This window comes from Lathyrus oleraceus, chromosome 4 (genome assembly GCF_024323335.1).
Source record: "Lathyrus oleraceus cultivar Zhongwan6 chromosome 4, CAAS_Psat_ZW6_1.0, whole genome shotgun sequence".
In the NCBI taxonomy this organism is placed as follows: Eukaryota; Viridiplantae; Streptophyta; class Magnoliopsida; order Fabales; family Fabaceae; genus Lathyrus; species Lathyrus oleraceus.
Window position 1 is genome coordinate 39,762,471 of NC_066582.1, and position 72,089 is coordinate 39,834,559.

The 72,089-nt window shown below is 36.7% G+C and overlaps 3 protein-coding genes and 1 long non-coding RNA gene across 4 annotated transcripts in view; 3 read left to right on the forward strand and 1 right to left on the reverse strand.

Annotated features, from left to right (window-relative positions):
* Positions 1–140, forward strand: part of LOC127138712 (protein SMALL AUXIN UP-REGULATED RNA 12) — a 1,582-nt gene extending 1,442 nt beyond the window's left edge. The window contains exon 3 of the mRNA XM_051065211.1: positions 1–140. This exon is cut by the window's left edge and continues 169 nt beyond it. The gene's annotated coding sequence lies outside the window, so the exon portion shown is untranslated.
* Positions 141–17,861: 17,721 nt separating this feature from the next.
* Positions 17,862–19,261, forward strand: LOC127135887 (zinc finger BED domain-containing protein RICESLEEPER 2-like). The gene is made up of 2 exons (XM_051062513.1): positions 17,862–19,089; positions 19,176–19,261. The coding sequence occupies exons 1-2, from the start codon at positions 17,862–17,864 to the stop codon at positions 19,259–19,261; spliced, it is 1,314 nt and encodes a 437-aa protein (XP_050918470.1).
* Positions 19,262–20,241: 980 nt separating this feature from the next.
* Positions 20,242–20,913, forward strand: LOC127138715 (uncharacterized). The gene is made up of 3 exons (XR_007808838.1): positions 20,242–20,331; positions 20,456–20,568; positions 20,710–20,913. It is a non-coding gene; the product is annotated as an uncharacterized LOC127138715 (long non-coding RNA).
* Positions 20,914–23,657: 2,744 nt separating this feature from the next.
* Positions 23,658–25,498, reverse strand: LOC127138711 (putative pectinesterase 63). The gene is made up of 4 exons (XM_051065210.1): positions 25,007–25,498; positions 24,618–24,824; positions 24,309–24,544; positions 23,658–24,076 (listed from the first exon to the last, which is right to left on the reverse strand). The coding sequence occupies exons 1-4, from the start codon at positions 25,460–25,462 to the stop codon at positions 23,914–23,916; spliced, it is 1,062 nt and encodes a 353-aa protein (XP_050921167.1). The 5' UTR covers positions 25,463–25,498; the 3' UTR covers positions 23,658–23,913.
* Positions 25,499–72,089: the final 46,591 nt, after the last annotated feature.

Below are 72,089 nucleotides of genomic sequence, written 5' to 3' on the forward strand. Positions count from 1 at the left end.
AAAATTCATTGATACATTTTATGCTATGATATTTAAGAACTGTACCCATTAATATTGTCCTTCATTCCTAATCCTTGTACTTTACCTTCTAAATTCTGTTTACATATTCAAATGATATAAACTGAAGACTAATTTTCATGTAGCAGAAGTTGCTTCTTTACTCTTGATAAAATAATTGTTATGTAAAATGTGACATGTGCTTTTGTGACATAATCTTCAATCAAATCTCGTTTTGAGCTGTCTCTGATCTATTCAGACCATATGATAATTTATTATTGAAGTAAATAATAGTTAAAGTGTTCTTCATGTTCTGATAATAAAAGCATCCTTTGTTCTCTGCATCGAATATGTGCACATGGAAACTTAGTTTTTTTTTTTAAAGCTGTTATACAATAGGCTTTACTAAATTTAGAAGGGTGAAGAGATAGAGTTTCATGGTTTTATTTTTATGAAAAAAAGTTTCATTTAAAATTGTTTAATTGAGAGGTGGACTATAGGATAGAATATACAAATTGCTAAGTTGATTGCATAATACATAAAACAAACTATATAAACTATTTTTTTTTTCTTTTTGCAAAGAATCACTGATTATTTATACAAAATTATAAAATTAAGGAGATAAGGGTTACGAGAAATTGACACCACTTTTGTCCTCTCCTAGTCTAATTCACTCCCCCTCACTATTTGTGAGAATTATTCTATTTTGCATTCTTGAACCTTTGACTCTAAAACCTTTTGAATTAAGTGCCATGAAATCAAGAAAACTCAAGTTTGGCAATCCTTTACAATTTTATCTGTGTATCGGAACAACTACAAGTCCAATCTTGGACAATTACAACTTAGTCCAACCGAAAGAAAAGCATCCAAAACCATATAATTTTATATCCTTAGGTGAAAAGAATCTTTTTGTTTTCGAAATAAAATAGAGTTTTGATGCGGCGAAGTGGATTTTTAGAACGAAGGAGCGGAGATTGTCCTACAAAGTTAGTAATCTAACACTAATTCAATAAATAAGGGAGAAAGTAGTTTGGAATTGTGACCGAGAGAATACTTGAAATTGTGCGTGTTGTGTTTTATATAATGTGGACAGTTAAAACTGTCTCCGTGTGATTTGGCACCTTACACGAAGGATCATTTGATTATATTTGACGGTGGATAGTCGTCTAAAGGCAAGGATCGAGTGAAGGTCTTATGGTTGCGAGTGCACCGAGTCTTCAATGTTTTGTTACACATGTATTGGCTTAAACCTCATAATTATTGGAATTTCCTGTCCTTAAGTACCTGGTTGGTCCAGAACACTAAGTGTGATTGAAGGTCCATCAATCTACACAAAATTGAAACACTTAAAAACCTAGAATCTTATATATGTCTCTCAACAATAACCAATCACATCAAGGATAAAAAGTTCTTTCAAAAAATCTTTGTGATGAAGATAAAAAGTTTTTTCAAAAGATCTTTGTGATGAATGATATTTAGAGAGAAATGAATGTCCAACTTTAATGAATGAGGCTTTTTAAAAGAGTCAATGAAAACAAAAATCAATTATGATTCATTAAGACATAAAAATTAGAATACACACACAACATGATTTGAAACACAAAAAGCCTGATTCAAATTAATGTGTCACATTGCCTCAAAAATGTCGAACACTACCGATCCATCATAAAACCTCAACATTAATTCTCCTATTTATTCATCAATCAATAAGGGCGCTACCTGTAACTAGGAATGATATTTGTTTCTAAATTTTCTACCATATCCAAAACTATAAAGTCATTTGGAAATACAAAACTTTCAATGTTCACTAGTACATCTTTTAGAATTCTGTAAGGATAAACTCATGATTTGTCTGCTAAGGTGATTATCATTCTTGTAAATTTCGATTCTCCGATATTTATCTTCGACATAGTGAATTTAGACATTAAGTTAATGCTCTCCTCTAAATCACATAGCACCTTTTCACATGTGATTAACCAATTATACAAGGAATAATGCAATTTCATGGGTCTTTTAATTACAGAGATAACATATGCTTAATTGTTGCACTACACTCTTCATTTAGAAGTATCTGATCAATATATATATGAGTTTTATTATCTTTTCAAAAAAAAATTTATAAACTTTTCATAAAATGACATTTGCTCCAAGGCATCTTCTAAAGAGATGTTTACTTGAAGCTGAGTGTAAATCGTTTCCGTTTCCCTTTACTTTATTTTTAAAATATTATAGAAATTTAAATGATAAAAATCATTTTGAAAAGAGTTTTACACAATTGAAAGACTTTGACGCAACATTATAAACACCAATAAGATAGAGATAATAAGAGTGCAATATGTTACTTAACCTTCAATAATTCAAATAATATGTTTGAAGTATTTGAGATTAATCAATCTTTACAAAATCTAGAATTACAATTTAACGACTTAATCAACAAAGACATTCTTTGGAAAACTCAATCTAATCAGACCTAATGGTAAACCATCAGAAATTGTTCTTCCACTATATTTGGTTTTGGTATAGAACTCGATTACAACAAAATCACATAAAGAAATTCCGATAAATTTCTCAATCTTGACTAAATTTATCTTCTTCCTTGATAAATCTTTTTTTTGTAACATAACTCATAATAACTACGATCTTTATCACTACCTTTATCACAATCCGGAACCTTTGAGAAAATTCAATCTTCACATTTGTAACAATTTTCACTCAATCATGTTTGTAAGACTTGAAATTTTTCTTCACAAGGTTGACCAAATGCAATCATGAGTCGATTCATATGCATACATGAGTAGATTCATATGCAACCATGAGTTGATTCATATGCAATATTGAATCTATTCACGAGACCAAAATTACTTGATATCCTTGAATTGATTCATTTAAGATTCACTTAGCTAAACCTATATTTTATGCATGAAAAAGACCATTTTTACCTAGTATGAGTGTGAGGTTTCATAAAGAATTCTATTATTAAATAAATTTAACTAAGACAAGACATCAAAGTAGAAAAAAAACGATGTTACACTAATGCATTTTAAGTCTCCTTTTTTTTATGCTTGGCAAAATTTGAGTATCTATTGTAGAGCAAAAGTAAGTTTTTGTTTGTTTAGTCTCCACAAGGACTAGTTTGATAATCAAAATTCGTTCAATAATTTTTATAATCTTAAGTACGTCTGTTTGAAAAGTTTAATTTCTTTTGTAACCAAGTTAAAATTAACAACAGATGAAGATAAGAGTTTAATTAATAGAATTGAGATGTTTGGGTTAGATTTCATTACTATATCCTCATGCATTTTCTTGATCATTTACGTATATTCTTAGCCATCAGTCATGTACTGGTAAAAAAGTACATGTGTTCATGTTTCCCATGCAAGGCCAGGGAGACTCAAATGTCTTAGTAGGTTTATAATATAATATGCTGGTTAGGGCTTGCCCACGACGGCGAGAAACCTTGCACAGTGATGTTTTGAGGTGATTTAGGAGACCTACTCACATGAGGTGAGAGACTCAAATAATGAATAGTGATGCTTGGTATCCAGAGTATAACTACCATCGGTCGTATGTTAATACAGTAATGAGCGTTGTGCTCCTTAGGGTGTTAAGAATGTGTATTACTTGGGATCTGTCTGTTCTCTTTGAAAGGATATATATTTATAGAGGTCTCCAAGATATAGGGTTTGGGTCACCCTTAGTGGTGTCAAAAACTCCCTCGTTATCCGACAAAGTTATTGACCACCTATATTCCATGAGCTAGCGAATACTCCTTCTTTCTTAGCTCATGGAGAAGTAGAATTGGAATATCCATCTTCTCAAGTAAAATGGATTGTAAATGGTCATCGATTAAAATCATACCTTAGTGATAATGAAACAACATCCATGTGATGCCCCTAAACGACAAATAAAAATAAAAAGATGTTCAACTAATGATGTAAAACAAGCGCTTATTGGGAAGCAACCCAATCCCTTTTTTAAATTTGTTTTTATCTAATTAGACACTAGGAACACTTTATATGAATTTGACTAGATCAAGCCATTGGATATTGGTTTGAAAATGACAGGAAAAAAAGTTGTGTTGTCGTCACAAATGGCGCGCTAATCATGCCACACAGTGCGCCTAACACAATTTGATGCAAATGCGAGCTAGGCATCACCCAATACACCTAGCTCAACTTAGTTACACAGGCAAGCTAAACGAGAGAAACATGAGGTTGGGTGAGGACATCTTTTGCATAACTCATTATTTTGTTTGTTGAGGACAAGTAAATGTTTTCTTCAAGGGGTGGAATGCAAATATGATCAAGCCAATCACACATCTATTTGTTTTTAGTGTCAATTTTTGATATTTTTAAAAGTACTACAATAGGAAGTTTATATGCAGATGATTCATAGAATGTTCTAAACAATCAAAATGCATGGAATCAATAATGATAGGTTGATGATAAAAGGTCAAAGAACATAAGGCATGAGAAAATGTTAGTTCTCTTTAAATGTTTCATACATGACTGATGCCTAACTATGTGTAAAAAAAATAGCATGATTATGAATTTTTCGCTTTATTAAAAGTTTGATTTTTTTCTACTGTCTAGAGAAAACACATTGACTTAAGTCAGGAATTGTAAGGCCTTCCCAAATGAGATGTGTGCAACCTCATATTTTACTTAAATACTAAGCGTAGACATGTATAATAACTAAGTAGACTTTGCATTACTCTTGATAATTACATGATGTATTTGAAAGTCGTGGATTTGATAAAGGCATTATTTGTATTGAGTGAAAAAATACTTGACCTAAAAATCCTTTAGTGTGAGTGAAAATCCTTTGACAAGCCCCTTTGAGTCATGCAATGAAAATTTATTTTGTTCTTTCTAAGTTACAACCCTTATCTAAATTTGAAAAGAAAAATAATATTCACTACCTTATATTAAGTATATGAGAGCAAGCAAAAGCAAGGGTATTGAAAAAATGAAAGTCGGAGAGAAAAGGAAAAAAGAAAAAAATTTCAAAGAAAAAACTCAAGTAGTATTGGTGCAATGAAAAGAAAGAAAAAATGCTTTGACAAAACCCAAAGTCAAAAATAAAAATTCAGTCATACAAAAAGGAAAAAGGTACCAAAAGAAAATGGTTGTAGGAAAGTGGAAACAAACAAAGAGAAATGCGTATAAAGAAATACCTTATTCTCTCTTATCCTTAGGCTTTTGAATCCAAAGAAAAACTAATATCTTTTGCAAGCCCGACCCTATTATAAGTTAAAGAAAGAACTTAGTGATCCATGACTGATAATATATCTTGTGATAATGAATATACGAAATACAAAGTATTACTATAATATATGCATTGTCTGAATTTTTGAGGGAAACACTAAACTAAGAGATACTCAGTGAGATCGGGTTCTAATAAATGATCAATTGTTGATTTGGGCATGTTTTAAAAATCTTACTCTGGTCAAAAAAATTATTCATCTGTATCCTATGGTTTATGGATAGTCATGATATTGATTATGAACTTGCACTTGAAAAGAACATAGTTCCATAAAAACACATTCAAAATGCTTGACCCAAAACTAGTCAACATGTCAGAAGAAACATGCATTCAACAACAATTTTTGAATCATCTGATCAGTTTTGTTTTAGGATAACAATTTGGGGAGAAATGATAAGTTCCAGATTTACATTAAATATTTTGGAACTTATTGACTTATTTCACAAGCATTTATTACAAAATCCCCAATTTATCTAAGAAAAGTGAGAAAACACTTATTTGGATTTTTCTTGTATACATTAATCAAATACAGGTGAAAAGAATTGGAAGACCACGATTCAACATGCATAAAACAAGACAAAGAAAAACCCGGATGAAACTAGACTCGCTAGGACCAACATAGGCATGCTAATCGCGAGATGGCTTGGACAAATGACACAACCAACTGCAACTACTTCATGGTGAAGCAAGGGTTAGCTTGCTAGTCGAAGGGCTGGTGCTCTGGGCGAGAAATGGAGGTAAAGGACACTTGGAAGACATGCTAGTATTTCTTACTGAGGAAGAAAAGATGGCTGGTATGAGTTGCCAGAGCATGGTAGGCGCGCTAGGCGCAAGGACGACACGTCTAGCGAGAGTCTGAAATTGTATCTATCAATAACAAGTTCTAGTACAATGCAAAAGGAGTTATAGTGGATCGAGATAGTACATAATTGAATTAGGTTCACTTTGGTCTACAACATGAGAATAAGAGAGGAGGTCATATGGCAGAAGTGTTGCACAGGTGATAAGACATATCACACTTCCAAGATGGCATCCCGGAGTTACTCGCTGTAACGCTAACCATGAGTAAGTGTATCTAAAATATCTTTGTTTGGGTTATATGTAGTCATTATATTCATGTATTAAATAGGTCATACCGTTTTACGTAATTCTACTCATGTTGTAATATTGATGACTCTTTAATCTTAATGCATGTTTTTGCCTTAAAACCTAAAATTTGTTTTCATGGTGTGATTTGACATCGAAAGGTGTTTTCTATTACTAGATCTAATATAATCATCAATTGGATACTAACGCCTATGGGTGCTCGCGATTCATTTTTAATCAGTTTTGAGCTAAAAACTCATCTGATCCAAATATAAATATTTGCGCTTTGGTTCGATTTTGGATAGTTTATTAGAAAAATTTGACCTGACCCGATCCAATTTCTTGTGGTTTAATTTAGATAGGTTTTTGGATATCTAAAATATAAATTATATATTTTTTTAAGATTCTAAAAATGATAATAAATAATAGATTTGATATATTATATAACATATAATATATTAAAAATTTATATTACAAAATGAGAATGATAGATTATGGTTGAAACAAATGAAATAATAAAAATAAATTCATTAAACTAAACTAATAAATAGAATTAAAAGAATCAGTATCATAAAATAATAAATCATAACAACATATCATATTAAAAATAAGAATAAAAATATATACACACGATTCAGTTTAGTTTGGATCGGTTTTGAAAAATCAATCCAAAATCCGATCTGAACCGAGCGATTTTACAAAATGACATCCAAGCACATCCAATAATATTCGTTTTTTTTTTATTTTTCGGTTATTTTGGATCGGTTTGCGGTTTTTATTTGGATCAGTTTGGATTTGAACACCCCTACTAATGCCTATACATAAGATTATGTTTGATATCCATATGTATTGTAGCAGGACCGATGTGGAGTTTCATTACATTACGACCGTTGGGACTTAATGCTCTGTGTTGGTTAATTGTTCAAGATAATAGCTATTAGGTAACATACTGATCTTGCAGCGTGCATACCAAAAGGAGATACAAATGTTGATAACATGTGATAACATGAGGCAACACACTATAAATAACAAGTTCTAGTTTAATGCAAATGGAGTTTTGGTGGATTGAGGTAGTACAAAATTAGAGTAAGTTCACTTTTGTCTACAACATTAGAATAAGATAGGGGGTCAAAATGCGGAAGTGTTGCTCATGTGGCAATGCCTATGACACTTCCAAGGTTGGCATCCCGGAGTTACCCGTTGTTATGCTAACCCTGAGTAAGCATGGCTAAAATCTCTTTGTTGGGGTTATATGTTGTCATTATATTCATGTACTAAATAAGTCATGTAATTTTATGTAATACTCATGTTGTAGTATTGATGACTCTTTAACTTTAATGGATGTTTTAGTCTTTCAACTTAAAATTTGTTTTCATGGTGTGACTTGACATCGGAATGTGTTTGTCATTACTAGATCTTATATAATCATCTATTTGAGGCTAACGCCTAGACATAGGGTTATGTTTGATATCCATACATACTATAGCAATATCAATATGGAGTTTTGCTACATTACGACTGTTGGGACTTAATGTTTTATGTTGGTTAATAGTTCAAGATATCAACTATTAGGTAACACACTAATCTCACGGCATGTAGATCAAAAGGAGATACACATGAGGATAACATGTGGTAATATTATTAGCTGAGTAAAAGACCATATTACTGACCTATGAACAATGCATGATATATACTTAATGATGAAATCTACCTCTAACAAGCTTTCTCACTATTAACACCGAAATATCCATTTTACTTATTTCATGTTATTTACTTTCATACTAAACAACCAATTCATAATCCTTTTCTCTACTTAAAATCTTAAAAGTTGTTGAACAGGCCTTAAATCTGTCAATCTCTATGGATACGATAATTGTAAAATATAATACTACAAAGTTTAAGAGGTCCAAACAATTAAAAGAAGCTTCAAAGACGGCATAAAAAGTATACAAATAGGTCTGTTGAAAATAAACCAAGAGGAGAAAAATATAAAAAAAATGGAGAGAAAAGGAAACCATCATCTCCAAAAACCACAAAGGCCACAAAAACACTCATGCTAGAGCTTAAGAAAATGAACTATCATTAACAAAGCAACACCTCCCAACAGCAGCTTAAAACCATTCCCTCAAGAAAACCATACTACAAACTTGAACTGTTATTAGGTCAAACATATGATAATATTTGAGATCCAATTATAGAAAGAACATGAATAACTCGATGATCTACCCGGATACCATTACCAAATAAGAGATGTGCTCTTATCTTCTAAGTCTTCCTATTTTATTAGAGAACCTGTAAATATGAAGTCATTTCAGGATTTTTAGATAGTTCACACCATCGAGTGTCAAATCATGATAAGTGCACCTATAACCCTATCCATACCTCCTAAGGATGCCAAAAACCTCAAACAATTACATAATTTCTCTCAATAAGACAAATATCTTCCCCAGCCACCGAAATATCTTATATCACAGGTTTGCCGACACACTGCATGTTAAAAACAAGTGGGAAACATATACTCGATAAACTTATCACAGAATCCACAAGGAATACTACCAGGGTCAAGAATGTTGGAAATTCACCAATTTCCGTTCAAGAATTTCACCATAACCTGTTGAATTCTGAACCAAGTCTTGATGAACAAGAATCAGTCTTTCTGATTAATAACTCCTCTTGTTCTTCACTCTTCAGTCGAGTGAATCAAACACACTTTGGTTGCAAGATTTCTCTATATAATTGATAATGAAAAGAAGCAAAATTGAATTGGGGAAGAAAAGAAAATTAAGGTTTTCAAGTAAGGAAGAAGAAGAAGAAATTTTTGCAGAGTTTCTCTCTACTTTTAAACTAAGAATTTTTATTCTTTGCAACTACAAGTTCTCTCAATGTGTTACAGTCAATAATAAGGCTTACTCCTTATTTATAGATTTGGGTTTGCTTGCTTCTCAAGCAAAGCCCAAAATACCTAATTCTGCTAACATTACAAAATTAGACCTAAGTGGAAATTCCTGTCGAGGTACACTACTTTGACGTTTCGACATTTACACAGTTTGACATTTCCTTGCTTCTATCGAGCAACCTGCTTCGACACAAGGAATTACAATTCAACAACCCATCTAATGCATTGTGTCTAAGCTATCTATATTCATCATAGACCTTAATTTCTTAAACACTTCGACCTGCACACCTTTTGTCATGATGTCTATAATATAATTCTCAGTTCTGTAGTGTTCCAAGTTTAGCTTCCCATCTTCCACTTGCTCTCTAAGATAATGAAACCTTATTTCGATGTGCTTTCTTTGTCCATGTGCTATCGGGTTCTTCGCTAGATTGATAACAGACGTGTTGTCGATCTTCATGGTAATTTCTCCATGATTCTTCTCTATAATTTCTTCGACCAAATTCACCATCCAGGTTGTTTGACATTAACATCGAGAAAAAGCTATGTACTCTGATTCACACGAAAACTTTTCTACTACTGGTTCTTTTCTTGAACTCCAGGAAACCGGTGCACTACCTAGCATAAACACATAGCTATTAATGAATTTTCTATCATTAGCATCACTACACCAACTTGAGTCGGTGTATCCTACTAGCTTGCATTGTTTTCCTTCACCAGCTGCAGGAAACAAAATTCCATAGTCGATAGTTCCTTTCAGATGCCTTAGTATCCTCTTCGTCACTGCTATGTGTGATACCTTTGACTTCTGCATGAATCTACTCACTATACCCACACTGTATACTAGATTAGGTCTTGTGTGACAAAGGTATCGAAGTGATCCAATGAGTCTTCTATACTGCTTTGGATTAACATCCTCTTCATCTGTGTCTTTCAACAGTTGTAACCTGGGCTCAGTTGGAGTCGAAGTTGGGTTGCAATCTGGTATCTCAAATCTCTTGAGTATTTCGTCTGCATATCTTCTTTGGTGCATCATCAAGTCTTTACTACTTTGTAGAATTTTATGCCAATGAAGTATGAGATATTTCCCAAGTCTAACATTTTAAACTCCTCACTTAGGTCATGTTTAAAGGCTTCGATCCCCTTTTTACGACTTCCTGCTATAAACAGGCCGTCGACATAGAGACATAGTATAAGAAAGTCATTATTTCCTCTTCTTACATATACTTTATGCTCAGTTGTACACTTCAAAAATTCCTTCTCCCTTAGAAAACTATCTATCTTCTTATTTCAAGCTCTTGGAGCTTGCTTAATTCCATACAATGCTTTATGCAGCCTATATACCTTACTTGTTTTGCCATGTTTCACAAACCCAGCTGGTTGTGCATCATAAACTTCTTCATCTAAATGGCCATTCAGGAATGCACATTTCACATCCATCTGACACATATTCCAGTTGTTCATGTTTTCTAGACCAACAACCAACCTGATTGTTTCGATCCTAGCAACAAGTAAAAAAACTTCATCGAACTCGATCCCTTCCTTCTGAACAAATCCTTTCACCACAAGTCTTGCCTTATGTCGAGTTACTTCACCTTTGGGATTCAATTTCACCTTGCATACCCATTTCAAATCGACTACCTTCTTGCCTTGAGGCAATTCGACAAGTGACCAAGTGTTGTTGACTTCGATGGACTTCAGTTCCTAATTCTTTGCTTTCACCAACTTAGAATCCTTCAATGCCTTAGTTGCATTGACTGGTTTGACACCTACATAGAAAATATAGTGTACCAACTTACCTTCATCATTGACCACATCATCTGATGTAATCAAACATTCTTGCAACCTTACAGGCATGTGTCTAGTTCTTTGAGGTCTGCTTGTGCTTGCTTATCCTCTGACTTCTTCTTGTTGAATTTCTCTTTCGACTTCACTTGTCGGTTCTTCACAGAATATTCTCACTGAATATTTCTTGACATTTTTAGTCCAATCCCATTCCTTAAGCTCATATATGATCATGTCACTGTTGATCACTACTTACTTGTTCACTGGGTCATACAACACGTAACCTCCAGTCAAATGATTCCTATTAGGATCATATGACTCGACTTGTCATCAAGTTTTCTTCTCAACTGATCTGGCACATGTCTATATGCTATAGATCCAAATACTTTTAGATGACTCAAGTTAGGGTTGACACCAGACCAATATTCTTCTGGTGTGATTCCGTTTAGGTTTTTTGTCAGACATCTGTTTAAAATATATGTTGATGTTGACACAACTTCTCCCCATAATTCTTTAGGTCGACGCTTGCCTTTCGACATACTTCTCACAATATTCATGATGGTTATATTCTTCCTTTATGCAGTTCCATTATGCTGTAGAATGTATGGTGGAAGCACCTCGTGCACAATCCATTCTTTCTCACATAACATCTAGAAGTCTTTCGACACATATTCTCAACCACCATCAGTCCTCAGAATCTTGAGCTTTTGACCACTTTGTCTTTCAACCATAGATTTAAAATTGGTAAATACCTCAATCACTTCACTTTTCTTCTTGATCAGGTAAGTCCATAGTTTTCGACTGAAATCATCTATGAATGTGACAAAGTATTTGTTACATCTAATCGAATCCACCTATATAGGACCACACACGTTCGAGTATATGACCTCAAGGATTGCCTTCGACTTATTTTCTGCATCGTTGTTGAAGTTATTCTTGTGCTACTCTCCAGCACACATTCCTCACACACTTCGTTTGGAATGTCGATTTCTTATAACCCTGAAACCATATTTCTTCTCTTCAGATCTCTGATGTATTTGAAATTGAGATGGACAAGTCTATAATGCCATATCCATTCAACTCTACTAGCTGCAGTTGTAAGACACTTTTGCTATATCACATTAAGTTCAATCTTGAAGGTTCTATTCTGAGACATTGGAGCCTTCAGGATTAACCTTCCACCTGAATTGAGATCTATCATAATCTTATCTTTGATCGACAATTTGTAGTTCTTTTCGACCAATTGTCTTATGCTGAGAAAATTACTTGCCATGCCAGGTATGTACAGTACATTAGAAATTACTGATCTTTTGCCATCTTTTCTCATAATGAGAATATCACCAATACCTTCAGCTGCTAGAGTGTTATCATTTATAAATTTTACCATGTTCTTCATTGAAGGTTTTTAGTTGACAAACCAATCTTTCCTACCAGTCATGTGTGATGAGCATCCTGAGTCCAAGTACCATTGGTCCTGGAATCTTTCTTCTTCTCTTGTTGTGACCATCATCAACATCTCTTCTTTTTCATGCTTTGCAAGTTTTGCATCCTTTTCCCGATTCTTCTATTTTTTAGGAAAATCACTTTAGTAATGACCATGCTTTTGACATTTGACTTTTTTTGGGTTTTGGACCATCACCTATTCCTCTCCCTGCACCACCACCTCTTTGGTTTCTTTGGTATGAGGACTTTCTTTGATTCGACCAACCTCCTTCTTGCTGATTTTTACCGGTCGGATTGTTGTATCCTCATCTACCTTTTTGTTGAGCCACTTCACTTTACTTTTATTTTCTCTTGCTGATTGTGCCTGCAAACCCACACCATTCTTCGACTTGCCTGCAACTCTTTTAACCATTATTTGTTCATGAGGTTCAAGCGTCCCTTGAAGCTATTCCTTTGTCAATGTTGACAGATCATTTGACTCTTGTATGGCTACTACCACGTGGTCAAACTTTGGAGCCAATGACTTTAAGATCTTTGCAACAACTGATCTTGATGTCAACACTTCTCCATATACCTTGATTTAATTCACCAATTTTGTAACCATAGTGAAAAAATCAGTTATGCTTTCATTGTCTTCCATCTGAAGCACTTCATACGTTCTTTTTAAAGTTTGTAACCTCACTTCTTTCACCTTTTCTATGTCTGCAAATGATTTTTCCAGAATTTCCCATGCTTATTTTGTTGATTCAACATCACTAACCATTTCGAAATTGTTTGCATGAACCCATTGATGGATCATAAAGAGAGCTTTATAATCTTTCTTATTCAATTCTTTGTGTGCAACCTTTTCTTCATCTGTCGCATTTGCTGTAAGCGGCATCACTCCCTCCTTCACAAGATCCCAAAGATCTTGATACCAAAAGACAACATTTATCTGCTTGCACCAATTCTCGTAACTCTGATTCTTCAGAATTGGGAGACTCGCCAAAAAATGCTCATTCAGATGATTCATCACCATCGTGTTTTGCTTCCCACGAATCGCTCAGCAAGTGCTCTAGGTACCAGATGTTGGAAATTCATTAATTTTTATTCAAGAATTTCACCATAACTTGATGAATTTTGAACCAAATCTTGATGAACAAGAATAAATGTTTTTGATTGATAATTCTTCTTGTTCTTCACTCTTCATTTGAGTGAATCAACCACACTTTGGTTGCAAGATTTTGTTGCACAATTAATAAAGAAAAAAAGCAAAATTAAATTGGGGAAGAAAAGAAAATTAGGGTTTTTGAGTAAGGAAGAAAAAGAAGAAATTTCTGCAAAGTTTCTCTCTGCTCTCAAATTGAGAATTTTTATTCTTTGTAATTGCAAGTTCACTAAATGTGTTACAATCAATAATAGGGGTTACTCCCTATTTATAGATTTGGATTTACTTGTTTCTCAAGCAAAGCCCAAAATACCTAATTATGCTAACATTACAAAATTATATCTAAGTTGAAATTCCTGTCGAGGTACACTACTTCGATGTTTCGACATTTACACAGTTCGACACTTCCTTACTTTTGTCGAACAACCTGCTTCGACACAAGGAATTACAATTCAACAAAGAATACCACATCTCTTAAGCAAATTTTCTCTAGATGAGATGTTATAGGATGCAACTACATCATATAAAAGCCTGAATACCTTCCAAACTACTATAAGATATGTTGATAGTAAAGTTGATCTCAAAAAAGATACAATGGGTAAATGCAATAGAGTAGACCTCACCCTGCCCATAACCCTTACACCAACGATCCTAATTTAAAGAAAATATGATTCCTTGAAGAGTCATAAGAATATCATCATTCATAGGGTTGGACAAGGATCCGAAGCCCGACCCAAACCGCAGGAAACCGGAAGAAAAAAAAGAATTGGGCGGGTTAAGATGGATTAGCGGGTGAACGGGTTTAATTAACGGGTTAAACCGGTTCTTAATGGGCGGGTCCGGGTAGGGTTTACTGAATCGCGGGTACCCTGACCCGCCCGGTAGATAGATGTAGGCAAAACTATGTCGTTTTGGATTAGGGTACAATTGTGTCACTGTCCTTCTCTCGTTTTGTTTGTTGTTCTCTTCTCTCCTTCACTCCTCATCCGCACACCATCATCACTCACCAACCATAGCTTCAACCCTCACCACCCACCACATATACATCATCACTCACCATCCATTATCATTAACCACCGTCAAATGAAGTTGTGGTGTTCATTCAAATCTTCTCTCACACCATAAAATCCTATCTTCAACTCTCACCACCCACCATTGATCCACCATCGGAATGAGGTTCGAAGGATCTAGCATCGTGGATACTTGGAAAGTTTGAATTCGTTCTTCATTATTTGTAAGTTTGATTCTTCATTCTGTGTTTTTATCTTCTTTTTTTTGGGAATGATTTTGTTCTTTGTTTTGTACATGATTTCCAAGTCGTGTTTTGTCCATCATACGAAGTTTTGTTAATTCATCTTCAACTCTCCTCTCACACCATCCGAAAGTTTGATACCTGGAAAGCTTGCAAGTAAGAGGTTCGACATAATTTTTATCAGTTTGACTGTCCATTAACAAAAATTTTAAGGATGGGCTCTTTGTAATGCAAAAGTTTGGGTTTTGTCTTAGAATTTGTTTTGAAGGAAAAACTTTCTATGACACCAATTTATTCACTGTTTGCATCAGTATTGAACTTTTACTTTCAAGTTTGGTACAATTTTGTTCTTCTTGTATCTTATAAGCAACTCATGTTTACAACTTCCTGTGAGGCTAGAAAATCTGGTTTTGGAGTATTACTTTTAATTTGCCATTTTAGATGGCTGGTTTACAATGTGTGTAGTACCTAGTTTTGAAAATACAACTAATGTATTATTGATTTATCTTAGTATTTCTGACTTAGATGTTGCTGTCTGTTTTTCATGTTACATGCTTCTTGCCACATTCATTCATTCAATACAGTTTATGTATTTTGAGACAGAACAATGTGGCAATGTGTTATTACATATTTATAGGAAGGGGCAATACATGTAAGAATCCGTCTCCAATATAAATGGTAGGGTAAAATTGGGGAGAATAATTTGAAATATTGTTCTACTTTCAAATTTGGGCTGATGTGTAGGGTAAATATTGTAATGCAGCCCCAAAGAACTCAAAGAACTCAAAGAACTCAAAGAACCATAGAGCAAGATCCACTAAACTGTAAGTGTATTCAACTTGTTTTATATTGTGTTTGAAATTTATAAGTTGTCCTAAAAACCATGTACTTATCTCATTGATGGCAACAATATGTATTACCTAATAATGTTATTGATGTTATTGATATTTGATTTGGATAGATGGATCAACGTCAAAGTAGCACGGAAAGAGTCTTAGAGCAAGAGCAATGCAATTGTAAGTGTATTTGACTTCGTGTCTTTGAAATGTATGCTAATTGGGACTGTATGTGTTGTATGCATATGAATTTGGGCTGAATTGTGACTGTTTTTAACTGATTTTCAAATTGATTTAAAACCAATTAGTAGTGTATGAGATTGTTTGAAATGTATGTTAATTGGGTTTGTTTGTATGTGTTGTATGCATATGAATTGAGACTGTTTTAACATTGCTATAACTGCTATAACATTGTTATAACTGCTATAACATTGCTATAACTGTTATTTGCCAGCACTAGGGCTGGAACTGCTATTTGCCAGCACTGTGTTATAACTTATATATCTTTCCAGCACCGTGCTATGTATATTGTGCTATAACTTATAATCTCTTTTAGTTCTTGAGTTTCATAATGTGGTTACTTTTACCTGATTTTTCTTGAGTTAAGTCACTGTTTTGAGAAGTATGTAATATTTTGCTATGGCTTTAGAAGATTTGCATAGGTTTATGCGTTTTTATACTAATATGCCTCAACTTTGGATTTTTGTTTTAGTTGGTTTAGAAGGTATCTCGTGCATTGCATGATTTTTCAAAGTCATAAAAAACATTGAGATGTATAAGTTAAAAATGAGGATATGCATGATTAGATTTGAAATTTAAAACATGAGATATTTAAATAATTGTCATTCATAGAAACAAGATACGAAACTAAGCCATTCTTCAGTACACGTCCTTCAGTTTAATGGATTCATGTGGATTTGGGGGGTTGAGTGTCAAGGATTTCAACTTTTTAATTAATTATTTATCAAAAAAAATGTGGATTCATGTGGATTTTATGCATCTTGCCAGCACTGCTATGTATACTGTTCTGTTAAAAAATTACTAACTTTTATGCATCTTGCCAGCACTGCTATGTATACATTGTCATCGTTCAATGAATGGATTTTATAAACTTTATTCATAACCTTGTCCATCCCTAGCCAGCACTGTGCTATAACTGCTATTTGCCAGCACTGTGCTATAACTGCTATTGCTATAACATTGCTATAACTGCTATTTGACAGCACTGTGCTATCACTGCTATTTGCCAGCACTGCTATTATTGTCTCTGTTTTATGAATTGGAACCGTTATTTGTTGATTGGTAGTTCTTGATTGGCTTCTTCGTTATTTCAGTGACTGGTGAGCCTAATCAAAATCTACCAATTAATGAAGTAGGTTCAGCTATGCAACCTATAAAGAAGAGGAAATCTAGTGCAAGTGGTTCTAGGCAAACATATGCTTGCTGGGAACATTTTATTAGATTACCCGATGACCTAGTTGATGCACCCACTGCAGCCTGCAAACACTGCCATAAAAAATACTTGTGTGACCCTAGGACTCACGACACCACTAATTTGAACCACCATATTTTAAAATGTTCTAAGAAGCCCCTTGTCGTGTCAACTGACTCCACACAAACTATTCTAACATACCCAAGTGTATATGGTAAATTGGTTCAAGTTAGCTCTAGATTTGACAAGAAAGCTTGTAGAAGTGCTTTGTCAGTTTTTGTAGTTCTAGATGAGCAGCCATTTAGTGCAGTAGAGGGTGAAGGGTTTAAATTTTATTCCAAAGTAATGCAGCCCCAATTTACCATCCCATCTAGGCGTACGGTAGCTAGGGACTGTTTTCAGCTATACTTGGATGAAAAACAAAAGTTAAAGGCCTTTTTTAAGTCTGATTGCAATAGGGTAGCACTTACTACTGATTGCTGGACTTCTATACAAAATCTCAACTACTTGACCCTTACGGCACACTTTGTGGATAACGAATGGAAGTATCAAAAAAGAATTATAAGTTTTACCGTAATTTCAAACCACAAAGGTGAAACTGTAGGTAGGAAGATTGAAGAAGTGTTAGGGATTGGGGAATTAGGAATGTGTCAACCATAACTGTTGATAATGCCGCTTCAAATGATGTTGCTGTGACATATCTAAAGAGAAAAATAGCAAATATGAATGGGTTAATGGGGGATGGAGAGTGTTTTCATATGAGGTGTTCAGCTCACATTTTGAACTTGGTGGTAAATAAGGGTTTGAAAGATAAACATTTATCTGTAACTAGTGTTAGAGATGCTGTTAGATTTGTTAAGTCCTCACCTCATAGGGCAGCCAAGTTTAAAGAATGCATTGAATTTGCTGGAATAACTTGCAAAAAATTAGTATGTCTTGATGTTTTAACTCGTTGGAACACGACATATTTAATGCTAGAGGCTGCGGAGAAGTTTCAACTCGCTTTTGAAAAGCTTGAGGATGAAGAGTCGAGCTATAGGGAGTTCTTTGGAAAAGGTTATCCCCCTAGTAATGATGATTGGGACATTGCTAGGGCTTTTAGCGCTTTCCTAAAGTTATTCAATGAAGCAACTAAGACTTTTTCCACCTCTCAAAATGTGAGTTTGCATACTTGTTTTCACCAAGTGTCTGCCATTTATTGTGAGTTAAAGCAAGCTACTTTGAACTTAAATGATTTTTTTGCAAGTGTGGGTGGAGATATGATGGAAAAATATAATAGATATTGGGGAAGTCCTGATAAGATGAACAAGATGATATATTTTGGTATTATTATTGATCCAAGATACAAGTTGAGTTACATTGAGTGGGCGTTTAAGGACATGTATGGAGTTGGATCAAAGTTTGGTAGTGACTTGGTAAAATCTATAAAAGAGAATTTACAAAAGTTGTATGATTGGTATAAGCAAGCTTATGACCAAGAACATAATTCCATACAACCTCTTGGTAGTGGTGGAAATAATGTCTCCAATGATGAAACAAATGCATCTGATGCCCGTTCATCACTTATGGCTAGAGCTGATGCTTTACAGCAACATTTAGAGGAGCAAGACTTGATTGATCAACAAAATGAGCTTGAGGTGTATAATTCTAGTAAGTGTGTCAAAAGGGATCCTAACTTTGACATTCTTGTGTGGTGGAAACGTAATTCAATCGAATATCCTATTTTATCTACAATAGCTAAAGATATTTTAGCCACACCAGTGTCTATTGTTGCTTTTGAAAGTGCTTTTACCACAGGAGGGAGAGTCATAGAAACCTATAGGAGTTCTTTAACTGCTGAAATGGCCGAGGCTTTAATTTGCACCCAGAATTGGTTAAGGCCTTCTTTTACCTATTTCAAAGATATGAATCTCATGGAAGATTTTGAGCTTTCAGAAGATATTGTAACAGGTAAATTTATTACTGAATTTCTAATAAATATGATGTAATGTTGTATAATTATGCCTTATTAAAAATTGTTTATTTAATTATTTTAGAGTTTCAACAAATGTCTTTAGCAGCAAAACGAGTATCAGGTGTCTCATCATCACAGTCTCAGCCACAACCTTCGGGTTGTGCTTGAAATGGATGTATGTATATCATTATTTACTTATTACTTTATTATTATTTTTGTTAACTAATGTTTATGTTGTCCAATTTTCCAGGTCAACTATGTTTTTTGCGTTTTTTAGAGTCATGCATGATCTATATATATATATATATATATATATATATATATATATATATATATATATATATATATATATATATATATATATATATATATATATATATATATCACTACTCAATGGCCGAATGAAAAATAGCTAGGCTATGATTTTTGATTTTTTGGAGTCATGCATGACCTATATATATGAGCCTGTGAAAGTTACCAATGCCTATTGGTTGGTTGCCATTGGAGCCTGTGAAAGTTTCTATAGGTTTTATTTTGCTTTATATTTAAGTTTTTTCCCCATCACTTCATCCGTTTGGGAAGTGAAAGAAGAAGGTGAAGGCTCTGGAGCTGTTAAAGAAGAGACTGCCCAAACTGTTGTCGTCATTGAGCATTGGTATTTCACTCTTTTTATCGTTTTATCATTTTCTTGCTTTCGTTCTAATGTGATTGATAGTGCATGGTTTTTTCCCATTAGTATATAATGTACACCCTGAACATGCTCCTTGTTTAATTGCCAATGGTTAACCACTTTCACATTAGTATATAATGTACACCCTGAACTGTAGAGGATTCAATTCATTTTATTACTGTGCTTGATGTCCTGTTTAACTTTCAGTCTGCTTTATGTGCTCAACTTTTAGTTTCATAAACTAAAATTTGGTATTACTTTAATTACTCTAATAATTATATTTGCAATTGATTTTAACAGGAAGCTCTACTAAATGCCTTGAATGATGAGACTCAGAGATTACAAGAACAAGTATATTTTGGACAAATAAAATCTCACACTGATGTAAGGTGTTTGATATGTTAAAATAAACAGGTCCATTCCTACACACTGGTCTTTTGTCTTATCATTTGGACTGTTTTTATCCAATGCAGCAATGGATGATTTGAAGCCCGTGACACATCTTTTTGTCGTTGATATCACTTTAGCGAGTGGGATTAAGTTACTTCGCCAAGGCTTCAATTATCTGGTTAATACTGATTTGCATTTCTTTTAAATATTCTTCTATCTTTTAGCCTGATGACTATCATTGGTTGGAGTGTTGGGCCACTTATTCAGTACTTGTATTTTTTTATTTGAACATTATTCTACAGATAGAAGGGTCCAAAGATGCTCATGTAGGTCTTCTGTTTAGTGGCAATCATACTACAAATTTATTTAGCCTCCTTTTTGTGAAGGTTTTTGAAATTACTACATCCTCATATAGGTTTGCTTTATAATTTTTAAAGTTGACTTTTAATAATAGATTGATTGGCATTTGTCTATTTGATTCTGCAGTTTTATGCATTTCTTTTCTAAGTTTATGCACGGTTTTATAGCTATTGTATGAATGCATGGTTTTATGCAGCCATAAAAAGAATGCATTAAACTTTTTGGATCAACTGTCCTCAGTCTATCAGCAGAAATACATCCTTACATCTCCTGTGGGTGTTGATGGGACCCAAGCATTTATTGTTGAGATCTGCAAGCTTGCCGAGTCTAACGGGTTACCATCTGAGAGATTTAGATCTTCCCTTTCAGAATTTTCTGCTGATGAAGTGAGAAGCCATTTGAGTGAGGTACTTCTTCTGGCCGCTTTTCCCTTTTCTAAACTAAATATCAACCTTTCAGTGACATTTTTTATTGTTCAGTAACCGTGAAAGTTTGCACTAATGAGACTTCTTGTTATCAGGCAGAGAAGTTTTTGTCTACAGCCCTTGGGTATGAATCTGATGTCAATGTTATCTTTACTAATGGAAGGGTAAATCTATCTTTATCTCCTGCCATATTTTATGTCTCAGTTGTTTATGTGTGTATTCATATTTGATTGGGTTTTTCAAAGAATCTCTGCAAGTCCTCCCTGTGTTAACCTTAACATATATGTTTTACAGGTTACTTGTCCTATTGACGAGGGCACATTTTTGAGTGGTGATTTGCATCTTCTTGAATCGATAGAGCTTAAAAAGAGGACGAAGCATATTGTGGAAATTATTGAAGAGGTGAAATGGGAAGATGTTGACCCTGACATGCTGATAAGGTTTCACTTCGTCTTCACTCCGTCTCTTATGTCCTGTGGTTATTATGTTATGTCTCGCTACAACTAAGTATATGACCAAACCAATTACTATCTCTGCATCTTATCATATTATTATATGAAGTTTATCAAAATCAGCATTTTGGGGACATTTGTTGTTTTTTCTTTTGCTCAATAATAATATACCACACAATGACTTAGACACAAACATTTGTAGCGTTAAGATGGAAATGATAGCTTAATAGAACTGGAAGTTTGACGACACTTTGATGGGCTTTATGTAGTTGGTTTGTGTGTTTTGCAACATCTCTAGTTAGCTATTATGCTTGAAGTTAAAGCTTGTTCATGTGAAGGTGTAACTGAATTTGCTTTGTCAGAGGTCTTGAATATATAGCTTATATTATCTGAAACTTCTTTTTGTAGCCATTTTGCCAAGAGGCTGGCTTATGACAAAAATGTTCATGCCACATCACTTTGTTTGATCGACCTATTGACTCAATATTCGTTTGACTACTGTGTTTATGTTTTCATATTTGTTTTAAATGGATTACTTAGTTTTGTCCTCTGCAGTCTACTTACTTCTTTTGGAGCTTTGCCTTTGGAAACAATGCTTATTAAATGTCAAACAAGTTTTTCATCTCGAATGAGAATAATATATCAGCTGCCTTTCTTAGTTTATGTTTTTTCTATTCTTGTACATTATATTCAGGTTCTTGAAGGTGTGATTAAATATAGATGGAATGCATTACCTGCTGAGCAGCGAGACGGGATATAGAATTTCATCTCTGATATCATTGTACAGGTATCAACTGTATTTCGCAAAAGCAGTTATTTGTGTTGAGCTAGTCAGGCATACATAGTTTTTCTTTTTTAGTACTTGGTTTTTCCCGCATCATGGATCTTAATGTTGGTTTTTCTTGCATAACTTTCCAGCAATGAGGCCTCATTTCGAGCGGAAAGGTTGTATGTCAGCAAACTCAACATTATATTAGTTCAGGTAAACAACACAGTTTCTTAACTTTGACTAGTAATTCCTGTGTTTTTTAAGTTCTGAAACCCATGTTTCTATGGTTAATTTTTATGCTTTCCATTTATACACATTCATTCATCTTAGGACAATTTGTACTTAAAGGCTTTATGTAATGGTGGGTCTCTCACACGCAGATTTTGAAGCACGAGTGGCCAGCAAGATGGCGAAGCTTTATTCCTGATCTTGTCTCAGTAGCTAAAACTAGTGAAACAATCTGTGAGAATTGCATGGCTATATTGAAAGTAAGTCTATCTCACTTTTCATTAAATTATGTTTCTTATGTCAATGTCAATGACTAACCTAAAAAATGGTTGTTCAGCTTTTGAGTGAAGAGGTTTTTGATTTTTCGAGAGGAGAAATGACACAACAGAAGATTAAAGAGCTTAAACAGTCATTAAACACGTAGCTGTTGATAGCTCAATGTCTATGTATTATTTTCTGCTTTCCATTTCACTCATCTTTCCTCTAAGTTGTGTGTCTGTAAGATTGAGTTTAATTACTTGTCGTACATTAATGGATTCATTAGGCTGCATTCTTAAAATTCTCAGCTGTGATGTTTTATAAGATTTCGTGTACACTTGATTCTTGGAATGTGCTCTATAGATTGAAAGACTAGCAAGTGGTAATAACTGCATATATAAGTTTGTTTTTAACCCGAATAAACCGCTAAAACAAACCCGCAATCCGCACAAACCGAACCCGTCCAAACCGTGTTGATATTGGGCGGAAATGGGCCTTCATATATGAACCGTGGGTTGGACTGGGTGAGGGTTTTGGGCCCGAAACCGCCCGGCCCGGCCCGTTGTCCAGCCCTAATCATTCAGATCCTACTCATAGTCAATGAGAGGTCTCCTCCACACAAAAAATTCATAAAATTCGAACAATATAAAACAGTTTTAAGAGGAATAAGACTCACCCACATATCTTCTAAAAAAAACATATGCGCCACCATGCTTCGTTGCGATTATATAGGATGCTGATATTGATTTATTAATAAAGGTTTTTTATGTTCAAATGAAAAAATACATAAGATTTTTACTTTTTAAAAAAAAATTATCAAACAACTAATATATTTAATTTTTAAAAAATGACTAAATGAAGTAGTTTTTTTAGTCTTCTTACTTATTGTAACCAGATTTAGAACAATACATTACATTTTCTTACCAAACACTTGATTACTTATAACATGCAAATATGGTAAGTAGATAAGATAACTACAATGCCAATGTGAGTAATTCAAAGTACCAAATGATGATTATCCAGCTGTCTCCATATCTTCCTTTATTTTCTTTCTTTATATAGTAACAATGTCCATACTTCACACACCAAAGAAAATTCACATGTACAACCTTTCAACAATCAAGTACTAGTACTACACACAAAGCAAAGTTTTCATATATATAGTTTTACGTAAGACTTTGTCACACGATATTATCATCATGTATGTGTGAATTTTTTCTCATATATATTAAAGTTTTCACATGTATATATTAATTAAATTTGTATCATCACAACTTGGGAGGTGGACGAACCCAATCATCTCCTTGAATATAAGCCATGCTCAAGAAAGGTCTTGCTTCTTCATCAGATAGTATTCTTTGATATTTTAATCTTCTAGCAGAGGAAGCAGCACCTGGTCCAATGCACTTGTATTCTCCAAAATAGATTGTCCTATATATATATATATATATATAGTCAAAATATTCATTACCAATAATTGAATGTAAAATTCTTAAATAAAAATAAAGGTGCGCCGTCAATCACAATTTTTTAAGAGATCTTATTTAATATCTTAATCATAAAATAATGTGAGACTCTGTGTTATAGACCGTCTTGCACTTCCTCAAAGACTATCCGGTGTTGATATTTGAGAAAGTTAAAATCAAGTTTCTGAAAAACTTACTCATTGGATTCATGATGGTGGAACCATCCTACGGAATTGACGACAGAGTCCATATAGGTATATGCAAATACAACCCTAGGGCTCCTTCTCCAACCACGTCCGAGGTAAGTGTTTCTGTAACCACTTCCAGTTACCTTACAGTGCACAAACGTGAATCCAGTGTCTTCCGACATGTTTTCCCTACCTTGTGCTGTTATAACATTCAAACCCTTCGCAACCGATTCTATCGTAGTTCTCTACAACAAATATCATCATCGTACATATAATATGAATATATCAGTGATTAATTACTACTAGTATAGTACGTACCAAGTATATGGATTTTCCATTTCCAAAGATGAAATCATAGGTTCCTTGTATAAAACAATCCTTGAAAAAATGTCTTCCTTTATCATCACATAAAGTATCCTGAAATCCAATGAACTTGCAATTATAGAATGCAGCCTTATCCCCTGATATCCTCATCGCTAAAGCTTGTCCTCCAACACTATTTTCTTTCGGCATAGGAGACGAGTTCTGAAAGTAAACATAAATAACATGTCCAAATCATAGGCACAATACGACTGCAATCAGTATTGCAACATCAACTGAAATCGCGAAAGTCTTTACGCAACTGCGAAAGTTTATTTAAAACCTCACTTGCACCAAAATAGAAAATGAGAATGCTACATATTTTGAAATTGAAGGTATATAGTTACCACAAATGCGATATTGACAGCAACAAAGTAATCAGCATCGACAGCGACCGTTGCACTATCAAGTGTCCCATAATGCAAAGCAGTTGCGTCGTAGGTAATAATTGGAATGTCATTGTCGTTCCCATTCCTCTCCCCATAAAACGTTACAAAACCTTTCGACTTATCAACCGTTATCTTCTCTCTATATTCTCCCATACCAATCCACACCACCACTCGCCTTTTGTTTCCTGATGGAATACTTTTAACGGCGTCCGTCACCGTCCTGAAATCTCCGGTTCCGTCTTTTCGAACTCTCACAACTCTAGCGCCGTACTCCGCAGCTGTGAAGTGTTTGTCCAACAGGGTGATTTCATGGTGGCGGTTGAATTCGGAAAAGGTTGGAATTGCTGGAATAAGGTGGAGGAGTACTAGTGTTAGTGTAACCAATAATTTCGCTCCAGTTTTAACGTGACCCATTTTCTTTTTCTTCTTCTTAGGCTAATGGGTATATATTGAAGAAGGTGGGTATATATAGCCACACTCAAAGAGAGGGTACGTGGAGGCCATGTTGGAGCAAGTTACAAAAAAGAAAAAATTTCAAAAAGACAAGTTTTTAGGAAAATTCTACGGTGGTCCAATTATTGTCCAATTTTTTAAAAAGAAAATGCTTTAAAATATCTAAAATATTTTTTTTGAAGGAAAACAAAAAATAAATTTGAATAATAATAATAATAATGATAATTTTTAATTACATAAAATTTAGACGAGTTGAACTAAAGATTCATCAGAATTAATCAAAATTAAGGTAGACCTTTAAGCTTAAAGACATTTATAAGTATATATAAGTATGGATTAAAATAATTATCATCATTTTTTGGATACATGAAATTTAGGTGAGTTGGATTTTAGGAATCGCTAGGATCGATGTAGACCTCAAGGAAAATATATATATATATATATATATATATATATATTCAAAAATGTCGTTGTTCGAAAAATAGAGGAAAATCATGGACATGGTGGAACTATTTCATTTGCATCTATCTTGTATGTGTTGTAAGTATAATAAAGGATAGCATGTCATCGATGAGATCCATAATGGGATCTTTTTTATTCTTATTTTTGAAAAAATGGATGCATGTACCAAGTACGGGTATGGGGTAATTATAGATCTAGTTTCTCATTCAGGTGGTTGCTACAAAGATTAGTCCAAACGCCTATGATTCCATCCACGCGCCCTTTCCCCTATCTTTGACCAAATAATGGGAGCGAGTGGAACTAGTCAGCCTTCATCATAAGGGGTGCAGTTAATCTCATGATGACTTTAGTTATCGCCCTGATATCTGGGTTGACATGTTCTACCGCGGCCCAAAATTGGGAAATATTGGGTCAGGCGAGAACAAGTGTTGGACTGAGGTTGGTTCGCCTGCTTGCCACAAGTACATGAGGTCTGGAAGGATGAGTCCCTCAAGTACGACGACTAGAAAGGTGAGTCCCTCAAGCACGAGGCATGGAAGGGCGAGTTGATTTGGGTGTGTTTATCCGGTGCGAAGGGGCGTGCCTTCTTTTTTGGATGTGATGTCTCAAAATATTTTGGTCGCGACTTAGGCAGACTGACAGTTGGATTTTGGGATAAGTGACACAATTAATGACGTGTCATGATGAAATTTCATTAGAAGTGATCAAGTGATATTGTTGATCTATTTGCATGCTCTATATGATAATTGTTGATGCCATGACATTTCATTAGTATTTATGATCCTACTAGCTATATGATAGTGAATATATCCGACCTAGAAGAGAATCAACCCCCTAGAATACGAGAGTCATGATTTCCTCTCTTTCATTGTCTCCTAGTGCATTTCTTCGAGTTCATATTCATCATTTAATCATAAAAACTACAAGCATGGGGCATTTCCCCTTTTTATCCTTTTATCTTTTACAACTAGAGATGGCAATTTTTATGGAGTTATATGAGAATGATTTCGTATTAGAACACATGACACAATAGGGAGTTTATGAGATGTGTAGACTTTGTGTGGCAAATTCAAGGCGACCTGACGAAAGGGTTGATTTGGATCTTATAGAGTTATGAATGTTTTGAAGTTACGATCACATTAGTTTTGACTCTAACAACTATAGTGATAATGATAATGACCTTGTTTTTCCCTATTATTTCCCTATGATAAACATGATTGTTGATGGTGACACTAGTACCAGTCGTTATTATGGAGGCATAGACAATATTCATACTCTTTACACTAACAAGGCTATGGTGGTCTCGTTTCGTAAAAGCCTAAGTGGAACCTTGTTTTGCAGGTGATGTGCTTTTAACAAAGACAACAACTTTTTTCAAACTTTTGATGATGACAACTTATTGATGATAACTCAAATGTCTTATAGCAAAGTCAAGAATAAGTTAATAAGCCGATAAAGACACAAAACTAAGTATTAGGGTTTGATGGACTTGACTATCAGATGATGGCAACCAAATGGAATATAAGCTAAAGCCTCATCTCATGTAAACTCAAGCAAATGTCTACAAAAGAAAGCATATGACAAAGTATTGAAGTGCAAGCAAGCTTTACTTTGGTCTGAGTGAATATTGTGTAAAGAAAAAGGACATTCTCGAAAAAGTATATGGCTAAAACACACACACACACACAAAAGGACATCCTCAAATTTATTTTTCTCAAGAAAATATTTTCTAAAATGTCTTGAAGTTGTGTTAGATTAACTGAGAGCACTCAAAATTTTCGTGGAAAAGTTTAGCCTTTTCTAATCGATTGGTGCACTTATCTAATCAATTAGATGACTTCAAAATTGAGCTCTAATCGATTACGATGATAACTTATTGATGTACAACAACTAGATATCTTTTCCTTCCTTTTTAGAATTGGTAATCGATTATCGTAGGAGATTCTAATCGATTAGAATTAGGTTCTAATCAAATAGATTGTCTTAAAAGGAATTAAAATCAATTCCCTTTTTGAGCCAACCTCTAGCATATAAATAGAGGTCCCTTTCCTTATTTCAAACCATAAAGAAAACATGTTTTGACACTTCTCACTCTCTCCTTGTCTCTCTAAACTTTTTCTTTACTTTCTCTCACTAATATTTTAGCCGAAGTGCTTGTTTGAGAAAGTCCTTTTGTGAGTGAGTGTAAGACCCCAATTTTGGCCCTAAGATCCCTCATGGCCCATATCATATCATATCATGGCCTCAAGGATCATTGCATGCCCTAGCTTCCCTCCTAGTGGGTGGTTTGCCTTGTGAGTGTGGTTCTTGATCACCAAGCATGCTTTGCATTTGTATATCTTTGCTTTTCATATGTTTACTAACCAAAAAGTACAAAAATATTGTCATCTAACCATGTTACTTGCAGCTGAAGCAATCATCAGTCAATCAGTCAAATCAGCTATTAAACAGTGGATGGTGGCCATTCTTGAAGAATTTGGGCACCATGATCAATAATCAAGAGTTCATATAAGTTGTGACATCATTTGGAGTCAAGATCTCAAATGGTAGGGGCTTGGAATTCATCAGAACATGGTTCAGTCAAGCAAAACCCTAGAAAAGTCAACTGAAGTCAACCTTGGTCAACTGGGCATTTAATCGGTGATTTGATGGTGGTATTTGGTCTGAGAGGTCTCATTCATGTCTATACAAGCTTCATATATCATGTCAAACATTATCATGGAAGAATTTGAAGTCAGACAAGAAATTTCCAGAAATAGAAAGTTGACCTGTAATTGGAATTTGCCAAAAATGGAAACTTCTTGATCCTAAACTTACATCATGATACAAGCTTCAAATGAATTTTTGCCCAACATGAAAGTTGAAGATCTTGTTCTCCCATTTCCAAAAAGTCCAAGAACACTCAATTCCCATGTATGGTTGGCAAGTTATGCTCAATTCATTCTCAAAAATTTTTGAACTTCAAAAGGCCATATCTCTCAAACCATTTGGTCAAATTGGGTGGGGTTTTTTCCAACAAGTCACATTTGATCCCCCCCTTTCCAAAAATGTAACCATCATTCATCAAAACTTCACCAATCAAAATGGCATTTTTGAACTTGCTTGAATTAATTTCAAGTGTAGTGAAAAATTGACTTTTTGAAATAACCATTTTCCTTCACTTTGGCCAATTGGAATTGATCAGAATATGTAATTGGAACTTGCCCAAAGGCCCAATTCGAGCTGCAGCCTCATGCACCATGCACTTAAGTGAAAAGTGACCAAATTAGCAAAAACATGTCAAATTAGCAATTCCAATTTCATTTTCCATTAACCTTGATTAGAGAAGTTAAACAGAAGTATATAAGCTCTTTTTCTGCAAGAAGCAACCCTAGCAGCCTCAATTGAAGAACAGAAAACTCTCTCTCTCTCAAATCTCATTTCTTCATTTTTTGAATTTCTGCTAAAAACTCCAAAGGCCTCGAGCTTGGTTGGTTTGTTTCATCACTTGCCATCATTTCTAAGTCTTTTTCAAAGCACAAATCTCAACTGAAATCAAGGAATCGTGACTGTTGCTTCAAGCTTCCATCAATGGCAGATCTTGGTTGCAGCTGGAATTGAGTTTGCTGAGCTAAACTTCTTCAACCATTCATCAATACCAACTACAAGCTTCATCTGTTTTGAGCCAACACATCCAAACAACACCTGTTTCATCATTTTCTTCAAGATCAAGTAAGAATTCGATTTTCTCTATTCACTAAACCATGATATGCTTTAGTTAGATCTTGCCTTGCTGGTCACCATGGACTTTGAATCGTGCAAAATGATTGAGTGATGAGTGTGAAATTTGATTTTTAAGATTGATGGTGAAATATGTTTTTGCTTGATTCTTGTTTGATAGCTCGATTTGATAGAAGTTAGGGTTGGATTGTGTTTGTACATGATTATATGAGTTGAATGGTATGCTTATGGCTCATTTCTGGAACAAATTATTTTCCACGACTTTGAAGAAGATGAATGTGATCACTGTGCGCTAAAACCCTAGGAGATTTGCCCAGATTTTCCCTTGTCCTTGTTTGGTTGCTGAGAATTGTGTATTTGCATGGGAAACTACTGTTTGATTACCATGAAGCCAATCGCTGGCTGCCACGCTGCTAAACGGAACGCAGCGTTCCACTAAATGAATCCCATATTTACATTTCTGCCATTCCCGTTTTAATATTTTAATTAAATCATTTCCTTTTGCATTTTTATTTCATTTGATATGCTCATCTTGCAAAATTCATAAGTCATCCAATTGTGATCCAAATTTCATGGGAATTTTTGCATTGTGTCCATCTGGATCTCTATTATTTAATCATGATTTTTCCTGATTTTTTTTTGATGAATGGTTTTTAATTGGTATTAGGGTTTGTAACATGTGCTCATATTTTGTACCTTTTGCCAAAACATTTGTGAAATGATGATGATTTATCCAATGGCCTTGAAATTTTTTGTGCATAAACTAGACACATCCATGGTGATTTTGGTATAGAGTTTATGAATTTATCATCTCTGGTCATTGAGTTATGATTTTTTGAAGTAGGGTGTGACAATTTGTGTCACACCATTGATGTGCAACTTGATGATTTTATATACCATGCTTCTTGACCTCAAATTGCTTTGAATTTTTGCATGAATTCACTTATGTATGTCTAGTTTACATGTGATTTTTTGTGGAATTATTTGTGGCATTTTCCATTTGTTTGAGATTTTTCTCCCCTGTTTAGTCATATGTTGACTTTTTGTGACACATCATGCCATATTGTTTGTGAAATTCTCATACTTAATTGGATGAACTTGAAATTTGACATGTGATTAGTAGACATCTTAAGCTTTTCCATGGTGTTGATCCCATTCATTTCTCATATGTTATAACTGATTTATGAATTTTTGAAGTTGATGCATGTTTGGTTGACTTCTTTGAGCATGTTTGAAATAGTTTTGACTTTCTGATTTTCATTGACTATCTTCCCATGATCCAATTGAGCTGAAATTTTATATGCATGTCATGTTATGGATTATGATTGATCATGAATTATTTGATGATTTTTGGAATTGTTTATGATTGGTTTTGAGTTAAGTCTTGCTGTTGACTTCTATGAGCTTTCATTTGCCATGCTTTGACTTCTTTTGCTTATGAAATGATGATGATGCATGACATGAACATGAAACCAATTGAGTTTGCTTCTTAAATGTTTGAACTTGATTTTGATTGGATATCACTTGCTGTTTTGACTTTCTCATTCTCTTTTGACCCTAGGCTTGTCCTAGTGGTCTTATTGCTTATGTTTGAGTTCATGTTTTCAGGTTAAGAAGCAATTGCCTCAAAGAAATTTATACAAGTTGAATGAGTTTATTTGACTATCATGAGCTAACCTCTTTGTTTTGTAGGTTGCTTGGCTCATATGCCTTGAGGCTTGTGCATTGCACACTTGTCTGTTTGTTTTGACTGTTGATTCCTACCTCCTTTTGCTTTAACTTTTGAATTGTGTACTGATTCTGTTTGACTATTTCAGGTACCATTAGTTGCTTAGTTCTTAAGAACTTGCTTTGCTTTGCTATATAGCAATTTGCATTGAGGTATAATTCCTTTTCTTCATGTAGTCTGGAAGACCTGGCCTGTTACCTGGCCAGGCAACTGTCTGAAGTCCTCCTTAAGAGGCAATGCTTGTGTGTGTTTACATTTGTCCCAAGCAGGAAAAGTCCTTTTAATAAGGCAATTGGTAGATCAAAGAGATATGTAACCTATCTCCTACTATTCTGTGAGTCTTCTCCTTGCTCCCATTACATGGTTGTAGCATTGAGATCCAAACCCAAGATCTATTGAGTCAATAATTTGTGGAGAGAGTTCCTACTTTCTGAACTCCCACACCTTCTGATATTCAAATGCTCTCCCTGACCAGGGATAAGAGCAATGAGGCACACCCCTCATATCCTTTCATCTGCTTCACCTTAGCCCCTCAATGGCAAGGTTAAGAGCACCTTTGACCCTATTCCAGTTGGCTTCAATGCCTAACCCTTATGTGTGAGCCTGATTGTTTGGTTATAGTGTGTGCTGAATGCCTTCATTGATTGATTGCTTATCTTCATATGCACATGTTTGCTTGTATGCTTTATGCATTTATCATCATTAATTGCTCATTATTGCATGATCATCTCATTTGTCTTTGTGACATCATATCATTGTTGATTTCCCCATTGAGGACAATTGTAAGACCATTCCTTTGGCCATTGTTTCTATGATATGGAAGTGAGTTGTAAGACCATTTCATTGGCCACTCATCTTATCTTTGCTTGATGCATTTGTTTGTTGTATGTGAGGATACGATTGTAAGTCCGTGTAATGTGGCATTTGTATTCCCAGGACCATACTGTGGAGGTTAGAGTAAGCCCAGATAAATTGGCATTTGACATCCATGTTTTGCTTCTGTTTGTTTATGTGAGGATGCAATTGTAAGCCCCTGTAAGTTGGCATTTGCTTTCCTATGATCATAAGTTGCTTTGTTTGATTGTATGTGAGGATACAATTGTAAGTCCGTGTAATTTGGCATTTGTATTCCTATGATCATATGTTGGAGGTTAGAATAAGCCCAGATAAATTGGCATCTGACATCCAAATGTTGTCTTTGTTGTTGGAGATTGGTATAAGCCCAGTGATTGGCATCCGGTATCCACTTTCTTTCATTTTCTTTGTTGAGGAGATTAGTATAAGTCCATTGAGTGGCCTCTGATATCCATTTCTGTTTTAGGAGATTGGTATAAATCCATTTATTGGTATCCGGTATCCGCTTTTGTTTGTGAGATTGGAGTAAGACCATTGAGTGGCATCCGGTATCATTTGTTTATTTATTTTATTATTACCCATTGCCCATTCCAAAGGACACACTTGAATCATCTTCTATATGATTTCAAGAGGTGAACCTTCTAAGAAGTTTTACAATCCATCTTCATCCATTCATCCCATTATGTCCTAAACCTTTTCACACATTACTTTTAAAAAAACTTGAGATAGATAGTGTGCAAACATCTTCATGTTTTCAAATTAAAAACCTGGACCCAAGTCCTTGACTTTTTTCAAACTCCATTTCATAATACTTCTTTGAATTAACCTTAACCATACTTTGACTCTACTTTCATAATCATAATCAATTAATTCCACCCATTCAATTGTTTTGGCTTTGTCCATTGTTAATCTTTTCATACATGAGCTATAGGTTTGATTTATCTTAGTTGGTTGATGTCAATCTCACCTATTTGTCCTTAGTTGATTGAATTGTAAGTCTTCCTTGCTTATTATAGGGTTAACCCCTCACTAGCAAGTTGAAGCTGTTCTCACATGGTGGACTTGTTGTTTGTATAAGGTTGAGTTTTCTCCAGTGGATAACGTAAGACCTTAGGGCTTGTGTTTAAAATTGAATCCACAAACTTTTGGAAATCTTTTAGCCGAACTACGGCGTTTTGATCCTTACCTTTGATGGAAGGTACGTAGGCAACGGGTTCATCCGTTCAAACCCAATAATAAAATTGTATATTCTTTTCTCATCATCCCAATCATGTTTGCACAATACTTATGTCATAACAAATAACAAATTTTATACAACAAGTGTGAAAAGGGCTCCCTAGGAGTACCTAGGACGTAGTGGGTGCCTAACACCTTCCCATTGCGTAATTTACCCCTTACCCAGACTCTCTGATCTTTTTATTAGTTTTCTACGTGTAAAACTTCTTAGGCTTTTGTTCGCTTTTTAGCCAGTCCTTTGGATAAATAAAAGTGCGGTGGCGACTCGAATTCATTGTATGCTTTGCTTATGGTTTAATCAATAAATCATATAGCGACGAATACACCGCTACAGAAAAGTGGCGACTCTGCTGGGGAGATAAATCGACCCTTGGTGGTATTGCCTACTTTTCACCCTTGTTGTGCTATATTATTATTTGTTATTTGACATATTTTTGTACAATTTGGGATCACTGTATTGATTGTAATGATTGAATTGCTTGATATACAATTGTTGTGTGCTTTGGTGATCTGTGAGATGAGTTCTATACCCGAACTCGAGTGCACTCTAGGATAGGAGAATGGCATAGTCTTGTTGACTGGTGTGGAGTATTCCTTAGCCAGTTGACTTGCGAGTCCATTCACTTGGTGGAGGTCATGTTGGATTAATAATGTCACACAAGTTATTTGTGGTTAGGCATTATTCTTTCAATCATGTGCCGCAGAAGCCAAGGACCTTAGTTTACCAAACCCATCTTGGCCTATTTTTAGGAACGTAGTGCGGAGGTCGTTCAGATGTAAGTTCTGATGCGATTGTTACGCGATACTACACTCATAAGAGTTTCTCTTGAGAATATTCTTGGAATACGAGTATTCGTTCCTCCGATAATATTCGAAAGATGGAACGATGATTATGGGAACCTCTGATAGAACATGTCTGGCAGGTTTAAACCCTAGTACACTCCCTTTGGGTGGTTCTTAACCGAGACTCCATGCTCGTGACTCTCAACAAACCCGTGATTCGTGGTTGAGTCGTTCAAACATTGTTAATATCAATGGAACCCGGATCAGGTGTAAAACCTAAAATCCACCAAAGCGGCTGGTTGATATTAAGGATGTCCGAACCGGTTCATGTACCGTTAATATCAATGGAACTTGGGTGTCGATAAGGTGAAAACCTAAATCCACCAAAATGGATGATTGATATTAGGGATACAATGAGCTTTCCCACGACCTTTGTTTGGTGTGCCTTGCTTGATCCTTGAGTGTGATTGTTGCATTCATGCATTCACGCACTCATCTACATTCATATAATCAGATAAAAAGAAAATTTTCAAGGAACTCAAAGGAGTTTATTTGCAAAAAATTTCAAACATGAAAAAACCGGGAAAATTTTTTCACCTGATATATCTGATGAGATATTCTCATATATGATCAAAATGCTTAAATATTTCAAAGTTTGCAAATAAAACCCTCGGGTTCCTTTGATATAAAAACAAGCATATGCATAAACACTTCATGCATCATTTGCATAAGCAGGTGTTTTGTTCCGGTCTCCCGTCCCGTGGTCTGACCCTGCGATCTTCATTTATTTTGAAGACGCACTTCGCCGGTACTATGTCAGAGCCAACTCTGCAAGAGTGATGGACCGTCCTGAGCAAGAGAGTTGTGAACTCAGAGGTTTTTGCCAGACTTAGTACTGTTGATGGATTTATTCCTGGTTAACCAATCCCGGGCTGGCATTGGCTGTTCTGGGGCATTCAATGAGCAAGGTTTGTTCACGAGTGGAGGATTCATCCATGATGATCAACCCTAAGAGGAAGCTGCTGCTATCTTAGAAGAGGATGCAGAGGACCTGAACAATTTCATCATACCCGGTGGTGTCTGCCACAATTGGGTCGTTGTGGATGTTCCTACGGTCATTCATAAGTCAGCGTGATTTGTTCACTTTGCTTAAAACCCTTCTCCCATGCCAAAAGGAGAAGTGATGACATTGTCGGCAGCATTTAATACAATGATATTTTCATTCAATTAATGCATTGTTTAACATCTGTTTTTCCTTTGTTTTCACTTTTCGCTTTTGCATGAAATCAGTGATCACAAAAAACCCTGAAAAACAATAAAATAACATTTTTCATCTGCATAAATGATTTGTTTGTTTAAATATCAAAAGCTTTTCATTATCCAGAATCATTATGCAGGGATTTCTAAACCCATTGAACATAATGATCCAACGCCATCTCCCAATCTTGAATTCTTTGTATTCGGAGTAGAGGAAGATGATGTTGAAGGGGATTCCTGATGAGATTACCCGACTTCTTGAGCACATAAGAAGCTCATTCAGCTGTATCATGAGAATCAGCAAAACAGTCAAACTGGGGCATTACAAATGTAATGTAAAAAACAAAAAAAACAAAAAAAAAAAAGGAAAAAAGAGAAGAGGGTGAAAAAGATAAGAAAAATAAAAAAATCAGGAAAATTTTTTCAAAATTTTTCCAAAAACAAAAAAAAGAAAAATTATACCCTCAAGTCCCTAGTTGACTGATGCTGAATGGATTCAGAGTCGTTACGACCAACTGAATTTGATCGAAGAGAAGCGGTTAACTGCCATGTGTCATGGTCAGTTATATCAGCAGAGAATGAAGAAAGCATTCGATAAGAAGGTCAAGCCTCGTGTGTTCCGAGAAGGTGACCTTGTGCTCAAGAAAGTTTTGTCTTTCGCGCCCGATTCCAGGGGCAAGTGGACTCCAAACTACGAGGGTCCATATGTTGTTAAGAGAGCCTTTTCAGGCGGAGCTTTGATGCTTACAACAATGGATGGGGAGGATTTCACTCGTCCTGTGAATTCAGATGCAGTCAAGAGATACTTTGCCTAAAAAAAAAGAGTATATGCAAATGAAAAACAGAATAGCTCGCTAAGTTGAAAACCCGAAAGGGCGGCTTAGGCAAAAGTGAGCGTCTCGGTGGAGAACCCGCAAGGGTAATCCAGGCAAAAATTAGAGACTTGAAAAGAAGAGAATATTTGCATCCCGCTAGATTGAGTACCTCACCCTGGGGCAATCTAGGCAAAAATTAGGGATTTGGCAAGTAACTGCATCCTGACAAGACTTTTTGTTCACCAGTCGTCATTTCGTCAGAAGATTCTCGATTCGTCGTCAACTGAAGCTTCGGATACATCGAGATTCAAATTGGTAGAGAAAGGATCATTATGTTCAATGTAGCCCTCTTCCAATATATATCACTGATTTCAAATTTGTACAGATCTATGGAGCCTTGCCATTTGCAGGCTACCATTCCATCAAATCAATTTGAGCTTTTTATCCAATTATTTGCACTCTTATTTGTTTCAATTCAACAAATGTTTTGCATGTTTTAAATTGATAAAATGTCATTGTTTTAAACAAATCAAATTTTTCAAAATCATTTTTCAAACAAAGTAAACATTCACAAGATTGAAAGGATACTCAAGAATATCTCAGTGCTCTCCCGAGGGTGGCATGATTTCCAACAGGTAAGACATTTGTTCATATTCCTGGTTTGGTTGTATCTTCTTTCTTCAAATCTTTGGTGGGGTTGTTCCTCAAACAGAGTTGTTGTTGGGGTTGTTCCCCAAGCAGAGTGTTGTTGAAGACTTCGTTTTCTCCAGCAGCAGTTTTCCCCAGCATGGGTGTTTCCTTGTGAGTTTCGGCGGTTGATTGGTTTGTCATCTTGGTGCCCCGTCACTTTCTCCAGTGGGTCGCCTGCCCCAGACTTTATTTGTCTCCTCAGCACAGTCACGAGTAGAGCTGTTATTGATATCCCCATCGGAGTCGCGAGCAGAATTGTTGTCACTCTTCCCAGTGCAGTTGCCAGCGGAATTGTCTGTTTCCTCAGCACGATCGCTTTCTTTTTAAAGACTCGGTAAGTCAGCGGTTTGATACCCGGTACTTTACCTTTTCCCCGGCGAAGTCGTCTGTAGAGTGTTGCTATCTCTCTATCAGAGTGTTTGTTCTCCTCAGCAGAGCAGGATTTATTTTCTTATTCAGTGGTTGATTGGGTTGACATCCCAGTATTTCAACCATCTTTTCCTCAGCATAGTCTGCAGAATGTTTGTTGTGGCAGTTTCGCCTGTTGAATACTCCTTCAATCCCCAATATGGTCGGATGATGGCTTTGGCCTCCAGTGAACGGATTGATTTCCTGACTGTTTGTGATCCCCAGTAGAGTGGCTTATATTGCAGAATCTGCTTGTTGTGATCAGTTTGCTATGTATATTCTCCCCGAGTGGATTGGTTTGTTGCAGAATATACTTGTTTGATTCATTCTCCCTCAGTGGGTTGTTCCCCAAGAGAGTAGCCGACAGTTTTCCCCAGTTGAGTTGCTTATGCAGTTAGATTCTATTTGGATGATATCATTCTCCCTCAGTGGGTTGTTCCCCCAGTGGAGATGTGTGGATTTTGCTTCCACAGCAGTTCGTGCTTATCCACGCACCTTTTTGTTTCTCAGTTGACACTGGGATCCCCTGCAGATATCTTTGGGATTTCTCTTGTTCCCCTACAGATTTGTCTTGGTGGCTCTTTTGCCCGTTGTGACTTTCTGTACCCTGATTGGGTTGTTTCCTGATATCTCTGACCCTCTGCTTCTTCAGCAGTACCCGCAGATCTTTGCTTCTCAGCATGTAGATCTCCGCAGATTGGCTCTCCAGTTGGTTTTTCCCCTGGAAGTATAATACCGGGCGTTTGGTTCCTGGACCTGTTGTGTTAGAACTGTCTGTTTTGTCAGCATTCATCAAACATAAATCACGCATATTCATGCATATTCATAAAACATTCAGATATTCATGTCGCATTTCTTGCCATGTATCCTTTGTTTGTTGTTCCCTGCTTTTGGGTGATGTAGATCTCTTTACAAATCTCCCCAAGCAGATGTCGGGTGTTAAAATCTCTCCATATAGAGTCAACCCCATAAGCAGAAAATGTTGTCTTTCCTTCTGCAGTTCCCCACTGAGATATATCCTCGTGGATGACGGTTTCTTCCGTTTCCTCCCAACACATATATTGGGATGGATTTTCCTATTTGAGTTACATTCTCATTAGGACATGTCTTGATTCAGTCTGTCTTTTCGGATTATTCCCGAATTGGCTATTTGTCAAAAGTCTTGTGCTTCCCAGTGGGTTGTTCCCCAGCGGAATTTTTTTCGGGCCTCTACCCTCATACCGGTAGTTATAAGTCCTATTTTTCCTGGCTTCTTGGCAGAATTTGTGGTTATACACCTTTTATTCCCCAGCCAGATTTGTTGGTTCTCTACCTCAATCGGTAGTTGTAAATCCTACTTTCCTGCTCTCCAGCAGTTTGTGGTTTGTTATAAACCCTATTTTTGGTTTCCCGTGTGGATTTGTGATTTGTTCTATCCCCACGCGGAGTTGTTGGTTTTCTACCCCGTATTCGGTAGATGTAAACCCTAAATTTGTGGTTATCTCCATCTAGTTCTTGATGTTGAGTTTCCTTTGCTCGGATAAGTTGCTCAGATAAGCACTTATATCCCCAGCAAATCTTTTGTGGATAATTGCCGTATGCTAGCAATTTTATCCCCAGTGGGTCCTTTCACCCTTTGTCAGTGATTGCGTTCCCCGGATAGTTGATTGTCATCATTGTATCCCCAGCCTGTTGTTGTGGATAATTGCTGTTTATGCAATTCATCCCTGGATCATTGATTTTCACCAGTGAATCCTCAGCAGATCGCCTTTCATTTACCCTCTTGTTGGTAATGTTTGTTGCTCCTTTTGATTGGTAATCATTATATACCTAGTTTTGTATCCCGATGCCTTTCTTTTCGGTTGATTTATCCTTTATTAACCCAGTAACCGGTTGTGGATAATCTTCCATGCGAGTATATTATTCACGGTCTGCCGGTAATGAATAATATATCTCATGCACTCTTCAGTCGAAGCCTTTTGTGTTTTCTTTGTTGAGTAAGATTCGTTATTTCCCTTTGTGGAATCGAATATTTCTGTGCTGTCGGATAATTGCCGGATGCTTGCAATTTATCCCTTTGAGTTGTCTTTCGTTTACCCGGATGCTTGGTATCGATTGTCTCTCTTTTTGGTTAGTCACCTATTATATACTTCGGTATCTCTGGTGTCTTTTCCTTTCGAGTATATTATTCACGGTCTGCCGGTAATGAAAAATATGTCTCATGCGCTCTTTGGTTGGAGTCCTTTGTTGATTTTCCCCAGCTGAGCAAGATTCGTATTCTTTGTAGAATCGAATATCCATCCGTTAACCAGTTTGTGTTCTGGATGATGAGTGTTTTGGCATATATACCAATTCACGTTTTCGGTAGATCACCTATTATATACCCAGTAACCGGTATCTCTGGTGTTTCTTACCATGCGAGTTTATTATCTACGTTCTGACGGTAATAGATAATAAATCTCATGCGAGTATATTATTCACGGTCTGCCGGTAATGAATAATATATCTCATGCACTCTTTTGTCAAACACTTTGTTTGTTTCCCCAACTGAGTAAGATTTGCATTCTTTATAGAATCAAATATCCATCCTATAAACAAGTTTGCTTTCGCTCTCTTCAGGATGTTGAGTGTTTTGGCATATATACCAATTCACGTTTTCGGTAGATCACCTATTATATACCTTGGTATCTCTGGTGTTTCTTACCATGCGAGTTTATTATCTACGTTCTGACGGTAATAGATAATATATCTCATGCGAGTATTCTTATCCACGGTCTGCCGGTAATGGATATTGTATCTCATGCACTCTTTGGGTTTGTGTCCCCAGATGAGTAAGATTCGTTTTTCCCGTTGTGGATTCGAATGTCCATCCTGTAAGTCGATTTGCTTTTTCAAGCCCTCCTTTCAGATGATGAGTGTTTTGGCATATATACCAATTCACGCTTCGGTCGGTCACCTATTATATACCCAGTAACCGGTATCCCTGGTGTTCCTTCCTTTTCTGCTCCCTATTATGACCTCGGTCCCTTGTGGAGTCAGATTTTCCTGAGTTTATGTACCTTTTCAGGTCTTTCTCAGATGTTGGTTGATTGATATCTCTCACCCTTATACCGGTCTTAGATATTCATTCTTCCTGAGTTTGTTACCCTTATACCGGTAACATCTTCTTTCTTTGGGGTTTCCCTAGTGGAGTTCCTGTTGCTTCTTCCCAGGAGTTAGCTTGTGTCTTTCCAATGGATTTATTTTCCTTTGGAATTCTTTTCCCCAGTAAGGTCTCCAGTCTGTTTTCTGTTCCCTAATCAGAGTCGTGTCTTGTTCACGCATTTCTTTTTCTTACTATCCCCAACTAGAGTCTTGTTAGAGTCTCTGTTCCTGGTGAGCGTATCACTCCGATGGATCGTCTTTTCCTCTGTGTGAACCATATTCCCCACAGAATTTGTGTCTTTTACATGCATACATTTGCATCATGAGGTCTCTTAGGGACCAAAATTTGTCTCATTACTGTTATTTAAGCCCATTCTACCACGTCGAGATGAAGATTTCTAAACTTCACTTCTCCGGCTAGAATGACCTTAAATAGGGGCATCTGTAAGACCCCAATTTTGGACCTAAGATCCCTCATGGCCCATATCATATCATATCATGGCCTCAAGGATCATTGCATGCCCTAGCTTCCCTCCTAGTGGGTGGTTTGCTTTGTGAGTGTGGTTCTTGATCACCAAGCATGCTTTGCATTTGTATATCTTTGCTTTTCATATGTTTACTAACCAAAAAGTACAAAAATATTGTCATCTAACCATGTTACTTGCAGCTGAAGCAATCATCAGTCAATCAGTCAAATCAGCTATTAAACAGTGGATGGTGGCCATTCTTGAAGAATTTGGGCACCATGATCAATAATCAAGAGTTCATATAAGTTGTGACATCATTTGGAGTCAAGATCTCAAATGGTAGGGGCTTGGAATTCATCAGAACATGGTTCAGTCAAGCAAAACCCTAGAAAAGTCAACTGAAGTCAACCTTGGTCAACTGGGCATTTAATCGGTGATTTGATGGTGGGATTTGGTCTGAGAGGTCTCATTCATGTCTATACAAGCTTCATATATCATGTCAAACATTATCATGGAAGAATTTGAAGTCAGACAAGAAATTTCCAGAAATAGAAAGTTGACCTGTAATTGGAATTTGCCAAAAATGGAAACTTCTTGATCCTAAACTTACATCATGATACAAGCTTCAAATGAATTTTTTCCCAACATGAAAGTTGAAGATCTTGTTCTCCCATTTCCAAAAAGTCCAAGAACACTCAATTCCCATGTATGGTTGGCAAGTTATGCTCAATTCATTCTCAAAAATTTTTGAACTTCAAAAGGCCATATCTCTCAAACCATTTGGCCAAATTGGGTGGGGTTTTTTCCAACAAGTCACATTTGATCCCCCCTTTCCAAAAATGTAACCATCATTCATCAAAACTTCACCAATCAAAATGGCATTTTTGAACTTGCTTGAATTAATTTCAAGTGTAGTGAAAAATTGACTTTTTGAAATAACCATTTTCCTTCACTTTGGCCAATTGGAATTGATCAGAATATGTAATTGGAACTTGCCCAAAGGCCCAATTCGAGATGCAGCCTCATGCACCATGCACTTAAGTGAAAAGTGACCAAATTAGCAAAAACATGTCAAATTAGCAATTCCAATTTCATTTTCCATTAACCTTGATTAGAGAAGTTAAACAGAAGTATATAAGCTCTTTTTCTGCAAGAAGCAACCCTAGCAGCCTCAATTGAAGAACAGAAAAACTCTCTCTCTCTCAAATCTCATTTCTTCATTTTTTGAATTTCTGCTAAAAACTCCAAAGGCCTCGAGCTTGGTTGGTTTGTTTCATCACTTGCCATCATTTCTAAGTCTTTTTCAAAGCACAAATCTCAACTGAAATCAAGGAATCGTGACTGTTGCTTCAAGCTTCCATCAATGGCAGATCTTGGTTGCAGCTGGAATTGAGTTTGCTGAGCTAAACTTCTTCAACCATTCATCAATACCAACTACAAGCTTCATCTGTTTTGAGCCAACACATCCAAACAACACCTGTTTCATCATTTTCTTCAAGATCAAGTAAGAATTCGATTTTCTCTATTCACTAAACCATGATATGCTTTAGTTAGATCTTGCCTTGCTGGTCACCATGGACTTTGAATCGTGCAAAATGATTGAGTGATGAGTGTGAAATTTGATTTTTAAGATTGATGGTGAAATATGTTTTTGCTTGATTCTTGTTTGATAGCTCGATTTGATAGAAGTTAGGGTTGGATTGTGTTTGTACATGATTATATGAGTTGAATGGTATGCTTATGGCTCATTTCTGGAACAAATTATTTTCCACGACTTTGAAGAAGATGAATGTGATCACTGTGCGCTAAAACCCTAGGAGATTTGCCCAGATTTTCCCTTGTCCTTGTTTGGTTGCTGAGAATTGTGTATTTGCATGGGAAACTACTGTTTGATTACCATGAAGCCAATCGCTGGCTGCCACGCTGCTAAACGGAACGCAGCGTTCCACTAAATGAATCCCATATTTACATTTCTGCCATTCCCGTTTTAATATTTTAATTAAATCATTTCCTTTTGCATTTTTATTTCATTTGATATGCTCATCTTGCAAAATTCATAAGTCATCCAATTGTGATCCAAATTTCATGGGAATTTTTGCATTGTGTCCATCTGGATCTCTATTATTTAATCATGATTTTTCCTGATTTTTTTTTGATGAATGGTTTTTAATTGGTATTAGGGTTTGTAACATGTGCTCATATTTTGTACCTTTTGCCAAAACATTTGTGAAATGATGATGATTTATCCAATGGCCTTGAAATTTTTTGTGCATAAACTAGACACATCCATGGTGATTTTGGTATAGAGTTTATGAATTTATCATCTCTGGTCATTGAGTTATGATTTTTTGAAGTAGGGTGTGACAATTTGTGTCACACCATTGATGTGCAACTTGATGATTTTATATACCATGCTTCTTGACCTCAAATTGCTTTGAATTTTTGCATGAATTCACTTATGTATGTCTAGTTTACATGTGATTTTTTGTGGAATTATTTGTGGCATTTTCCATTTGTTTGAGATTTTTCTCCCCTGTTTAGTCATATGTTGACTTTTTGTGACACATCATGCCATATTGTTTGTGAAATTCTCATACTTAATTGGATGAACTTGAAATTTGACATGTGATTAGTAGACATCTTAAGCTTTTCCATGGTGTTGATCCCATTCATTTCTCATATGTTATAACTGATTTATGAATTTTTGAAGTTGATGCATGTTTGGTTGACTTCTTTGAGCATGTTTGAAATTGTTTTGACTTTCTGATTTTCATTGACTATCTTCCCATGATCCAATTGAGCTGAAATTTTATATGCATGTCATGTTATGGATTATGATTGATCATGAATTATTTGATGATTTTTGGAATTGTTTATGATTGGTTTTGAGTTAAGTCTTGCTGTTGACTTCTATGAGCTTTCATTTGCCATGCTTTGACTTCTTTTGCTTATGAAATGATGATGATGCATGACATGAACATGAAACCAATTGAGTTTGCTTCTTAAATGTTTGAACTTGATTTTGATTGGATATCACTTGCTGTTTTGACTTTCTCATTCTCTTTTGACCCTAGGCTTGTCCTAGTGGTCTTATTGCTTATGTTTGAGTTCATGTTTTCAGGTTAAGAAGCAATTGCCTCAAAGAAATTTATACAAGTTGAATGAGTTTATTTGATTATCATGAGCTAACCTCTTTGTTTTGTAGGTTGCTTGGCTCATATGCCTTGAGGCTTGTGCATTGCACACTTGTCTGTTTGTTTTGACTGTTGATTCCTACCTCCTTTTGCTTTAACTTTTGAATTGTGTATTGATTCTGTTTGACTATTTCAGGTACCATTAGTTGCTTAGTTCTTAAGAACTTGCTTTGCTTTGCTATATAGCAATTTGCATTGAGGTATAATTCCTTTTCTTCATGTAGTCTGGAAGACCTGGCCTGTTACCTGGCCAGGCAACTGTCTGAAGTCCTCCTTAAGAGGCAATGCTTGTGTGTGTTTACATTTGTCCCAAGCAGGAAAAGTCCTTTTAATAAGGCAATTGGTAGATCAAAGAGATATGTAACCTATCTCCTACTATTCTGTGAGTCTTCTCCTTGCTCCCATTACATGGTTGTAGCATTGAGATCCAAACCCAAGATCTATTGAGTCAATAATTTGTGGAGAGAGTTCCTACTTTCTGAACTCCCACACCTTCTGATATTCAAATGCTCTCCCTGACCAGGGATAAGAGCAATGAGGCACACCCCTCATATCCTTTCATCTGCTTCACCTTAGCCCCTCAATGGCAAGGTTAAGAGCACCTTTGACCCTATTCCAGTTGGCTTCAATGCCTAACCCTTATGTGTGAGCCTGATTGTTTGGTTATAGTGTGTGCTGAATGCCTTCATTGATTGATTGCTTATCTTCATATGCACATGTTTGCTTGTATGCTTTATGCATTTATCATCATTAATTGCTCATTATTGCATGATCATCTCATTTGTCTTTGTGACATCATATCATTGTTGATTTCCCCATTGAGGACAATTGTAAGACCATTCCTTTGGCCATTGTTTCTATGATATGGAAGTGAGTTGTAAGACCATTTCATTGGCCACTCATCTTATCTTTGCTTGATGCATTTGTTTGTTGTATGTGAGGATACGATTGTAAGTCCGTGTAATGTGGCATTTGTATTCCCAGGACCATACTGTGGAGGTTAGAGTAAGCCCAGATAAATTGGCATTTGACATCCATGTTTTGCTTCTGTTTGTTTATGTGAGGATGCAATTGTAAGCCCCTGTAAGTTGGCATTTGCTTTCCTATGATCATAAGTTGCTTTGTTTGATTGTATGTGAGGATACAATTGTAAGTCCGTGTAATTTGGCATTTGTATTCCTATGATCATATGTTGGAGGTTAGAATAAGCCCAGATAAATTGGCATCTGACATCCAAATGTTGTCTTTGTTGTTGGAGATTGGTATAAGCCCAGTGATTGGCATCCGGTATCCACTTTATTTCATTTTCTTTGTTGAGGAGATTAGTATAAGTCCATTGAGTGGCCTCTGATATCCATTTCTGTTTTAGGAGATTGGTATAAATCCATTTATTGGTATCCGGTATCCGCTTTTGTTTGTGAGATTGGAGTAAGACCATTGAGTGGCATCCGATATCATTTGTTTATTTATTTTATTATTACCGATTGCCCATTCCAAAGGACACACTTGAATCATCTTCTATATGATTTCAAGAGGTGAACCTTCTAAGAAGTTTTACAATCCATCTTCATCCATTCATCCCATTATGTCCTAAACCTTTTCACACATTACTTTTAAAAAAACTTGAGATAGATAGTGTGCAAACATCTTCATGTTTTCAAATTAAAAACCTGGACCCAAGTCCTTGACTTTTTTCAAACTCCATTTCATAATACTTCTTTGAATTAACCTTAACCATACTTTGACTCTACTTTCATAATCATAATCAATTAATTCCACCCATTCAATTGTTTTGGCTTTGTCCATTGTTAATCTTTTCATACATGAGCTATAGGTTTGATTTATCTTAGTTGGTTGATGTCAATCTCACCTATTTGTCCTTAGTTGATTGAATTGTAAGTCTTCCTTGCTTATTATAGGGTTAACCCCTCACTAGCAAGTTGAAGCTGTTCTCACATGGTGGACTTGTTGTTTGTATAAGGTTGAGTTTTCTCCCGTGGATAACGTAAGACCTTAGGGCTTGTGTTTAAAATTGAATCCACAAACTTTTGGAAATCTTTTAGCCGAACTACGGCGTTTTGATCCTTACCTTTGATGGAAGGTACGTAGGCAACGGGTTCATCCGTTCAAACCCAATAATAAAATTGTATATTCTTTTCTCATCATCCCAATCATGTTTGCACAATACTTATGTCATAACAAATAACAAATTTTATACAACAAGTGTGAAAAGGGCTCCCTAGGAGTACCTAGGACGTAGTGGGTGCCTAACACCTTCCCATTGCGTAATTTACCCCTTACCCAGACTCTCTGATCTTTTTATTAGTTTTCTACGTGTAAAACTTCTTAGGCTTTTGTTCGCTTTTTAGCCAGTCCTTTGGATAAATAAAAGTGCGGTGGCGACTCGAATTCATTGTATGCTTTGCTTATGGTTTAATCAATAAATCATATAGCGACGAATACACCGCTACAGTGAGGAAAATATGTATTTCTGGAAGGATGGAATTGTAAAATTCACCAAGCGAATTTTTTTTATAACTTGGTTGAATATTATCTATTTAATATTTGTTTGGGTTAGACGTTAAATCCGTAAAAGCTTTTAGTTTGGGGATTGTTTGATCAAACCCCCGATTAGGTTCAAGCTCAGCCCGTGATAAAAGCTTGATAGGTTCTAGATTATCTCATGATAAAATATCATAGGTTCTTGGTTAGCCCATGATAAAACCAAGGTTAGGTTAAAGCTTATCCCGTTATAAAAGCTTGGATACGGTTTGAGATTAGTCTGATATTAAAAACTTCCAGGTTTTTGGTTAGCCCGTGTAAAACTAAGGTTTAAGTTTCGTGAGCTCAGTCTGTGGTAAAAGCTTACAAAGTTTGTTTAGAAGCTTAAAGAGTAACCACTCAAAGGTTCTTGTGAAAAGAAGATTAACCGCTTGTATGTGGAAGGATGAATAACTGCTTCAATCCACCTTTGGGAACAGATGACTCAAACTGCAAAATTATAGAGCTTGCTGTTTTGGTTGGAAGTCAACTAGTTTCCTTTTATAAGGGGGTCGTGAGTATTACCTACTAAAAGCTCTTAAAGTTTATTGGATACTCTCAAGATTAATTATTGCGGAGAGGAGTATGTCCTTTTTTGTTTTTACCAAACCTCTATAATTTCCGGTGTTATTTCTTTCTCTAAACTCTTTTGTTCTGCAATTTATTTTCCGCTGCTTAATACTTTAACGTTTTCAAAATGTTTTTAAACTCTGATTATTGTCCAAAGATTTTTCAGAACTAAAATTTTATGAACCACACAATTCACTCCCCTCTTGCATGTGAAGTTATATGTCCAACAGTTTATACATGTTTGCTACTAGAGATGTCATATTGAAGCCATGTGACGAGGAGGAAAAGGTCATTATCACTCACATGGAATTTTTTTTACATGTACCCTCCCTATCATTTAGGACCTGGTAGTGGAGAATCCACTTACCATTTTTAAACTCATGGTCCTCAAGAGCATTAACGACGTAAATCTTAGATACAAATTGTAGATGTTTGATTGGCTGCATTTTATGGTAAAACACTAACTGGACTCTAATGTCTTGACTGATGTCGTGACATGCTGTGGAAATGTTTGATTGACTGCATTATGTGTTAGATCATATAACTGTACTCTTATGTCTTGGCTGATGTCATGACATTCTGAGTAGTATACTGCAGGTTTAGCTAATACAGGATTTATTGAATGTCAAACTGGATGTTATGACATTCATCCCTGTCAGCAGATACTGAGGAATAGAACAATTGGTGTTCTGCTATAACTCAGTATTTATTTTCAGTCTGTTTATCAAGAAAATAACAGACCTGGAATAAGGCCTACTGTCTGAATGTCAAACTGGATGTTATGACATTCATCAACGACAGCATATACTGAATAATAGGCAGGTTGGTTTTCTGCTTCAGTTCAGTATGTATCTCAGTCTGTTTATCAAGAGAATAATAGACCTGGCATAAGGCCGTTGTGTAAATGTCAAACTGGATGTTTTGACATTTATTATTGTAAGCTGATATTGAAGTATAGACAGATTGGTCTGCTACAGTACATCATTTAGCACAGTCTGTTTTCAGGAAAATAACAGACTTAGCATATGGTCTATGTTCTGGACGTCAAACTGAATGTTGTGACATTCATTCCTGACAGCATATGCTATTTGTGGAGGTCTTGAAGACTCAATCAGAATAAACAATTTCTAAATATGGAGATATTTTAGGAACTAAATATGGAGATATTTTAGGAACTAAATATGGAGATATTTTAGGAACTAAATATGGAGATATTTTAGGAACTAAAAGATTGAAGACCTTGATTGTAGCAGAAACTTTCTGCTGGCTTTGTAACAACAAAGGAGAAGTTTGCTGCGATTTCTGAAGGCCCAAATCCAGTTGGATGCTTAGGTTATAAATAGCATAGTGTAACCTAGGTTTTGTAAGCCTCAAACCATGTAAAAGATTGAAGACCCTGATTGTAGCAGAAACTTTCTACTGGCTTTGTAACAACAAAGGAGAAGTTTGCTGCGATTTCTGAAGGCCCAAATCCAGTTGGGTGCTTAGGTTATAAATAACATAGTGTAACCTAGGTTTTGTAAGCCTCAAACCATGTAAAATTAGGGGTGTGTGTGAGGTAAACCTCCCAACTTGTGGGAAGGTTACCAGGTGTATCTCAGTGCTAGAAAGCATGAGATTATGTTGTAACTCAAAGCCTGTAGGCAAGAGTTATTATGTTCTTGAACGAAGCTGTGAAGCAAGTTCAAGTTGTTTAAACATTACAGTGTAATTGTAGTGATAGGAATGGAAACTAGAGGTTTCTATCTAGGAGTTCCTAGGTATAAATTGCATTGGGTAGGGATTAAGTGAAGAGTTGTAAACGGGGGAGTTTAACTCTGAATTAATACTGCTGATAGTGGATCTTCTTCCTGGCTTGGTATGCCCCCAGACGTAGGTGAGTTGCACCGAACTGGGTTAACAATTGCTTGTGTTTTTACCTTCTGCACACTATATTTTGTCTGTTATAACTCAGTCTGGTTTTAGTCTGTTTATGAAGGGAATAACAGATATGACACATAGCCTGCAGTCTGAATGTAAAACAGAATGTTATGACATTCATCATTGACTGCTGATATTGATGGACTGGTTGGTCTGTTACAGTTCACTCATCTGTAATGTTGGGATAGGTGATGTTCAAACCAATGTTGAGACATCATGCTGATAACCGGGCAGGATAAATAAACATAAGGGCTATGTTTGATCTCTATTGTGTGTTTGCACTAGATGGACAGAACTGGATGTTCTTCTTTCCATGGTGGTATATTAGCAGATGTTGTAACATCTGTGAATGTGTGCATATGAGTACTAGATCATAATTTATATAACTGTCTTGCTGTATTTGCAATAATGTTAGATCAGATGTCATGATATGGAGTAGAACATCTGAACTCTGACTACACCAGAATTTCAAATGGTATCAGAGCTGGCATCCTGTTCTGGTTCTGGATGAGATCCATGGGTGATACTTTCTGGTATCTTGCAAGGAGTTATGTTAGTACTGATGTTGGAATCTATGGAAGGTTCTGTGATCTCCCTGAATGGTCCCTTGAAGTAGGTGGATGGACTATTCATGACAGGAACTGTGTGTACCTGTCTCTGGAGGTTGGCAATTGGCCTTGTGTGGGACAGCTGTGATAAGTATTGAATCATATTCAAACTTGGTATGTTCTTGGAGGATGATCTGGTGAAGTGTGTGTTCATAGGTTGAGGTGTATTATGATTTCCGCTGCATAATACCTGGCAAAACTCAAACTCTGATGTAGTTTCCCCTCATGTGGATGAAAGGCTGCTATATTCAAGATTTCATCATAATCTACTGAAGATGTCAAAGATACTTGAGTCTCCTCAAGTCCACTCATCATGACGTTCTCACTTCAGGATGGTAAGAATCACCTGATCACTGATTCTTTTACTCTCTTGGGTAGTGTATATGAAGACCTTGAATACTTTCAAGAAGGGTTTGTTCCAAGGAGGTGGAACTAATGTTCTATGTGATGTTAGAACATGTTGTTCAACAAGTATGCAGCTACTGGTTGAAGAGCAGATGTTATTAGGTGTCAAACAAAGGGATACTTTTGTTTGGAACCTACTCCTAACCTGGAAGAGGAGACATATGTTTGTGCTAAGTTGACAAGGGTAGGGTCAACTATGTGTGTGCTCAAGAAAGTCACTTTTAGAAGTCTGATCTCTAGAAGTGGAGCTGGTTGAGATGTGACATTGTGCAATTTCCTGCTGGTTGTCTTATTCCTGTAGATTGATCAGGGTGGGATAGTTGTTCCCTGAAGTATTATGTTGTGTTGGAAGACAAGTCCCTTAGATGTTAGAAGTCAATAATGGGGTAACCTGATTGCTATATCATTTAAGAGGATTGGGACCATGAATCTTGTTATTCAAACACCACGCTCAGAAGTGGCAGTTCTTTCAAGGAGTGAGAATATGAAGATTCAGAAGTTGGTTGAGGTAGTATGCTCTGGCAATGCATATCTACTATTGACTGGTGTTGTTTTCGTTCACTAGTACGTATGGTCAGCTGGAGTCTGATTGGTGCGATTGGAGTATGTATAGGTATAACTCATAGAGTTAGTTGCCACTGGTAGGGACGGTGTATGTCATGTTGAGACATTTGTGTACAATGCATGGATATTAGTGTGGAGTTTCCATGATTGTTAATTTGAGGGGGAGTTTTGGTTAACCTCCTCACGTTTGGTCAGCCTAGGGTCTGGTTGGCTGTTGACCTGTGTCACATGGGTTCTGGTGGTTGTGTGACACATTTACAAGGAAGGATTCATCTCTCACATTCCTAAGGGTGAATTTCATCTGGGAAGTTTTTCAAAACTGTTGAGGTGCTTGCAAGCAGAAGATGTTGACACAAGAAGAGTATTTTCAAAGTACTCTTATGGTGGAAGTATCTGAAAGGAATATTGGGAAAGGATTTAAGATCAATGGCTACTTGTGCCAAGTACAAGTATTTAATTGATTATCCTTGGAGCTCAAGATTACTGATGTTTTTAAAGAGGTTGGAACATCTCGTCTTCAATACCCTGTGCAGAATCACAGGAAGGATAGTACTTGGCTTATGATCTATCACTTTGGTGGCAGCAAAAGCATATGATCACTGAAAAGGTTTCCTGGCAAGAAACATGTTTAGCCTTGGTGTGTACAAGAAGAAGAAAACATCATAGTCCTGATGGTGGTTACTTGGATCAGTTTACTTCTGATCTAGGTAAGGAAGTGCATTGGCTAATGCACATTGTGAAGTTAAGAATAAGTGGCAGCATTCTTAACATCATGGAAACAACCTTGCCTTACGAAGTGGAATCCTTGGTATAGCTGAAGGGACAGTTTCTAACTAGTCCTTCTGAAGACTCATACATCAGAGTGTCTGATGTCTTTGGAGAAGAAGCAGTGATTCATCAAGGTGGGAGCTTGGATGACTTAACTGCAAACCTGCAGGATGGAGGTTGTTTACTCAAACTTGGTTCCACAATCAAGTCTATGAGAGCATTAAACTCTTGTTCTGTGTAGGGAGGAAGTTCGTTCAAGTGGCAGAAGAAGGAGCTGAATTCTACAGCTGGATGTTAAAACACAATGTTGTGACATTTGGTTCAACATCAGGATCTTAGTTGGTGAAGTGGCACATCAACTTAAGATAGAAGGGTCTACAGGGTTGTAGATTGGATACTTCAAAAAGGTCGTTCTCGTTGCAGTTCTTTGGAGTTGCTGGATAGAAAGGATGTTACATGTTCATGTCTTAGAAAATCTAAGTTTTGTTCAAGTCTCACTTGGAAGATCAGAATATCTTTGGGAGAAGTCTGATAAACATGGAGAGGTCAAAAATGGCATTTGATTTTTTTCATATGAGGATTCATGAAAGAGGTAATCAACAGTGGCATTTGGTCTATCTCAGAAGTGAGTTCGAAGAATCAAGATAATCAACATATGGCAGCTGATTATGCTTGAGGAAGGTCTGAGACAAATTACTTTGAGCAGAAAAGTAGTAAGTTGAAGACATAAGGAGGTGTTTTCTATTCATCTCTTGGAGCTTGTGGTAGGAGTTCTGAGCTATCTATGGAAAATTATCTCGTGTAATGGGATGAGAATGTTGTTGGTGTAAGCCCTAGAGGCCAATACTTTTTGGTACTTGTATCGAATTATTTATTAATAATAAAAGGCATTTTCTTTATTATGGTTGATTAATAAAGTCCCTGGAATAGATAGTCCGTTTAATGTATTAAGTGTGATTAATCATGAGAACACATTAAACATAAGGACACTATTCCTAAAGTATCCGTAGTCGAGCTTTAGTGTGAAGTGGGATAACATTAAAGCATTAAGACTATTATGTTTGTAGACTGATGATCACATCTCATGGATCATGGATAAAGAGTTATCAAGTCTTAAACATAGGTATGAATATTAGGAGAAATATTTATACCGGATTGACCCGCTATGAGAATACTATATAGAAAGTTATGCAAAGTGTCATAAGTTATTCTCATGGTGATAATAGTGTATTCCACTCTTCGACCTGAAACCACTATGGACCCTAGATGTGGAGTCGAGTGCTTTATTTCTAATCCAACGTTGTCCGTAACTGGATAACCATAAAGACAGTTGATGGGTACTCCACGAAGCATGCTGAGGGACATGAGTGACCTAGATGGAATTTGCCCATCCTGCATAACAGGATAAATGTCTATGGGCCCAATATTGAACTGGACAAGGATGACATGGTCTATGCCTTGTGTTCAATATAGACATAAGGGCAAAAGGGTAATTATACACATAATTATTATCACAGAAGGTTTTGTCAGATCACATGACATTTTCGTGTCTTGGGTAGCAGTGATGTGTTGCTAGATACCGCTCACTGTTTATTATGTTAAATGCGTAATTTAATATAATTGCCAACGTCATGAAAACCTACAGGGTCACACACAAAGGACGAATTGATGAGAGATAGAGTAACTAAGGAATACCGTAAGGTACGGTGCCCTTAAGTGAATTATAGAACATCGTAAGGTACGATGTACTTGAGTAGAATACGAAATATGGTAAGGTACCATGGGCTTAAGTGATTTTGGGCATATTATAAGATATGGGCCAAAATACACTTAAGTGGGCTTTTTAGCTTGAAGCCCATACAAGTGGTTCTATAAATAGAACCCTTGTGCAGAAGCATAAAGTGGCGGTTGCATTATTTTCATTTTCTCTCACTCTCTCTCTCTCTCTCACTCAAAGCCTTCATTCGTACCAGCTAGCACTGAGATTGAAGGAACCCGTTCGTGTGGACTGAGTAGAGACATTGTCATCGTTCAACGTTCGTGATCGCTTCGTGGATCTGTATCAAAGATTTTGATCGTCACAAGAGATCTGCACCAAAGGTTTCAATCGTCATTGTAAGACCCCAATTTTGTCCCTAAGATCCCTCATAGCATCATATCATACCATATCATTGCCTCAAGGATCTTTGTGCACCTTTGCTTTCCTCCTAATGGGTGGGTTATCTTGTGAGTGTGGTTCTTGATCACCAAGCATGTATTGCATTTGTATATCATTGCTTTTCATCTGTCTATTAACCAAAAGTACAAAAATATTGTCATCTAACCATGTTACTTGCAGATGAAGCAAGCTAGGTCAAAACAGTCAAATCAGCCATTGAACAGTGGATGGTGGCCATTCTTGAAGAATTTGGGCACCATGATCATTCATCAAGAGTTCATATGAGTTGTGACATCATTTTGAATCAAGATCTCAAGTTGTAGGGGCTTGGAATTCATCAGAACATGGTTCAGTCAACCAAAACCCTAGCAAAGTCAACTGAAGTCAACTGTGGTCAACTGTGCATTTAATCAGGGATTTGATGGTGGGAATTGGTTTGAGAGGTCTCATTCATGTCCATACAAGCCTCATATAACATGTCAAACATCCACAGTGAAGATTTTGAAGTCAAACAAGAAGTTTCCAGAAATAGAAAGTTGACCTGTAATTGGAATTTGCCAAAAATGGAAAGTTCTTCTCCTCAAAATTACTTCATCATACAAGCTTCAAATGAATTTTTGTCCAACATGAAAGTTGAAGATCTTGTTCTCCCATTTCCAAAAAGTCCAAGAACACTCATTTATCATTTATGGTTGGCAAGTTATGATCAAATCATTCTCAAATAATTTTGAACTTCAAAGTGGCATATCTTCCAAACCATTTGGCCAAATTGAGTGAGGTTTTTTGCTACAAGTCATATTTGATGTGCTCTATCCAAATCCTTCATCACAATTCACCAAAAATCAACCAATCAAAATGGCCTTTTTCAAGTGGCTTGAATTTAAAATGAGGGAGGTGAAAAAGTGGACTTTCAAATTAACCATTTCCTACACTTTTTACCATTTGCCAATGTTCAGAAATCAAATTTGGAATGTGTTAAAGCCCATTTTCGTGCATTAACATGCACCCCATGCAATTTGAGTGGTTTTTAGCAAAATACCAAAACACTTCATTTAACCAAATTGTGATTATCATTCCACTAACCAAACTTAAGGATGTTAAACAGAGTATATATTGGACATTTTCTGATAGAAAACCCTAGCCACACTTTGCCAAACCAGATCTAAAATTCATTTTTCTCTCAAAAATTCTCATTCTCTACTTGAAACTTTTTCTGAAAATCTTAAAAGAACTCGTGTTCCTGAGCTTTGGTCCATCATCCACCATCATTTTTGAGCCTTTTGCAAGCAACAATCTACAACTGTAGAGCTGTTTTCGTGGACTGTTGGAAGAAGCACCTCACATGGCAGTTTTCGATTTGAGCATAACCCATCATTGTTGAGCTAAAATTCTTCTTCCATTCATCATCTGGAACATCACTAAGCATCTGTTTCAGCTTGTTGTGACCAAAGAACCACAAATCATCACCGCTCTTCAAATTTGGTAAAGATTCGAACCTCTTTATTTTCAAAATCATGCTATGCTTTAGAAAGATCTTACCATGCTGATTACAATGAGCTTCGAATCATGAAAAACCATTGATTATTGAGAGAGAAACATCGATTTAAAGTTTGTCGGTTAAATGTGTTTGTGCTTAGTTCTTCCTTGTTAGCTTGAATTAATGAAAATGAATGTTGGAATGTTGATGTACTCTGTTAGATGAACACAATGGTATGTCGATTTTTGATTTTTGTTGCATTTCGTTCTTGCTGAAATCTGGAAAGATGATGATGAACAATGGCGATAAACCCTAATTTCTTAAACCCAGAAAACGTGTTTTGGTTGCTGGAATTTTTCTTTTTTGCATGCAGTCACTATTCCATTGCCATGAAGCAAATCCCTGGACGCCACCTCACTAAGTGAAACGCGGCGTTTCACTTAGTGAGTCCAATATTTACCAAAATGCCACGGCCGGTTTTATTATTCATTTAAATCATTTTCTTTTTCAATTATTATTTCATTTGGTTTGGCAAACTTAGAAAATTCATAAGTTCTTCATTTTTTATCCAAATTTGATGGGATTTTTTGTGAAATGCTCCTAATGATCTCTAGTTTCTTATGGTGTTTTTTCCAGATTTTTTGCACGTGTGGATTTTAAAATGTGCTAGGGTTTGTTCATGTTGTCCATTTTGTGTATGCTATGCCAATTTGCTTGTGAAATGATGATACTTAATCCAATGCCTCTGAAATTTTTTGTGCTTAAACTAGACATGTTCATGGTGATTTTGGTGTAGAGTTTGTGAATTTATCATTGCTGGTTGATGAGATATGATTTTTTGAATAGAGGTGTGACAATTTGTGTCACACCATGCATGTCCAACTTCATTATTTTAATTACTATGCTTATTGAACTCAAAATGGTCTGGATTTTTGCATAAACATACTTATGGATGTTGAGAATACATGTGATTTTTTCTGGAATAATTGATGGCATTTCCTATTTGATTGGAATTTTGTTCCCTGTTTGGTCATTTGTTGACTTTTTGTGACACATGATGTTATATGATTTGTGAAATTCTAATTCATAATTGGATGGACTTGAAATTTGACATGTGAATTGTAGACATCTTAAAGTTTGTCATGGTTTTAGTCCCATTCATTTATCATGTGTTGTCACTGTTTTATGATTTATTGAAGTTGGTGCATGTTTTGATGCTTTGTATGAGTTTGCTTGAACTTGCTTTGACTTTCTGATTTTCATTGACCTACTTCCCTTGATCCAAATAAGCTGAAATTTGGTATGCTTATCATGTTATGGATGATGTTTGATCATGAATTATTTGAGGATTTATTGAAATGTTTGTGATTGGATTTGACTTGAATCTTTCTGTTGACTTCTCTGAGGTTCCATATGACATGTTTTGACCTAATTTGTTTGTGAAATGATAATGATGAATGATATGAACATGAAACCACTTGGGTTTGTTTTTTAATTGTTTGAACTTGATTTTGGATAACTTTCACTTGCTGTTTTGGATTTCTTATCTCCTTTTGGCCCTAGGCTTTTCCTAGTGGTCTTGTTTCTCATGTTTAAGTTTGCTTTTCAGGTTAAGAAGCAAATGCCTTAAGGAGACTTATGCAAGCTGATTGAGTTTGATTGATTATCATGAACTAACTTGTTTGTTTTGTAGGATGCTTAGCTCATATGCTTTGAGCTTTGTGCATTGCACATTTGACTGATTGTGTTGATCCTTATCTTATATTGGTTTTGAATTTGAGTTGTATACTGATTTTACTTGATTGATTTCAGGTACCATTAGTTGCTAATAGTTCTTTGAGAACTTGCATTGCTTTGCTTGATAGCATTTGCATTAAGGTAGAATCTCTTTTCTTCATGTAGTCTGGAAGACCTGGCCTGTTACTTGGCCAGGCAACTGTCTGAAGTCCTCCTTAAGAGGCGATGTTTTTGCTTGTTTACTTTTGTCCCAAGCAGGAAAAGTCCTTTGAATAAGGCAATTGGTAGACAAAAGAGATATGTAACCTATCTCCTACTATTCTGTGTGTCACTCACCTTGCTCACACCATATGTGTTGATGCATAGTGAGTAAATACCCAAGATCTATCGAGTTTAACTTGTGGAGAGAGTTCCATCTTTCTGAACTCCCACACCTTCTGATATTCAAAGCTCTCCCTGACCAGGGATAAGAGCAGAGGTACACCCCTCATATCCTTTCATCTGCTTCACCTTGGCTCTCAATGTCAAGGTTAAGAGCACCATTAACCCCATTCCAGTTGGCTTCAATGCCCCACCCTTTGTATGAGCCTAATTGTTTGGTTATAGAGTGTGCTGAATGACTTTGGTTGATTGATTACTTAGTTCATTTGTACATGTCTGCTTGCATGCTTTGTGCATTTATCATCATTTATTGCTCATTAGTGCATGATCATTTCATTTGTCTTTGTGACATATCTTTGTTGTTTGCCCATTGAGGACAATTGTAAGACCATTCATTGGCCATTGTTCCTATGATATGGAAGTGAGTATAAGACCATTTCATTGGCCACTCATCCTCTCTTTGCTTGATGCATTTGTTTGATTTATGTCAGGATGCAATTGTAAGTCCATGTAATTTGGCATTTGTTTTCCCATGATCATGTGTTGGAGGTTAGAGTAAGCCCAGATAGATTGGCATCTGACATCCAAGTGTTTGCTTTGTTGTTGGAGATTGGTATAAGCCCAGATAGATTGGCATCCGGTATCCACTTTTTATTTCTTTGTTGAGGAGATTGGTATAAGTCCATAGAGTGGCCTCTGATATCCAGTTCTGTTTTAGGAGATTGGTATAAGTCCAGTGATTGGCATCCGGTATCCACTTTTGTTGACTTTCTTCCTTTCCTTTGCTTGATTGCTCATTGCCTATTCCAAAGGACACACTTGAGTCATCTTCTATATGATTTCAAGAGGTGAACCTTCTAAGAAGTTTTACACTCCATCTTCATCCATTCATCCCTCTTTGTCCTAAACCTTTTCACACATTGCTTTTAAAACTTGAGATAAATATTGTGCAAACATCTTCATGCTTTTAAATTAAAAACCTGGACCCCAAGTCCTTGACTTTTTTCAAACTCCATTTCATAGTACTTCTTTTGAATCAATCTTAATCATACTTTGACCCTCCTTTTGTGAATAATCATAATCAATTAATTTCACCCATTCAATTGTTTTGTGGCTTTGTCCATTCTTGCTAAGTTTTCATACATTAGCCATAGGTTTGATTTATCCTAGTTGGTTGATGTCAATCTCACCTATTTGTCCTTAGTTGATTGAATTGTAAGTCTTCCTTGCTTATTATAGGGTTAACCCCTCACTAGCAAGTTGAAGCTTTTCTCACATGGTGGACTCGTTGTTTGTATAAGGTTGAGTTTTCTCCCGTGGATAACGTAAGACCTTAGGGCTTGTGTTTAAAATTGAATCCACTAACTTTTGGAAATCTTTTAGCCGAACTACGGCGTTTTGATCCTTACCTTTGATGGAAGGTACGTAGGCAACGGGTTCATCCGTTCGAACACAAAAACAATAAAAATTGTATATTCTTTTCTCATCATCCCAATCATGTTTGCACAATAAATATTTCATAACAAATAACAATTTTATACAACAAGTGTGAAAAGGGCTCCCTAGGAGTACCTAGGACGTTTTGGGTGCCTAACACCTTCCCATTGCGTAATTTACCCCTTACCCAGACTCTCTGATCTTTTCATTAGTTTTCTATGTGTAAAACTTCTTAGGCTTTTGTTCGCTTTTTAGCCAGTCCTTTGGATAAATAAAAGTGCGGTGGCGACTCGAATTCATTGTATGCTTTGCTTATGGTTTAATCAATAAATCATATAGCGACGAATACACCACTACAGAAAAGTGGCGACTCTGCTGGGGACACATCCCTGGTTGTATTGCCTACTTTTCACCCTTGTTGTGTTATATTGTTATTTGTTATATGACATATTTTTGTACCATTTGGGATGACTGTATTGATTGTAATGTTTGAATTGCTTGATATATAATTGTTGTTTGCTTTGGTGATCTGTGAGATGAGTTCTATACCCGAACTCGAGTGCACTCTAGGATAGGAGAATGGCATAGTCTTGTTGACTGGTGGGGAGTATTCCTTAGCCAGTTGACTTGCGAGTCCATTCACTTGGTGGAGGTTATGTTGGATTAATAATGTCACACAAGTTATTTGTGGTTAGGCATTATTCTTTCAATCATGTGCCGCAGAAGCCAAGGACCGTAGTTTACCAAACCCATCTTGGCCTATTTTTTAGGATGTAGTGCGGAGGTCGTTCAGATGTAAGTTCTGATGCGATTGTTACGCGATACTACACTCATAAGAGTTTCTCTTGAGAATATTCCTGGAATACGAGTATTCGTTCCTCCGATAATATTCGAAAGATGGAACGATGATTATGGGAACCTCTGGTAGAACATGTATGGCAGGTTTAAACCCTAGTACACTCCCTTTGGGTGGTTCTTAACCGAGACTCCATGCTCGTGACTCTCAACAAACCCGTGATTCGTGGTTGAGTCGTTCAGACAACCTTAATATCAATGGAACCTGGGCGTTGATCAGGTATAAAACCTAAATCCCCCAAAACGGATGGTTGATATTAAGGATGTTTGAGCTGGTTCATGTACCGTTAATATCAATGGAACTTGGGTGTCGATAAGGTGAAAACCTAAATCCACCAAAATGGATGATTGATATTAGGGATACAATGAGCTTTCCCATGACCTTTGTTTGGTGTGACTTGTTTGATCCTTGAGTGTGATTGTTGCATTCATGCATTCATGCATTCATCTTCACTTCATGTCATCAGAAAAAGAAAATTTTCAAGGAACTCAAAGGAGTTTATTTGCAAAAAATTTCAAACATGAAAAAACCGGGAAAATTTTTTCACCTGATATGTCTGATGAGATATTCTCATGTATGATCAAAATGCTTAAATATTTCAAAGTTTGCAGATAAAACCCTCGGGTTCCTTTGATATAAAAACAAGCATATGCACAAACACTTCATGCATCATTTGCATAAGCGGGTGTTTTGTTCCGGTCTCCCGTCCTGTGGTCTGACCCTACGATCTTCATTTATTTTGAAGACGCACTTCGCCGGTACTATACCAGAGCCGATTCTGCCAGATTGATGGATCATCCTGAGCAAGAGAATTGTGAACTCGAGGAGGATTTTGCCAGACTTAGTACTGTTAATGGATTTATTCCTGATTAACCAATCCCGGGCTGGCATTGGCTACTGTTCTGGGGCACTTAAGGAGCAAGGTTTGTTCGCAAGTGGAGGATTCATCCATGATGATCAACCTGAGGAGGAAGCTGCTGCTATCTTGGAAGAGGATGCAGAAGACGTGAACAACTTCGTTATTCCTGGTGGTGTCTGCCACAATTGGGTCGCTGTAGATGTTCCTACAGTCATCCATAGATCAGAGTAATTGTTCACTTTGTTTAAAACCCTTCTCCCATGCCAAAAGGAGAAGTGATGACATTGTTGGCAAAGCATATATACAATGATGTTTTCATTCAATTAATGCATTGTTAAACATTTGTTTTTCCTTTGTTTTCACTTTTTGCTTTTGCATAAAATCAGTGATCACAAAAAACCCATAAAAAACAAGAATAAAAACAATCTTTTTCATCTGCATAATGGTTTGCTTGTTTAAATTCTAAGTTTTTCATTAACCAAAATCATTATGCAGGTTGATCCTAAAACCCATTGAACATAATGATCCAACGCCATCTCCCAATTTTGAATTCCCTGTATGTGAGGCAGAGGAAGATGACGTTGAGGAGATTCCTGATGAGATTATCCGTCTCCTTGAGCACGAAGAGAAGATCATTCAGCCGCATCTCGAAGACTTGGAAACAGTCAACTTGGGTCTGAGGATTGTGTTCGTCTGGTGAAGATTGGGGCACTTCTTGAAGGGTCTGTCAAGGAAGATTTGATCAATTTGCTACGAGAATATTCAGATATCTTTGCTTGGTCCTATGAAGATATGCCGGGTTTGGATACAGATATTGTGCAACATTTCCTGCCTTTAAAGCCTGAGTGCGTGCCTGTGAAGCAGAAGCTCAGAAGAACTCATCCAGATATGGCAGTGAAGATCAAAGAGGAAGTTCAGAAGCAAATTGATGCGGGGTTTCTGGTGACTTCTACATATCCTCAATGGGTGGCCAATATTGTGCCTGTTCCTAAGAAGGACGGAAAAGTCCGTATGTGCGTTGATTATAGAGATTTGAACAAGGCTAGCCCGAAATATGATTTTCCTCTACCATACATTGACATGTTGGTAGACAATACAGCCAAATTCAAAGTCTTTTCCTTTATGGACGGATTTTCCGGATATAATCAAATCAAGATGGCACCCGAGGATATGGAGAAGACAACATTCATCACACCTTGGGGAACATTCTGTTATCGAGTGATGCCCTTCGGTTTGAAGAACGCCGGAGCCACGTATCAACGAGCTATGACTACCTTGTTTCATGATATGATGCACAAGGAGATAGAGGTCTATGTTGATGATATGATTGCTAAGTCCCGAACGGAAGTTGAGCATATTGAGCATTTGTTGAAGCTTTTTCAGCGTTTGAGAAAGTTTAAACTTCGCCTGAATCCGAACAAATGTACATTTGGAGTCCGTTCCGGCAAATTGTTGGGTTTTGTGGTAAGTGAAAGAGGTATTGAGGTTGATCCTGCAAAGGTCAAAGCAATACAAGAGATGCCCGCACCCAAAACTGAGAAGCAAGTCCGAGGTTTTCTTGGCCGCTTGAATTACATTTCCAGATTTATATCCCACATGACTGCCACATGTGCGCCGATATTCAAGCTTCTTCGGAAAGATCAGTCTCATGATTGGACCGAGGATTGCCAGAAAGCTTTCGACAGTATCAAAGAATATCTGTCTGAACCTCCGATATTGTCTCCGCCTGTGGAAGGAAGACCTCTGATTATGTATTTGACAGTTCTTGAAGACTCGATGGGTTGTGTACTCGGTCAACAAGATGAATCAGGGAAGAAGGAATTTGTTATATACTACCTCAGTAAGAAGTTTACTGATTGTGAGTCTCGGTACTCTATGCTTGAGAAGACGTGCTGTGCTTTGGCTTGGGTTGCTAAGCGTTTGCGCCAGTACATGATAAATCATACAACTTGGTTGATATCCAGAATGGATCCGATTAAGTATATCTTCGAGAAGCCTGCTTTAACTGGGAGGATTGCCCGTTGGCAGATGTTGTTGTCCGAGTATGATATTGAGTATCGAGCTCAAAAAGCTATCAAAGGTAGTATCTTGGCTGACCATTTAGCGCACCAGCCGATTGAAGATCATCAGTCTGTTCAGTATGACTTCCCGGATGAGGAAATTCTGTATTTGAAGATGAAAGACTGCGATGAGCCTACACTTGATGAAGGTCCTGAACCTGGTTCCAGATGGACGATGGTGTTTGATGGCGCTGTTAATCAGTATGGAAATGGAATTGGGGCAGTGATCATTACTCCTCAAGGTTCACACATTCCGTTTACAGCAAGGCTAACTTTCAAATGCACGAATAATATGGCGGAGTATGAAACCTGTATTATGGGACTTGAAGAATGCATTGATTTGAGAATCAAGTATCTTGATGTGTATGGTGATTCGGCCTTGGTTGTTAATCAGATCAAGGGAGAATGGGAGACGAATCAACCTGGTCTCATTCCGTACAGAGATTACGCAAGGAGAATTTCAACATTCTTCACAGAAGCTGAATTTTATCATATTCCTCGAGAGGATAATCGGATGGCAGATGCGCTTGCTACGCTTGCTTCCATGATTGTGGTCAGATGGTGGAATGATGTCCCCAATATTACTGTGATGCGTTTGGACAGACCAGCTCACATATTTGCGATTGAAGAAGTGAAAGATGACAAGCCTTGGTATTTTGATATCAAGAATTTCCTCCAGAACCAGGTCTACCCGCCTGGGGCATCTGTGAAAGATAGGAAAACTTTGAGAAGGTTGTCAGGCAGTTTCTACCTCAGTGGTGAAGTGCTGTATAAGAGAAATTTTGATATGGTTTTGCTCAGATGCGTGGATAGACACGAAGCAAACCTATTGATGACTGAGGTCCATGAGGGTTCATTTGGTACTCATTCCAATGGACATGCCATGGCTAAGAAGATGTTGAGAGCAGGCTACTATTGGCTGACAATGGAGTCTGACTGTTGCAAGTATGTGAAGAAATGTCACAAGTGTCAAATTTATGCGGATAAGATTCATATTCCTCCGACACTTCTGAATGTGATTTCATCACCATGGCCTTTCTCTATGTGGGGAATTGACATGATCGGCATGATTGAGCCGAAAGCGTCCAACGGACACCGGTTTATTCTCGTAGCAATTGATTACTTCACCAAATGGGTTGAAGCCGCTTCGTACGCGAATGTAACCAGACAGGTGGTTGTGAGGTTTATCAAGAACCAGCTGATTTGCCGTTATGGTGTGCCAGAGAGGATCATTACTGATAATGGATCTAATCTGAATAATAAGATGATGGATGAGTTGTGCGCTGAATTCAAGATTGCACACCATAATTCCTCTCCCTACAGACCTAAGATGAATGGGGCTGTTGAAGCTGCTAATAAGAATATCAAGAGGATTATCCAGAAGATGACTGTCACGTACAAAGATTGGCATGAGATGCTGCCATTTGCTTTGCATGGATATCGTACGTCTGTACGCACTTCAACAGGGGCAACCCCTTTCTCTCTTGTTTACGGCATGAAGGTTGTTCTCCCAGTAGAGGTGGAGATCCCATCAATGAGAGTCTTGATGGAAGCCAAGTTGACTGATGCTGAATGGATTCAGAGTCGTTATGACCAATTGAATTTGATTGAAGAGAAGCGCTTAACTGCCATGTGCCATGGTCAGTTGTATCAGCAGAGAATGAAGAAAGCATTCGATAAGAAGGTCAAGCCGCGTGTGTTCCGAGAAGGTGACCTCGTGCTCAAGAAAGTCTTGTCTTTCGCGCCCGATTCCAGGGGCAAGTGGACTCCAAACTAAGAGGGTCCATATGTTGTTAAGAGAGCCTTTTCAGGCGGAGCTTTGATGCTTACAACAATGGATGGGGAGGATTTCACTCGTCCTGTGAATTCAGATGCAGTCAAGAAATACTTTGCCTAAAAAAAAGTATATGCAAATGAAAAACAGAATGGCTCGCTAAGTTGAAAACCCGAAAGGGCGGCTTAGGCAAAAATGAGCGTCTCGGTGGAGAACCTGCAAGGGTAATCCAGGCAAAAATTAGAGACTTGAAAAAAAGGAATATTTGCATCCCGCTAGATTGAGTACCTCACCCTGGGGCAATCTAGGCAAAAACTAGGGATTTGGCAAGTAACTGCATCCTGACAAGACTTTCTGTTCCACAGCTGTCATTTCATCAGAAGATTCTCGATTCGTCGTCAACTGAAGCTTCGAATACATCGAGATTCAAATTGGTAGAGAAAGGATCATTATGTTCAAAGTAGCCCTCTTCCAATATATATCACTGATTTCAAATTTGTACAGATCTATGGAGTCTTGCCATTTGCAGGCTACCATTCCATCAAATCAATTTGAACTTTTTATCCAATTATTTGCACTCTTATTTGTTTCAATTCAACAAATGTTTTGCATGTTTTAATTGATAAAATATCATTGTTTTTAACCAAATAAATTTTTCAAAATTTGCTGTTTTAAACAAAGTGAATATTCACAAGGTTGAAAGGATACTCAAGAATATCTCAGTGCTCTCCCAAGGGTGGCATGATCTCCGACAGGTAAGACATTTGGTTCATATTCCTGGTTTGGTTGTATCTTCTTTCTCCAGATCTTGTGGTGGGGTTGTTCCCCAGCATAGTTGCAAGCAGAGTGTTGTTGAAGACTCAGTTTTCTCCAGCAGCAGTTTTTCCCAGTAGAGTTGCTTATGCAGTTGGATTCTACCTGGATGATGTTATTCTCCCCATGGGTTGTTCCCCGGAGTTGTTTGGAGTCACAAAGCTCTTTGTTTCTCAGTCGATGCTGAGATCCCCTGCGGATCTTCGAGATTTTCTCTTGTTCCCCAACAGATTAGTCTTGGTGGCTGTTTTGCCCGTTGTGACTTTTTGTACCCTGGTTGGGTTGTTTGCTGATCCATCACTCAGAGATTTGGTGTTTCCTGATATCTCTAATCCTTTGCTTCTCCAGCAGTACCCGCAGATCTATGCTTTATAGCATATAGATCTCCGCAGATTGGCTTTCCAGTTGGTTCCCCCCTGGAAGTATAATACCGGGCGTTTGATTCCTGGACCTGTTTGAGTTAGATATGTCTGTTTTGTCAGCATTCATCAAACATAAATCACGCATATTCATGCATATTCATAAACATTCAGATATTCATGTTGCATTTTTGCCATATATCTTCCGTTTGTCGTTTCCTGCTATGGATACAGATCCCCAATAGATCTCCCCTAGCAGATGTTGGGTGTTAAATCTCTCCATATAGAGTCAGCCCCATAAGCAGAAAGTGTTGTCTTTCCTTCTGCAGTTCCCCACTAAGATATATCCTCGTGGATGACGGTTTCTTCCGTTTCCTCCCAACACATATATTGGGATGGATTTTCCTATTTGAGTTACATTCTCATTAGGACGTGTCTTGATTCAGTCTGTCTTTTCGGATTATTCCCGAATGGGCTATTTGTCAAATGTCTTGTGCTTCCCAGTGGGTTGTTCCCCAGTGGAATCTTCTCGGGCCTCTACCCTTATACCGGTAGTTGTAAGTCCTATTTTCTTTGCCTTTTCAGCGGAATTGGTGGTTATACACCTTTTATTCCTCGGCAAGAATGGTTGGTTTTCTACCTAGTAGGGGGTAGTCGTAAATCCTGTTTCTTACTCTCCAACAGAGTTTGTGATTTGTTATAAACCTTATTTTTTTGGTTTCCCGTGCGGATTTGTGATTTGTTCTATCCCCACGCAGAGTTGTTGGTCTTCTACCCAGTATTCGGTAGATGTAAACCCTAATTCATGGTTATCCCCACTTGAGTATGGCTATTACCTCGTATTCGGTAGTTGTAAGTCCTATCTCTTTTCCCCTAACAGGGTAACTTTTGTGGTTCGTCCTGATTGTAAGTGGATTCCTGTTGTAGTGGTTTTATCCCTAACAGAGTTGGTGTCTCCCTGTGGTGATTTCTATCCCCAGTTGAGTTTGTGGTCTTCTACCCCGTATTCGGTAGTTGTAAATCCCAAGTGTTGATGTTTCTCCCCAGCGGAGTTTGTGCCTTGTGGTACAGTTGGATAATTGTCGGATGCTTGCAATTTATCCCCAGCGGGTCTCCTTTCATTTACCCTTGTGTTGGTAATGTTGTTGTTCCCTTTGATTGGTCATCATTATATACCTAGTTTGGTATCCCGATACCTTTCTTTTCGGTTGATTTATCCTTTATTAATCCAGTAAACGGTTGTGGATAATCTTCCATGCGAGTATGTTATTCACGGTCTGTCGGTAATGAATAATATATCTCATGAACTCTTCAGTCGAAGCCTTTTGTGTTTCCCTGGTCGAGTAAGTTTCGTTATTTCCCTTTGCGGAATCGAATTTTTATTGTTGGATAATTGCCGGATGCTTGCAATTTATCCCTTTGAGTTATCTTTCGTTTACCCGGATGCTTGGTAACGATTGTCTCTTCTTGGTTAGTCACCTATTATATGCTTCGGTATCTCTGGTGTCTTTTCCTTTCGAGTATATTATTCATGGTCTGCCGGTAATGAATAATGTGTCTCATGCGCTCTTTAGTTGGAATCCTTTGTTGATTTTCCCCAGCTGAGCAAGATTCGTATTCTTTGTAGAATCGAATATCCATCCTTTAACCAGTTTGTGTTTCGGATGATGAGTGTTTTGGCACATATACCAATCCACGTTTTCGGTAGATCACCTATTATATACCTTGGTATCTCTGGTGTTTCTTACCATGCGAGTTTATTATCTACGTTCTGACGGTAATAGATAATATATCTCATGCGAGTTTTCTTATCCACGGTCTGCCGGTAATGGATATTATATCTCATGCACTCTTTGGGTTTGTGTCCCCAGTTGAGTAAGGTTCGTCTTCCCGTTGTGGATTCGAATGTCCATCCTGTAAGTCGATTTGCTTTTTCAAGCCCTCCTTTCGGATGATGAGTGTTTTGGCATATATACCAATTCACGCTTTGGTCGGTCACCTATTATATACCTCGGTATCCCTGGTGTTCCTTCCTTTCTACTCCCTATTATGACTTTGGTCCCCTGTGGAGTCAGATTTTCCTGAGTTTATGTACCTTTTCAGGTCTTTCTCAGATGCTTGGTTGATTGATATCTCTCACCCTTATACCGGTCTTAGATATTCATTCTTCCTGAGTTTGTTGCCCTTATACCGGTAACACCTCAATTCTTTGGTGCTTCCTCAGTGGAGTTTCCTATTTGCTTCTTCCCAGGAGTCAGCTTGTGTCTTTCCAATGGATGTTCTTCCTGTGGAATTTTCTTTTCCCCGGTGTGAGTCCTTCATTCCCCAGTGAGGTCTCCAGTTTGATTGTTGTTATCCCCTAATCAGAGTCGTGTCTTGTTCACGCTGTGTCAGTTTTGTTTTTCCCCAACTTGAAGTCGTGTCCTGCTCACGCATCCTTTTTCTTTTACTATCCCCAACAAGAGTCTTGTTAGAGTCTCTGTTCCTGGTGAGTGTATTACTCCGATGGATCGTCTTTTCTTCTGTGTGAATTATATTCCCCACAGAGTTTGTGTCTTTTGCATACATACATCTGCATCATGAGGTCTCTTAGGGACCAAAATTTGTCTCATTACTGTTATTTAAGCCCATTCTACCGCGTCGAGATGAAGATTTCTAAACTTCACTTCTCCGGCTAGAATGACCTTAAATAGGGGCATCTGTCAGACCCCAATTTTGTCCCTAAGATCCCTCATAGCATCATATCATACCATATCATTGCCTCAAGGATCTTTGTGCACCTTTGCTTTCCTCCTAATGGGTGGGTTATCTTGTGAGTGTGGTTCTTGATCACCAAGCATGTATTGCATTTTTATATCATTGCTTTTCATCTGTCTATTAACCAAAAGTACAAAAATATTGTCATCTAACCATGTTACTTGCAGATGAAGCAAGCTAGGTCAAAACAGTCAAATCAGCCATTGAACAGTGGATGGTGGCCATTCTTGAAGAATTTGCGCACCATGATCATTCATCAAGAGTTCATATGAGTTGTGACATCATTTTGAATCAAGATCTCAAGTGGTAGGGGCTTGGAATTCATCAGAACATGGTTCAGTCAACCAAAACCCTAGCAAAGTCAACTAAAGTCAACTGTGGTCAACTGTGCATTTAATCAGGGATTTGATGGTGGGAATTGGTTTGAGAGGTCTCATTCATGTCCATACAAGCCTCATATAACATGTCAAACATCCACAGTGAAGATTTTGAAGTCAAACAAGAAGTTTCCAGAAATAGAAAGTTGACCTGTAATTGGAATTTGCCAAAAATGGAAAGTTCTTCTCCTCAAAATTACTTCATCATACAAGCTTCAAATGAATTTTTGTCCAACATGAAAGTTGAAGATCTTGTTCTCCCATTTCCAAAAAGTCCAAGAACACTCATTTATCATTTATGGTTGGCAAGTTATGATCAAATCATTCTCAAATAATTTTGAACTTCAAAGTGGCATATCTTCCAAACCATTTGGCCAAATTGAGTGAGGTTTTTTGCTACAAGTCATATTTGATGTGCTCTATCCAAATCCTTCATCACAATTCACCAAAAATCAACCAATCAAAATGGCCTTTTTCAAGTGGCTTGAATTTAAAATGAGGGAGGTGAAAAAGTGGACTTTCAAATTAACCATTTCCTACACTTTTTACCATTTGCCAATGTTCAGAAATCAAATTTGGAATGTGTTAAAGCCCATTTTCGTGCATTAACATGCACCCCATGCAATTTGAGTGGTTTTTAGCAAAATACCAAAACACTTCATTTAACCAAATTGTGATTATCATTCCACTAACCAAACTTAAGGATGTTAAACAGAGTATATATTGGACATTTTCTGATAGAAAACCCTAGCCACACTTTGCCAAACCAGATCTAAAATTCATTTTTCTCTCAAAAATTCTCATTCTCTACTTGAAACTTTTTCTGAAAATCTTAAAAGAACTCGTGTTCCTGAGCTTTGGTCCATCATCCACCATCATTTTTGAGCCTTTTGCAAGCAACAATCTACAACTGTAGAGCTGTTTTCGTGGACTGTTGGAAGAAGCACCTCACATGGCAGTTTTCGATTTGAGCATAACCCATCATTGTTGAGCTAAAATTCTTCTTCCATTCATCATCTGGAACATCACTAAGCATCTGTTTCAGCTTGTTGTGACCAAAGAACCACAAATCATCACCGCTCTTCAAATTTGGTAAAGATTCGAACCTCTTTATTTTCAAAATCATGCTATGCTTTAGAAAGATCTTACCATGCTGATTACAATGAGCTTCGAATCATGAAAAACCATTGATTATTGAGAGAGAAACATCGATTTAAAGTTTGTCGGTTAAATGTGTTTGTGCTTAGTTCTTCCTTGTTAGCTTGAATTAATGAAAATGAATGTTGGAATGTTGATGTACTCTGTTAGATGAACACAATGGTATGTCGATTTTTGATTTTTGTTGCATTTCGTTCTTGCTGAAATCTGGAAAGATGATGATGAACAATGGCGATAAACCCTAATTTCTTAAACCCAGAAAACGTGTTTTGGTTGCTGGAATTTTTCTTTTTGCATGCAGTCACTATTCCATTGCCATGAAGCGAATCCCTGGACGCCACCTCACTAAGTGAAACGCGGCGTTTCACTTAGTGAGTCCAATATTTACCAAAATGCCACGGCCGGTTTTATTATTCATTTAAATCATTTTCTTTTTCAATTATTATTTCATTTGGTTTGGCAAACTTAGAAAATTCATAAGTTCTTCATTTTTTATCCAAATTTGATGGGATTTTTTGTGAAATGCTCCTAATGATCTCTAGTTTCTTATGGTGTTTTTTCCAGATTTTTTGCACGTGTGGATTTTAAAATGTGCTAGGGTTTGTTCATGTTGTCCATTTTGTGTATGCTATGCCAATTTGCTTGTGAAATGATGATACTTAATCCAATGCCTCTGAAATTTTTTGTGCTTAAACTAGACATGTTCATGGTGATTTTGGTGTAGAGTTTGTGAATTTATCATTGCTGGTTGATGAGATATGATTTTTTGAATAGAGGTGTGACAATTTGTGTCACACCATGCATGTCCAACTTCATTATTTTAATTACTATGCTTATTGAACTCAAAATGGTCTGGATTTTTGCATAAACATACTTATGGATGTTGAGAATACATGTGATTTTTTCTGGAATAATTGATGGCATTTCCTATTTGATTGGAATTTTGTTCCCTGTTTGGTCATTTGTTGACTTTTTGTGACACATGATGTTATATGATTTGTGAAATTCTAATTCATAATTGGATGGACTTGAAATTTGACATGTGAATTGTAGACATCTTAAAGTTTGTCATGGTTTTAGTCCCATTCATTTATCATGTGTTGTCACTGTTTTATGATTTATTGAAGTTGGTGCATGTTTTGATGCTTTGTATGAGTTTGCTTGAACTTGCTTTGACTTTCTGATTTTCATTGACCTACTTCCCTTGATCCAAATAAGCTGAAATTTGGTATGCTTATCATGTTATGGATGATGTTTGATCATGAATTATTTGAGGATTTATTGAAATGTTTGTGATTGGATTTGACTTGAATCTTTCTGTTGACTTCTCTGAGGTTCCATATGACATGTTTTGACCTAATTTGTTTGTGAAATGATAATGATGAATGATATGAACATGAAACCACTTGGGTTTGTTTTTTAATTGTTTGAACTTGATTTTGGATAACTTTCACTTGCTGTTTTGGATTTCTTATCTCCTTTTGGCCCTAGGCTTTTCCTAGTGGTCTTGTTTCTCATGTTTAAGTTTGCTTTTCAGGTTAAGAAGCAAATGCCTTAAGGAGACTTATGCAAGCTGATTGAGTTTGATTGATTATCATGAACTAACTTGTTTGTTTTGTAGGATGCTTAGCTCATATGCTTTGAGCTTTGTGCATTGCACATTTGACTGATTGTGTTGATCCTTATCTTATATTGGTTTTGAATTTGAGTTGTATACTGATTTTACTTGATTGATTTCAGGTACCATTAGTTGCTAATAGTTCTTTGAGAACTTGCATTGCTTTGCTTGATAGCATTTGCATTAAGGTAGAATCTCTTTTCTTCATGTAGTCTGGAAGACCTGGCCTGTTACTTGGCCAGGCAACTGTCTGAAGTCCTCCTTAAGAGGCGATGTTTTTGCTTGTTTACTTTTGTCCCAAGCAGGAAAAGTCCTTTGAATAAGGCAATTGGTAGACAAAAGAGATATGTTGAAGGTGAGAAAAACAAGAAAGGGGGGTTTGAATTGTTTGAAAAATAAGCGCTTTTGCAAAATGAAATCACACAAAGATTTTATACTGGTTCGCTTATAACACAAAGCTACTCCAGTCCACCCGGCCAAGGTGATTTCGCCTTCAACAAGGACTTAATCCACTAATCTTGAAAGATTACAAACAACCCCTAAGAGAAAAGAAAATCTCTTAGTCCTCTCAAGTCTACAGACTACAAAGAGTCACTTGAGGAAATCAAATAAAAATAGATACAAGATGTGTAATCTAGAGTGCTTCTAAGAA

Bases quoted from the DNA above. Each gene is read 5' to 3' on its own strand.
- LOC127135887 (XM_051062513.1), top strand. From the start codon at position 17,862: ATGAATGGGTTAATGGGGGATGGAGAGTGTTTTCATATGAGGTGTTCA. The intron at 19,090-19,175 runs GTAAATTTATTA...TAATTATTTTAG, and splicing joins TTCAGAAGATATTGTAACAG to AGTTTCAACAAATGTCTTTA.
- LOC127138711 (XM_051065210.1), bottom strand. From the start codon at position 25,462: ATGGGTCACGTTAAAACTGGAGCGAAATTATTGGTTACACTAACACTA. The intron at 24,825-25,006 runs GTAACTATATAC...GTTTACTTTCAG, and splicing joins CTGTCAATATCGCATTTGTG to AACTCGTCTCCTATGCCGAA. The intron at 24,077-24,308 runs GTAAGTTTTTCA...ATATATATATAG, and splicing joins CACCATCATGAATCCAATGA to GACAATCTATTTTGGAGAAT.